Genomic DNA, 66,473 nt, shown 5'->3' with positions numbered 1-66,473 from the left:
GAACTTCCCTAGTTAGGATTTGAGTAATTTCTTCTACTCAACTATTGTTGTAAACTAAATTCAGTAGATGCTCTGTTATCGCCCATGTTAGATTTTACTTGTGAGGCCGGAGGCCATTTAGTATGTTTTGTTGTATTATGAAAGCATGCCGCTGGTTGGGATTTTTCTTATGTATGTTGCAGATTGAAATTTTTGTTGGGTTTGTTCAATTTACAGGGGAGACTCTGCCAAAATTTTGGTAGAGAGTCTCGATTTTTAGTAAGCGGGCCTGGCATCTGGATGATGTCGGAACAAAGATGGGGTCCGCTCCAGTTTTCGAGAAATTCTGGGGCAGGTCCTGTTAGATCCTCTCAGCAACATCAGCCACTATCAAAGGTTAGTTGGAAAGCTCATCTACTTAACTATCACAAGACTTGACATTACTTATGCAGTCAGTCTTGTAAGTCAGTTCACGCATTCTCCCACTATGGCGCATCTTAATGTTGTCAAAAGGATCCTTTGCTATCTCAAGAGGTCTGTTGGTCGAGGTATTCTCATGAAAAAAAAAAAAAAGATACCCAGAAAATCATGGGGTACACCGACGCGGATTGGGTAGGAAATGCTATCGATCGAAAATCAACCACTGGCTATTGTACATTTGTTGGAGAAAACTTAGTCAAATGGAAGAGTAAAAAGCAAAACGTAATTGGTCGTTCAAGTGTCGAAGTTGAGTATAGGGCAATGGCCTCAACTGCTTGTGAACCCATTTGGTTAAAAGGTCTTTTCTCTGATTTAGGGTTTCACAGCAGTCAATCTATGTCTCTCTTCTGTGACAATCAAGCAGCCATGCACACTGCTTCCAATCTTGTGTTTCACGAAAGAATAAAGCACATTGAAGTCTATTGTCATTATATTTGTGCTCAGGTTCAATCCAAGGTGATAGAAACTGTTTACACTCGCAGTCATGACCAGCTCGCAGATATCTTCACCAAAGCTCTCTCTTCTAGTCAGTTTCAACGGTTACTAGTCAAGCTTGGATCCATTAATTTACTTGATCCAGCTTGAGGGGGAGTATTGAAGATACTTTGGAAGTTATAGATTAGTTTATGTATAGGTTAGGTTTAGTGGCAGTTCTAGGATTCGAAAGCCGATTGGGCAAAACTTATATATTAAACTCTACGGTACGAGTGAATTTCATCAATAAACATAAAAAGATACACATAGTGAGGGGAGATGTAAGATTAACTCCAAATGCATCTATATCTACAAATAAAAAAAACTAAAATAAAAACCAAAAGTAAAATTAAAAGAAAAAAAAAGAAAAAAAATTATTTCACATTAAAAAAAAGAAGGAGAAAACATGGGACTACATTAATTTAAAAACAACAACAACAACATCATGGTGCTTCTTAATTCCACAATAGGAGACTTCAGTTTGGCCCTCTGGATCTCCTCTCTTGTAGTTTGTGCGAGACAAAAAAAAAAAATCATAATTTTTAATTTAATTTGAAAAGAAAGACAAAAAAAGAGAGAGGAGAAAAGAGAGAAGGAAAAGAAAGAAAAAAGAAAGAGAGAGGAGAGAAGATAGAATGAAAAGAACGAAGAAAAAAAGAGAGAGGGGAGAGATGAGAGAAGGAAAATAACGAAAAAAAGAGAGAGAGAGGAGAGAAGAGAGAAGGAAAAGAATGAAGAAAAAAAAGTTTGGATAGATTTAATTTAAGTGGGTTGGACATATGTAATGTATGTAATATTTTTTTAACAAACATTTGGGCCGGGCATGAGCCCAGCCTGCCATAGGCTAGAAACGCCCCTGGTTAGATTGTAGTCAACACTCTACTTAATTGGTGAGTTGTGATTACCACCTTTTCCTTGATTTAAGGTTTCCTTGTAATTAGTGTTCGGCCTTTACAGCTTAATTTGTGGATAAAGTCTGTGGTGAGGGCAAGGCATGTTGTCTAGTGATTTCTTGCCCTCACTCAATCTCTCTATATATTTGTGTACTGTGTAAGTCTCCTCATGATGGAATATACAAACATTCATTGAAAATCAACACAACCCAGATTATTTTTTAAAAATGGTGATTCTAGGGCCCCTCTGTCTTGACCATAAATTTATGTTGCCTTCAAACATTAGTCAAGCTGCAGGATCATTAATCATTAATCTCCTGGCTCTCTCATCTGAAGAAATTAATAGAACTGAATATGTAGGCAGATTTACTTGAGCAAAGAGTTCAGTGCCAAAGTGGTATGAAACAGAGGCAACAAAAATATAGCAACCAGTACAAAAGAACCCTGCCTGCTGCTCAATTGATGGATTGGTGTTCTATGAAGATGCCATGACATGACCCTTGAAATGTTAACAATCCTTAATAACAGGTACCAAGCTTGCTGTCAGGAAGTTTTGCACCCTTACTGCGCATGCTGCACCTTGCTGCTCATGCCATGCCTTGTCAAACTTGTGTGCCAAGTCTTCGGTCCTTGCCATCTGCAAGCCCTCAATGTAGTGCTACCACACCAAACGGCGTCACCTTGTCTTGCATCTATCTTGGAATAGTTCAAGGCAATCACCATCCCACGATCACATGTCAGACTGTCATGGTCTTACACATGGCCGAAGCTGCGCATTACGGTGTACTTCCTTTAAACAATTCCCAGCAATCTCAATTATGATAATGGACAACTACACACAAGGAAAGAAATACCTCTTATATATCATAGAAGATTACGCAGTGATGAAAGATTACAGAAAAAATAAACAGATAAGTCTGATGATTATGATAGTGTGATCGCAGACTTGTTAATCTCCCAATCCCTTTTGGCAAGTACTTCGGCTCATCACAGCCCTTAACATGAAGATGCTTTAGATTAATCAGTTTGTCCATGTCCTCGGGTAGTTTTGCAAGTCGAGGGCACCAGTTCAGGCGCAAGGTTTGAAGATTGTATAAATTACACATACTGTTCGGTTATTCCACCAAAGGAAAATTACCAGACAAATCAACATACCTCAAGTGTATCAATTCACCAATCTCCTTCGGAAGTTCCTGGATTTCGTTATTACTCAAACTTAATGTCCTAATGCCTTTCAATTGCGAAATGAAATCTGGGTCTAAAGTAGTGATTCTTGAACCAAAAGTTGCAAGGGTACGCATATTTTTGCAATTTTCAGATGAAACAGGAGCTAATAATGAAGTATGAGATCCAATTCCAAATGGATCCTCGAGCATTAATGTCAAATGGCGGACCTTAATTAGGCACCTCAATTCTCTTGTTGGGATTCTTAACTTCTATAATAAAAGCTTCTTTCTTGGTAAGAAGCTGCACAAAGTAATGCACAATATCATGCATTTTGACTGTAACATTCCCGCCGTCATCTTCATTAAAATCTTGAAAGAAACACCGCATTACCAAGTTATTGAAATAATTTTGACCTACAATTCCTTTGTTTTTGTCTTCTTCCAAATTAAGATAATCTTGTGACATCCACAAATCAATCAAATAATTTTTTTCAAACACATAATCTTTTGGAAAAATAACACAATACAAAAGACAACGTCTAATTGCCGAGGCCAAATCATAATAACTCAGTAATAATGGTTGAAAAACTTCTTGTTCAATCTCTTCTAGTTCCCATATCTTGCTATGCAAAACATCTTCCCATTCTTTTCTTGTTTTTTTGAATCGCATGAGACTACCTAAAGCCTTTGCAGCAAGAGGTAAACCCTCACACTTTTTTATAATTTCCTTACCAATAGCTTCAAACACATCAGACTCATCTTCTCCCCTATCAAAAAATGCAATGTGACAAAATAATGACCAACAACACGCTTCACTCAGTTCGTTCAAATGGATCATGTTACTTATCCTCGCTCCCATCATTATGGTAACCTCCTCTTTTCGAGTGGTCACCAATATTCTGCTACCTGTAGAACCTTTCTGCAAAGGTAACTTCAATTGTTCCCACTCTCTATGATCTTGAGTCCACACATCATCTAGGACAAGGAGAAACCTTTTACCCTCGATGGATTTAGACATACATTGCAAGAAAGCTTCCAACCCATCTGAGTTTGGGGTACCATTACCATCAATGATGGCTTTGGCAATCTTGATAACATCAAAGGGGTCTGAAACACAGACCCATATTCTTGTTTCAAAATGGGCTTTAATACTTTCATCATTATAAACCAGTTGGGCAAGAGTTGTCTTTCCAATTCCTCCCATCCCTACAATAGGGATAACAAGGGGATCACTCCCTTTTACACTACTCTCGCTCAACAACTTGCTTACAATAAAGCCTTTTTCATTTTCTCGACCGAATGTCTTAGAAATATCGACAAAGGATGAACTTTCTGGTCGATGTTCAATGCCTTTTTCTGTGTTCTGAAAGTTATACTTTTGTCTTTCTTTAGCAATCTCATTCAACCTATCATTCAGATCTTTTATCTTAAGAGCAATGACGGAGAATTACCCGACTGACTTGGTTAAAACAAAAGCAATGAAAGGGAATGGAGAAGCATATCTTCTTCTTGGCAACAAGAGCATCTTTACCTCCTCCACCTTGTTTCTCAACTTCTTGGCTTAGAAATTGAGTGTTCCACTCATCCAGCATGCCGTCCATCTCATATGACACATCTTTCAACTTCTCCAACCAATCTCTCATGATGGCTTCCTTCACTTGCCTCTTCTGCGCATCCTCAAGCACAGCTTGAATAGCTTTGAGATTGCTGGTGATTTGTGCAACTTCTTTCTCAACATCGAAATCCAGTCTCACCTCGTTTTCTATTTGTTGATAAGCTATTGAAGCTAATTGTCGTAGCAGCACAGAAATGAGTGCATCAGCCATTCTTGGCGTCAAGAATTGGTTGTCAATGGAAGACGAAAGACGAGATGTAAGTGCATGCAGAAGGGCTTTGTTATCTTCTTTTTTTTCTCCCCAGTTTATATATATTACTACCTTGTCCAAGGCCCACTCGAATTACTCCAGCAACAACAGAAAAAGAAAAGGAAATAGAAAAAGAAAAACAGGTCCAAGTCAAATTAGATGAAGTATCCCAATCTCCAAGTTCAAGTTGATCAGACAGGGACACCGTCTTTAGTGATGGCTCCAGCAAAATCCCAATTATAATAATTATTTCTGATATCCCAAATATACGCTTACTCTAATTTAATTCGCCAGCTTGTGTTTCTTGACCTCACCATTTTATATATGTAGAGATATATCAAACATGACAAGGAGCTTCATTCATGGATGCGTTAATCATAGACTTTTTTCCCATTTTTTTAATTCATAGAGCTACCTGTTAGAATTCATAGTTTCAGTAATTGGTTTTGAGTATTTTGGATGTTTGGGAGGAAGGAAGAGATCATAGAGAGAGAACGTTGGTCTGAAATAGAAAAGCAGGAGATTACTATCCATTCCATTCCACTATTCATGTATATTCGTATGAGAGAGAGAAGTGAGCTACTTCTCTAACAGATTTACACAAGAGATTAAATCCCAGCCTTTGATCCTATCATCCTATGAGATGATCCCACTTGTCATAATCTGACACTTAGATCCTAGGCTAGATAAGAGACCACTTGGACTATGATCCAATGGCTCAGGTTACATCAGAAAATTAAAACTTATAAAATGAAATGAAAGCAGACTTTGTGACTTTGGCTCCAAGGTTTTCAGCTTAAGGGTTACACATCAACACTCCCTTCTAACCTTTTAGCTGATTTCACACCAAGTAGTTCTCTTAGATACACAAATCGATCCTTAGACAGAGCCTTGGTCAATATATCTGCAATCTGATCTTCTGTTTTGCATTAGATAAGTTCAATCTCCTGTGCTTGAATAGCTTCTCTAATGAAGTGAAGCTTTCGACTGATATATCTGGTTTTCTGGTGGAGAACTGGATTCTTTGCCATTGCTATGGCTGATGTGTTATCACACATGATTTGAGTTCCTTCAACTTGTTCTTCTCCAAAGTCCTCAAGTACGAACCTCAACCATTTTGCTTGGGAAATAGCTTTAGCAGCACTGACATATTTTGCTTTTGCAGTGGACAATGCCACTATGTTTTGCTTAATCGATGCCCATGAAAACACACCAGATCCTAGAGTAAATGCATACCCTGAAGTGCTCCTCATATCATCTTCACTTCCTGCCCAGTCACTATCACAGTAATCGATTAGAGTAGTTGTCTTCCCTTTTATAAATTCAATTCCAAAATCAAGTGTTCCTTGAATATATCTCAGCACTCTCTTTGCTGTCCCTAGGTGTTTCTTGGTAGGATTATGCATGAACCTTGCCAAGAGACTTGCTGCAAACATCACATCAGGTCTAGTTGCTGTCAAATAGAGCAAGCTGCCCACAATCTGTCTATATTCTCCTTCATTTGCAGCTTCACTTCCATCAATCTTGCTCAATCTCTCATTCATTGCAAGTGGAGTAGCCACTGCTTTGCAATCTTTTAATCCAAACTTCTCAATCAACTTCTGTGCATACTTCTTTTGGTGTATAAAAATACTCTTCTCGGTTTGTAGTATTCCCATTCCAAGAAAATGGTGTAACAATCCCAAATCTGTCATCTCATAGTGCTTCATCATGTCTTTTCTAAATTCTTCAAGCATTTGTGGACTATTACCAGTATATACAATATCATCTACATATAGGGAGACAATAATAACACCTGAATTCTCACTTGTTTTAACATACAAAGTTGCTTCACTTGAACTTTTCTTGAAATCAGCACTGTTGAAATATGCATCAATTTCATCATACCAGGCCCTTGGTGCTTGTTTCAATCCATACACTGCCTTGTGCAATTTGTACACCTTTGTTTCTTCATTTTCTTTCACAAAACCTTGTGGTTGTTCAACATACACTTCTTCTTTTAATACTCCATTGAGGAACGCAAACTTAACATCTAGCTGATACAAGTTTCATTTCTTCTGTGCAGCTAGAGCAATCAAGGTTCTAATGATGTCTAACCTTGCCACTAGGGCAAAGGTTTCATTGTAATCAATCCCAGGCTTTTGTGAGTAGCCTTTAGCCACCAATCTAGCCTTATTTTTCTGCACAGTACCATCTAGATTAAGTTTGGTCTTATAGACCCACTTGACACCAATGACAGGTTTATTAAACGGTCTCTCAACAAGCTGCCAAGTATTATTCTTCTCTATCATTTCCAACTCAACTTCCATTGCCTTTCTCCATGATTCATCTAGATCAGCCTCTTCAAAATTCTCAGGTTCCATGATGCACATATTACACTGAGCCATGATCTCGTTGATACTTTTCCGTTTCTTTGGTATGTGGTCAATAGCTTTCGAGCTTTCAAGTATTTCCTCATCTTGTAGTGTAGTACCTCCGTCCACTTGATTTGATGGTTCGAAGGTTTGACTTGGTTCACAGTCCTGATTTTCAGTAGGCATAGACACTTTCATTTCTCTTGCACCAATATTCTCCCACTTCCATGAAGTATCTTCATCAAAATGTACAGCTCTTGACAGAATAATCTTTCTAGATTTTGGATCAAATAGTATGTAACCTTTTTCACAGATTCCGTAACCCACAAAGATACACTGTGGTTGTATTCTTCAAGTTTATGTCTGAGTGCTGAAGGGATGTGCACATGGCAAGGAGATCCAAAAATCTTCAAGTGTGCAATACCTGGTTTTTTGCCAGTATAAGCTTCAAATGGTGTTACCTTCTTGAGAGACTTAGAAGGACATCTATTTAGTAGATAGACTGCTGTGTTTACAGCCTCTGCCCAAAACTCATAAGGAATACCCTTATCATGCAGCATGGATTTTGCCATTTCCACCACTGTTCTGTTCTTTCTCTCGGCTACTCCTTTTTGCTGAGGAGAGTATGCCACAGTTAGCTGCCTTTGAATTCCAAATTCTTCACAATACTTGTTAATTTCACTTGATAAAAACTCTCCACCCTTATCACTCCTCAAGCCTTTTATCTTATATCCACTTTGCAGCTCAGTCATAGCCTTGAACTTTTTAAAACATTCAAATGCACTTGACTTGTTTATGATGAAATACACCCATGACATTCTAGTGCAATCATCGTAAATAGCAAAAAATACCCATTTCTCGAAATGGATTCAGTCTGCATTGGTCCACAGATATCTGTGTGAACCAATTCCAAAGGACATGTAGCTCTCTAAGTGGACTCTAATGGAAAGGAATCTCTGTGTTGCTTTCCTAGCATGTAGTCTTCACACACTACTGAAGTCTGCTCCAAGTGAGGTAAGCCATAACCATGTCTTGATTCTCAAGCATTTTTATGCTCCTTTCATTTAAGTGCCCCAAGCTCTTGTGCCATGTCTACAAGCAGTTGTAACACTTGCTTTTAAGGCCAAATAACTTGCAGGCATCATTGTAAGAGGAAAACATTTGTTATTTGTCATTTGAACTCTAACAATCAGATTGTCTAGTGACCGATCATCATAAATGTTCACCACATTCCCTCCAAACACAAGATAGTACCCATGCTTCATTATTTGTCCAACACTAAGCAGATTTTCTTCAAGACATGGTACAAGCATTACTTCTTGAATGTGCTTCCTACCCAACTTGGTTTCTATCATAAGAGTCCATTTTCCTGCAATCGGAACTATTTCTCCAGTACCCGTCTTTACTTTAGAAGTCAAATTTCTTTGAATATTGACTAACAAACTCTCATCACCTGTCATGTAGTTACTACAACCACTGTCAATGTACCATGAGTGATTTACCTTCACATCTGTCACAACATTGCATGCATAGAACAGGGTTCTAGTTTCTTCAACTTGATTTGCATAGTTCAATTTCTGTACATTTTTATTTCCATGACACTCTCTGAGCAAATGTCCAAATTTCCCACACCGTTCGCATTTAGGCTTCCCTTCAAACCAACACTTGCCAAAATGCAATTTATCACAGTGTTTACAGGCCGTTTTGTTCTCATCGTTGGATTTCCAATTCTTCTGAGATTTTTGATCTCCAGAAGAACCTCTACTCTTAGGATTTTTCCCCTCAACATTCAGACTAGTAAAAGCCCTTTCTGTAGAGTTCTCAGTATGTCGATCCAATCTGAGCTTAAAGCTCTTCAAAGAGGCAACCACCTTTTGAACTTCAAGTGTAATGACCTAAACCTAAATTAATATTTAATTAGTAATTTATTAAGAGGAAAAGACAATTTTGCCCTTGGACTAATTTATTAGCGAAAGGTTGACTTTTTGACCGAGAAGGAATTTGACAATTCCACACACACCGTTGCTTAGAGCACGACGAAATGAGTCCGTAAACATGAAGTGGGCTCGAATCGGAGCTTTAACGAAAGAAATACGGTTAAAATATTACGAGGGGAAAAACGGTAACTTGAAAAATCATTTTTTAAAATTTACAAAACCTCACTTCTCTCTCTTCTCCCTCAGCCTCAGTCTCTCTCTCTCTCTCTCTCTCTCTCTCTCTCTCTCTCTCTCTCTCGCACAGCTCCTCCCCCCGACAATTTTTCTGCCCAACCGTAGCTTCCAAGAGCCACCACCGCCAGTGACCGGCCTCGAGACCGGTCTTGTTCGTACCGCCACCTCCTCCTCTTCTTATCCCAACCGGTCTCCATCGCCGTCAGCCACTCCAGCCGCCGGAAATTGTAGAAATCCTAGCAGTTTTGACAGAAACTTCACGGCCGTCGTTCTCCGTCGTCCGGCCACCAAATCGGACAATCCAGGTATAGATTTTGAACCTCTGGAGCTGTTCTAGCTGCATGTTGGGTGGGATTGCATCGATTTTGAACGTAGGTAATTGATTTCGAAATTGGAAATTCGGCTGGTTTTTGGCCTCTAAGTTCGGCCACTTCTAGTCAGTTTTTGGGGTGGGTCCAAGAACAAAAGTGGTTCCAAATAGGGTGTTATACCTAGGGTAGGAGTTTGGAGCCGCGGTTTTGAGATTTTCCGGCAATGCGTAATCGCTTTAGACACCCAGCGCTGCCGACGCGTGGGGCGGCTCATGGGCGAGGGTAGTGAAGTGGCACTGTGTCTCGATGAGATTCTTAGGTTGTCACGAGCGCATAGGAATTCGCGGATCTCAATTTGGATACCGTTTGAGCCTCGAACAGATTTTCCATATTGTGCGATTTCCGGGTTCAATACTGTGGAGCCGTTGGATCGTAATCAATTTCAGATATGTTACTCTAGGCACTTTCAAAAGCGTGTAGGATTCGACGGATCGTGAATCGGAATCCCAGATACTCCGAAATCGCGAACCGTAGGGCTATGGTTTAGAAATTATGTGATTGTACGATCGTGATCAATCCGACAGTCCGATCGAGACCAAACCCTCGAGACATGTGTCCTAGATATATTGGACCTTCTAGAGGCTTCTGGATCATATTGTGAGGTCATGGACCCGCGGGGTCCCGGGTTGACTTTTTGGGACTTTAGCGCTTTTTGAGTTCCAAGATACTGCTAAACTATTCTAAAGTTTTATGGGCATAGGGATAACTTTAATCTGACGCACGTACTTCTAGGAGCTGGGGGTCAGGGTTTTTAAATTAATACTATGTTGTATTAATAGAATATTATGGTCATTGAATCAGGCACCCGGGCGCCAGTTGACCCGTATGAGGGACCTTCAAGAGGTCCAGCGAGCACAGACTACCAGTGAGTGGACTCTTTGTTTTTATAAATGAATTTAAGCAGTTCAGTTTCAGTTACAGTATTTGATCTTGAATAAATTTTATTCAAAGATTAGTGTTATAAGCTGTTTTATGTTTTTGAATATTTGGTTTGCATGCTGCCGAGTGGAATACCTTTTAACGGATATAAGAAAAGAACTTCTAGTTAATTATCAGATAAATGGTAGTAGAATTTTAAAGGTTACAGGAATTCAGTTATCCAATAGATTTTCTTCAGAAATTTTATATTTTCCTAAATCACCTTATACCCAAAGATTAAATATTGCCTTCGGATTATATTGGTTGCCTTCCATTTAGTCAACATGCTTGACAGTTGCCCTATGAGTTCTTTGATACTCAAATTCGTGTGGAGCGAGTAATGCGGATCAGGTGGACTACGGTCCCCTGAATCCTGCGAGTTGCGGCTCGAACTGACTTTGTGTCACTGAGACCTGCGAGTATGTGTCACCCATGGTGATGCAAGGAATTGACGGAAATAAAGGGGTACACCTAGGTGGTAGTTTTAAACTGTTTTCAATGCCTTAAGGAATTAATGTTGACCATGAGTATGTTTGGCTTATATGCATGTATAATTATATAAGTGCATTGATTTCAGGAATGAAGAGAATAATTTAATTTGTATAACTGTTTTTACAGTGGGGTTAGTATGTTCATATGCTATTTTCTAAACTTTGTTTTTGGGTCCACTCACCCTTTTTAATGTTTTACGCCCCCAGGCAGTAGGCGTGTACAGGGATCCACCACCAGGCCGTTTTCCACCTTCCGCGCCTTCCTTCTGATGTAGGACTTTTTGTTTTGTAAAAGGATTGACTCCTTTGTAAATTCTTAGTAACCGCTTTGATGTTTTGCCCTAGACTTAGAATTGAACTGTTGGAATGTATATATATGTATGCCGGTAGTTGGTTGTATATATACATACTTGTTTGGCAGGTGTAAATGTTTTGGTATTGAGCCAGTTACAAGGGAAACTCTGTCGGTTTTTCGGTAGAAGTCAACCTTATTATTTTATCGTGCTTTGCATAGAAGGGCAATTAGGTCATTTGTGCCCGACATCCGCCAGGTGTCGGATACGCACAGGGTCCGGCTCGGATTCCAAAGCGGAATTTGGGTTGGGTCCTGTCATCAAGAGTTTCAAGATCCTTAGAATGTTCAATCACAGAGCAGATAGAATCATATGATTTTGGCAAACTAAATAGTAATTTCTGCACAACTCTCTCTCTAGATAGTTCTTCACCATAACTCTTCATGTGATTCATTATATCAAATAATCTAGCAAGATATACAGATTGGGATTCACTATCTTTCATGCGAGTATATTCAAATTCTCTACGCAATCCTTGCAATTTTACATTTCGTACCTATTTATCTCCTCTAAATTCCAGCTTCAAATATCTCAAGCACCCTTTGAGGTCTCCTCATTCACAATTCTGGGGAAGAGCTTATCTGAGACAACACTTTGGATCAACCCAAGTGCACGAGCATCCTTCATCAGAAGCTAAGCCATCATAGACTTCTCATCAACCTTAGTCTCTTCTATCTCCTTCTCCTTCTTTGGATCTGAAGCATCGAAACCATGTTCAACCAGATCCCACAATCCATGAGATTTTAGAATGATTTTCATCCTAATGCTCCAGAACTCATAGTTTTCTCCATTGAAAACTGGTGTGCGAAGCTCAACAGTGCCCGATCCTGCCATATTAGACATTGGATTCAAGAAATCACAACTGCGATCGTCGAAGGAGCTCAGACCCAGCTCGAATCGATTCTGACTCCCTATTCACAGATTCACGCCCAGCTCAAGCAATTGAACCTGGCTCTGAGGCCATGTTAGAATTCATAGTTTCAATAATTGGTTTTGAGTATTTTGGATGTTTGGGAGGAAGGAAGAGATCACAGAGAGAGTATGAGAAAGAGAACGTTGCTCTGAAATAGAAAAGCAGGAAATTACTATCCATTCCATTCCACTATTCATGTATATTCGTATGAGAGAGAGAAGTGAGCTACTTCTCTAACATATTTACACAGAGATTAAATCCCAACCTTTGATCCTATCATCCTATGAGATGATCCCACTTGTCATAATCTGACACTTAGATCCTAGGCTAGATAAGAGACCACTTGGACTATGATCCAATGGCTCAGGTTATATCAGAAAATTAAAACTTATAAAATGAAATGAAAACAGACTTTGTGACTTTGGCTCCAAGGTTTTCAGCTTAAGGGTTACACATCAACACTACCTTCACCAAATCACCAGCAACAGAAATGAGTTTACCTGGTTTTTAGGTTCCTTGTTAAACCTTTCTATGTGGTTCAACCCAAGTCAATACGACAATGAGAAAATTTAGGGAGCCAACCAAGCCCCCACCCCAGCCTAGTAGCAGCTTCATTTCTTGTGATCTGCCTTCGTTCGGATATGCGTAGGACATGATCAAGTTCTATGAGGAAGTTTTTTTTTTCATTTGGTTATGCATTTTATGAAAAGGTTGTACAGAAGTGTTTGCAACGTCTCCTACTTATCAAAAGGATGCTTCGGAAAGACTTTGTTTACCTTTTTTTTCCCTTTGAGGTACAACTTTGTTTACCAGTTAAATAATTATACTCCACCTTTGTTGACCAGTTTATCAGCTTACCGTAGTCTAACTTGCCAACTTGTCTTTCTAGACGTTACATTTATATAATAAAACATGACATGTACAGGCTACCAACACATAGAGGTGATGCATGACACGCCATAGATCGAAGATTTCTTTACATTTTTAATTTCATAGAGATACCTTCACCAATACATAAATGCACGTTTTGCTCTCTAAATTCTAGTCAGCCATACATCTAGTAATTGTATATTGACATTGTCCCCCCAAAAAGGTAGTTGTATGACATTGTAATATAAAACATTTGAGCCGGCCAATTCCTTGATTAAGCCTTGTGTGTGCATCAACTCATCAGAAAAGTGAGAAAATTCAGGGGCATCGGTGCTGCCATCCTTCAGATTAGGAGGGGGAAGGGGGCTGGCGGGATCCAATTTGTGTTAATATGAGTCTTGTTCATGTCATTTTTTTTTTTTTTTTTTTATCCCCTTGTTGAAAGTAGTCCTCTCACAGCTCATTGGTTATGGGAGCATGCCAAAACAAATGAGCCAGCAGAAGTAGCTTAGGAGAAGATGCAGCTCCCACATAAACTTCCAGTCCCATTCTGTTTCCGGGTAAAGCATCCAAATCAGCTTCCATGCCATGAAAAGCTTCAGCCACTGAAATAACAAAATCCCATGCCTATGACATGGGCTTTCGATATCACAACCTAGTAACATTTGAATTTCATAACCAGTAACTTTAAATTTGAGCCTTTAAACTACATCATAGGAATAAGATTACAGAAGATACCGAAAACCAGTTACCTAGCTTAGGTAAGAGCCTCATCAATCAGTCAAATGTTTGCCAGAATGCTGGACCAAATTCCTTGATGATGTTGCACCACTTGAAAATCCTACTTAGGATCTGTTAATCAAAATGCAAATAATTGGTTTTTCCAGCTTGGTTCAATCATAATTTGACAGTTCAGCAACCAACACTTGTAACCATTGGATTGCAGCAAGAAGAAATGACTTGTCAAAATGTTAAACCTGTATTAAGGGACTTGTCAACTCCATTGCCGTTTTTAATTCTTTATGCTTCAGAATGATCTGTGCATGAAGCATGGTGATGTTCTTCTGCAGAAGATCATTGATTAAGGGAATTGTCAACTAGAATTAAATGAAAATCAATTCCATACTACCTAGAGATTAATTCGGAATTTTCATTTCGACATGGAGCATATGCAGTCAAGTTTACAATTAAATTTTGCGCGTAACAAATACCAGAAGGGCATCATGTCTTGGGGACTCCAGCCACTGCAACTTTAAATTCTGCCTCCCAAATGGATGCTTGCAATACTTGCTGCTATTTAAATGACCATAGATAATCATTTTCCGCATATAGTATTCACCTTAAATTGTTATTATTGGGCAGCTCAAACCCACAAACTACTGAAAAGTAATTAAATATGGTAATCAAGTATATCAATACACAAATAAGTGCTTAGTTTTTTACCAGAAGGAGTGAACAGGGGATTGGCAGAGCACCTATGGAAATGCAGCTAAGATGACTTGTAATACACGACATCCTATTCTCGTGCAATCCCATCATCATCCTCATCAGAGTCAGAACTATCAGTTTCCTCGGTTTCATCCTCTTGCTGGATCCAAACTCCGTCTTCTCGAACACTGTTATAGTTAATTTCGATGTTTGGGATGTGAGAAATCTTGAGATGCTCCTCTCCTCTGCGTTCTTGGCAACTGTGTTCAAGAAATATAGAGCATTTATAGATAGTCAAATCGCGCAGTGGTGTCTTTCGCAGGAAGTCGGGCAGAGTTTGTAGGCTGTCTGCCTTAAGAATATCCAATGAAGAAAGGCATGGCATTATTCTAACTTCAGAATCCTCTTCCGCAGACCCTCCCACTCCTTCCCATTCTTCCCAACTACACATTCCAGAGAAGCTGAGCTTTTTCAATTTTGGGAATGAAACAGTTGGTGAGGATGATTTTAACAATGCTGAAGTTTCTTCTATTCCCAAAAATTCAGCTCCAACCTTTCTCACACTAGGCATATCATCTATGCTCAGTGTTTGAAGGGACGGCAATTTCCCAAGAGGAGGCAAAAAATCACAATTTTTCCAAGAACGAAGAACAAGGGTTCTCAAATTAGGTAGAGAAATCATCCAGTTGGGAGAGCTGAAGGTGCCACCACAGTAACAACTAATGCTTAAAAATTCCAAACTTTGAGGTGGTTCTAAGAAACTCAGCATTTCTCCATCTCTTTCTCCTTGTCGTCGCTTATCTCCATTCGAAAAATCTAGTTCCAAACAAAGGATGTGTCTTTTATTCGCTAATTGTGCTTTCTCAGCCTCACTAGCGTCTCTCACATTCCCCAGCCCTTTGATAAAAAGGCTACCCTGAAGCTTGTCCAAGATTCCCAGATCACCTAACTGGAGTGTTTCACTGTTGTCAGCAGCACATACACTAAACCCATCTAATACCTGCAGACTTCTTAATCTCCCAATCCCTTTTGGCAAGTACTTCAACTTATAACAGTTCTTAATATGAAGATGCTTTAAGTTAATCAGCTTCCCTATGGCCTTAGGTAGTTTTGCAAGGTGCCTGCATCCAGTGAGGCGCAAGGTCTGTAGATTGTATAAATTACACAGAGTATTTGGTAATTCCTTCAGATGATTATTACCAGACAAATCAATGTACCTCAAATGTATCAACTCGCCAATCTCCTTTGGAAGTTCATTGATTTTGTTACCACTCAAATTTGAAGTCCTAAGACATTTCAACTGCAAAATGAGATCTCGGTCTAAGGTAGTTATTCTTGAATCGAAACATGACAGGGTGCGCAGAACTTTGCAATGGTCAAATGAAATAGGAGGAACAGGACATGCAAATTGATCATCCGATGCAAGGATTAAGGTCAAATGGCGGACCTTATCACTTGGTAGCTCAATTCTCTTGTTAGCATCCTTAACCTCCATTATGTAACATTCCTGTCGGTTAAGAAACTGCACAAAGTCATGCACAATATCATGCATTTTGACGGTAATATTGCCGTCGTCATCTTCCTTAAAATCTTGAAACCACGACCGCATTACTAAGTTATTGAAACAGTTTTCACCTACTATTTCCTTTTCTTGGTTTCTTTCCAAACTAAGATAATCTTGTGACATCCACAACTCAATCAAATTATCTTTATTGAACTCATAATCTTTTGGAAAAATAACACAATACAAAAGACAACGTTTGACCCTCGACGCCAAATCATAATAACTTAGAAATAACGGTTGAAAAACTTCTTGTTCAACCTCTTCAAGTTCCCATATCTCACTGTGCAAGACATCTTGCCATTCTTTCTTAGTTTTCTTAAAGCGCATGAGACTACCTAAAGCCTTTGCAGCAAGAGGCAAACCCTTACACTTTTTGACAATTTCCTTACCAATAGCTTCAAACACATTAGATTCATCTTCTTCCTTGTCAAAGAATGCAAGGTGATAAAATAAGGACCAACATGATTCTTCACTCAATTGCTTCAAATGGATCCTGTGGCTCATCTTTGCTCCCATCATAATAGCAACTTCCTCTTTTCGTGTGGTCACCAATATTCTACTACCCATAGCACCTTTCAGCAAAGGTAACTTTAATTGTTCCCACTTTCTGTGGTCTTGAGTCCACACATCATCTAGGACAAGAAGGAACTTTTCCCCTTCTATAGATTTTGACATACATTGCAAGAAAGCTTCCAATTCATCTGAGTTTGGGGTTCCATTACCATCAATGATGGCCTTGGCAATCTTTATCTCATCAAAAGGATCAGAGACACAAACCCATATTCTCCTTTCGAAATGCGCTTTTACATTTTCATCATTATAGGCTAGTTGTGCAAGAGTTGTCTTTCCCATTCCTCCCATCCCCACAATGGGGATAACAAGGGGACCCCTTACAATTTCTTGACTACTCTCACTCAACAACTTGCTTACTATAATATCTTTTTCATTTTCTCGGCCAAATGTCTTAGATATATCAACAAACGATGAACTTTTTTGCCGTTCAGGTTGTTCAACTCTTCCTTCTGTGTGTTGAAACTTATATGCTTTTCGTTCTTTAGCAATCTCAGTCAACTTGTTATTCAGATCTTTTAGCTTAAGCTTAATGTCACGACGAAGAATTACTCGACTGACATGGCCAAAACAAAAGCAATGGAAGGGAATAAACAAACGTACCTTCTTCTTGGTAACAAGAAGAGTTATATCACCTTCTTCTTCTTGGTTGTCAACTTGTTGCATCAAAATTTTAGTGTTCCACTCGTCCAGCACGTCGTCCATCTCGTACGATACATCTGTCAGCTTATCCAACCAATCTCCCACGACGGCTTCCTTCACTTGCCTCTTCTCTGCATCATCGAGAACGGCTTGAATAGCTTTGAGATTGCTGGTGATTTTTGCAACTTCTTTCTTAACATCCAAGACCAATTTCACCTCTTTTTCTATTTGCTGATATGTTGTTGAAGCCAATTGTTGTAGAACTACATAAACCAGTGCATCAGCCATTGTTGGCGTAGGAAATTGGCCCTTGATAATAGAAAAACAAATTGAAGAGATGTATGATGAAGTAAGAAATGCAGAATGGTTTGTGTGTTATAGCCTTGGTGTGCAGAGCAAAACTCCAAGTCAATGACTCCAACGCAACATAAAAAATGAAACTTTAAATACTCTAAAGTCCATTAAATTAGGTACCTGATTTCCAACTTCAAGCCAATTAGACTGGGACGCTCCATAATTGAGCCAAAGATCCCAATTCTGTAGAATATTAATTTTCAAGCCACAAATTTCAACCCGACTATGCTGACCTTTTAAATAATTAATTAACTTTTTTGACACTCCATCTAGCTACTTGTCTGGCTTTACCCTATTTTTTGAAAAATATTAATAAAAAATAAATCAATTTAAAAATTTTAAATCAAATTAAATATTAAAAATAACTTGAAACTTAAAATCCAAAAAAAAAAATGTAAAGAAAATTATTAATTTTTTTTATAAAAAGAAGATTAAAACAAAAAACTGCATCCCCACCCCTACCCCTCCCCCTCTGCCTTGTCCTCCTTTTCTCTCTATATCTCTTAGTTACTTGCGATGCAAACCTGAGGCCCCCTCCTCGACCCACTCTGAGCCTCTCTCTCTCTCTCTCTCTCTCTCTCTCTCTCTCTCTCTCTCTCTCTCTCTCCAGGGAAAATGGTCTCTCTAATTTTTTTTCTCCCCAACTACCCAAACCACTCTCACCCCCACCCCCAAGCCTTACCCATCTCCCAAACATTATAAATATATTAACGTTTTTAATATTTAATTTAATTTAAATTTTTAATTAATATTTTTGGAAAATAAGGTAAGTGTAGAGCCGGCCTTGGGGTGGGCGAGAAGGGGCCTTGGTCCAAGAGAAATTATAGAGTGATACTGTATCACCACGTCAGCTGGTGATACTTCCACTCAAAATCTGCCATATGTATTTTTTAAAAATAAATAAAATATATTTTACAACTGGACTTTGACTTCCAACTTTACCCTTTAACTTTAATCACCCAAACCCCTCCCGCCCGTCTTCCTTGTCCACCGTCTTCTTCCCTACGCTATGCCTGGTATCTGCAACACCACACGTCTTCCCTTCTCTCTCGCCACCTACCCCAGCCTTCACTGTCTTCATAGTTAATGAATCTAAAGAACTTTTATTGTCAAATGACTCAAAACCCATAAACAAAATCTAGTCAAACTCTACCATTTTATCTTTGGAGACACCCTTGAAGCTAAAGAAGATGGGTAATCTCTGAAAATTTCACTTCTTGCTCTTTTAAAAAGACCTTGAATGAAAGCTGATAATGAAGATGGTGAGGAAGAAGAAGAAGAATCTGATGTAGAATGGGGAGATTTTTGGCGGATATCCTTCATCAAGCCCCGCCCCAATGACTTGCTCTATAACACAATTAATTCCTGGTTGCCCATAATGTAATAACCCAAAACAAAATATCTAAAAAAGTAACAAAATATCTAAAAAGTAGGATTAATATCTTCTAGCAAAAAGACAATTTTGCCCTCGCATTATTTAATAGGAAAAAAGTTGACTTTTTGATCGAGAAATAATTTGGCAATTTCGCTTGCGTCGTTGCGTAGAGCATGGCGAAATGAGTTCGTAGACACAGAGTAGACTCGAATTGGAGTTGTAACAAAGAAAATACGATCAAAATACCGCGAAGGGCAAAATGGTAATTTGGTCAAAAAGTCAGATTTTTATCCCTTTTCTCCTTCTCACTCCTTATTTCTCTCTTCTCTCTCTCTCTCCTCCCGATCACGTCGCACCAGCGACCTCCGAGCCTTCTCACCGCCGCCCCGGCCACTACAGGTGGAGCCGATCTCCGCCATTGGTACCAAACTGACCACCACTCAACCGCCGTCCTTCCCTGACCCGTCGCCGCCCTTGCCGTGGCTGGAGCTCGCCGGAATCTGCCATTTTTGCCGATTTTCCAGTTCGAACTTTGAGCTCCTCGTTCTCCCTCAATTCTCCACCAAATCGATCGAGTAAGGTATGATTTCTCAGCTATTTTTCGTGTTCTAACTGATGGATGTATGGGTTTCGATCGATTTTGGCTCTAGAACGTTCGATTTTCAACTTGAAAATTGGCCAAAACTTCGGCCGCCTTGATCGGCCATTTCCGGCCACTTTTTGAGGTATGTCCAAGAACAAAAGTGACTCCAAATGGGGTGTTTTACCTAGGATAGGAGTTTGGAGTCTTGGTTTCGAGATTTTCCGACAACCCAAAATCGCTTTGGACACCCAATCTGCCCGTGCTTGTGGCGGCGCGTGGGCGAGGGGGGTGAAGTGACTCTGTGTAATTTTGTGATCCTCGTGTCGTCACGAGCGCGTAGGATTTTGCGGATCTCGATTCGGAGTCCGTTTGAGCCCCGAACGGATTTTCCATATCGCGCGATCCTTGGGTGCAGTGTCGTCAAATCGTTGGATCGCACTCAATTTTGGATATGTCGTACTACATGATTCCAGGATCGTGTAGGATTCGACGGATTGCGAATCGGAGTCCCGGATACTCGAAATTGCGAACCCTGGGGCTAGGGTTTGGATTTTAAGCGATAATGCGATTTTGGGCAATCCGACCTTCCGTTTCGGACCAAATTCGCGGAACATGGTTCCTTCTCTATGAGGAACCTTCAGAGAAACCCAGATTGGCCATTGGAGATCGTGGACCCCACGGGTCCCGGATCGGCCGATCTGGCAGCTTATCGCTCAGTTAAGCATCGGGTTTTCCAAGACCGTTCTAAGTGTCAGAAAGGCTAATGTGGGCATAGGAGTAACTTAAAATGAATGCACGTATTTCTAGGAGCCGGGGGCAGGGTGTTTAATTTAAATTCTTTTTATTGAGCAGTTTATTAATTTACTATTCTTGGTTAATCAGGCACCAGAGGTCCGATCGACCCACAGGAGGGACCTTCAAAAGGTCCAGCTAGCTCGGACCAACTGTGAGTGGACTTTCTTTCATAAAGGATTTTATATAAATAAGTTATATAAATGATTATATAAATGAGTTTACGTAAATGATTTTATATTGATTTTATATAAATAAGTTTTTATAAATGAGTTTATCTGAATAAATTTCAGTATTTGATCTTGAATAAGTGTTATTGCATGTGTTCCGACCATGAATTGTAGCGTAAAATATCTTTACTTTTATATTACTTAGTTGAGCAGCAGACTTGAGATTTGTGATACAGAAATAGCAGCTTAACTCAGATTTATCAGATTACAGAGAATTATCAGGTTTTCTAAAATAGTTATTTTAGAACCACCATGTACCCGCCTTTTTATTTGGTGATTACCCTCAGACGGACCGATGTCTACAGACATCCAGTCTGTTTACAGTTCAGTCAGTGCACTTGACTTGCATCACGAGTTTCGGGGACGCTCGGACCGTGAGTGCCAGGATTTGCGGCTCGGCAGACTTGGTGTCCCGAGACCTGCCAGGATTGCGGCTCGGCTGACTTTATGTCCCCGATACCTGCCAGGATTGCGGATCAGGCTGACTACGGTCCCCTGCATCCTGCCAGAGCGACTCGAGCTGACTTGGTGTCATCGAGGACCTGCCGGCGGATCAGGCTGACCATAGTCCCCTGTATCCTGCCAGTTTGCGGCTCGGATAGACTGCGTGTCGCCCGAGACCTGCCAGGGGAATTGACGGATTGACAAGGGTACAATTAGGTGGTAGTTTTAAAGGAATTTGAGCACTTTTATGCAGCTATTAAATTCAATCATTTTATATCAGTTTTCTCATTATTTGTGCATATTTATATCTCCATATAATTATTCAGTTTCACGAATTTATATACATACGATTATATATGTATATATATATATTTAGATGAAGACCTTATATTAAATACAGGTGAACTTTAGCTTTACTTATCAAGTTATTTTACCATGGGGGTTACTATGATTACAAACTGTTTTTAAGAACCTTATGTTTTTATGTTTGGTCCACTCACAAATTTTCAACCTGTTTTTCGCCCCCAGGCCGTAGAAGGGCGCAGGATCCACCACCGGGCCATTCCTAGCTTCCGCGCCACCAAGTAAGGTAGAGTTTTGTGGAAAAGTCCTTGAAACCCTATAAACTTTAGAAAATGCTCTGATATCTAGTTTTAGTGGAAAACTGGAGCTGTGAATACTTGGTTATTTTATTCTGGCAGTTGGTGTGGATTTATTTGATTGTTTAACAGGTAGAAGATTTTGGGTTTGGTCAAAAATACAGGGGAGACTCTGCCGAATTTTCGGCAGAAGTCCAGGGAAAGTTTTCATTGTAACTGTAGCAGAAAGGGTAAAATGGTCATTTGTGCCCGACAGTTGCCAGATGTCGGACACGCACAGGGCTTGGTTCGAATTCCAAAGGGAATTGGGATCAGGTCCTGACACATAACGTCAATCTTCCCTTCTTTCACTAGTGGTTTTTATTTATTCAAGATTTATGGTTTCATGTTTAATGGGTTTGCACATATTTTTAAGATTTTTGGCTTTTTTATTAATGGGTTTAACTTTTCACCGAAAATGAGAGGGAGAGAGAGGGGGTGGGAATATTGGAGTGGTAGGGAAGGCCAGGGTGGGTGGCTGAGAGGGGAAAGGGAAGAGGGTTGTGTGGCGTCGATAGCAGAGGCATAGCACAGGGAAGCCAGAGGGGGAAAGGGTTAGGGTCATTAAAGTTGAAGGGTAAAGTTGTAAGCCAAAGTCCAGTTGTAAAATATATTTTATTTATTTTAAAAAAAATACATGTGGCAGATTTTGAGTGGGAGTATCATCAGCTGACGTAGTGATATAGTATCACTCTATAATTTCTCTTGGTCATGGGCCTCCAATTAAGGGGCCCCAAATGTTTATATATTATATATATACTATTGTCCAATTGATTTATTTTAAAAATAAAAAAAACAGAAACAACATGCCATTAAATTAGGTTTCTTTGTTTCCTCTTCCCAGAAGGTTTCTTCATTTCCCACGTAGAAACAGAAACAACATGTGCTTGAGGAAGGTGATTCCTCTTCCCAGAAGGCAATTCCTCTCCTAGTTAGTTTTTCCATAGAAGAACTCTATTTAATCCACCCATCTCTTAATAATCCACCACCCTATTTTTCTCCGTTTTCCTCTTCTCTCTTCAATCTATCCATTATTTTCAGTTTCTCTCATCCTTTTTTTCTCATATCATATTGTGACCCAAAGAATCAATCTCACACTAAAAGACTCACAAATTGTCTTTGAGATTGATGATGACCAAGAGGGGAGGAACATAAGAAACTGAAAAGGTAATCATGTTTATAATTTTTTTATTTATATTTGTTCCTATCCATCAATCTATTTTTTCAATTTTCAGATTATACACAGACAATGACTTTGTTGTTAAGAGACTTAGACTCTGCTTTATAATTGACCAGGTAGGATTATGCTTTATAGTTGTTTATCTTAAAATCATTATTCATGCGCTCTATGCGGTACGTAAAATTATTTTTTATTTGTTGTTTTCTCGCAATTGTATACTAAGGAAGGGGCCTCATTTAGTTTATTGCCTAGGGCCAACCAGAAGCCAGGGCCGGCCTTGGGTAAGTGAGATAAGTATGTGTGAAAAATAGGGTACAATGATACAAAATGAGTTTCATGGGGCAAAGTGAGACTCAAATACACTTTCAGGGGGTATATCAAAACTTAATCCAAGACTTTTAGCCACTCGAGTGGATTGAGTGTTGCTAATTAAAGTGGTCCAAGCGTTGCTCAAGGATGCTCGAGCGGTTATATTTCTTTTTATTTTATTTTTTTTAAGAGAAAAGTGATAATTGTATTCATAAATTAGGTACAAAGACCATCAGCCACAAGGGCAAATACAAATGCTCATAAAAGGGTGATACAAATATCGAAGCATAGTAACCACATATGGTTAATCCAGATACATGCCACAAAAAACCCAAAGAAATTTTGGCATAAAAGCTGCATGGTTGAACAAACCAGACATGAACCACAGCGCCAAAATATACCAATACAACTACAACTTTTAACTCTAATAAGTACAAAATACAAGTAGAGACTAGAAAACAATCAAATACCCAACTCACAAGGAGTTGATGCAATTATTACAAAATAAGAAAACTGCAAACAAACAACAACAGAGCTACTACCGCATTGTTGCCACCGCCATCACAGACTGTTAACTGTAAAGATTCTGTTAGTTCAACAGAGACAGTTCCCTCTGTTAGGACCAATTTTTGGTATATTGGTAATTTCCTGTTACAAAAACATAGAGTAGGTCTTTGAGTGTAACCTACAGTTTTCAAGTGACGTCCTGCTATCCTGGATCAGTGTGGCTCAGAGACAATGCCAAGTTATGTTTTGCATCCATCCTTTCATATTTGCATATTTGCAAGATCATCAAAAGTGGTTGTTAGATGTATAAGACTGATATATGATTTCAGCTTTACATAATCCAGTGCCATACATCAGTGAGTTTTAACGATGGTTTTATATTCTTTAGTTTGGTGCTTATTTAAGCAAATGGGTTCTTTTGTCTTTACGGCTGGGTTTTTAATTAAGTGGCTTTATTTGTTTTAAAGAAATAATTTATTTGTTAAAAAGCACATTTTTGCCAAAAGCCTTTTTTGGTCTCTGACCTAGTTTTAAGTGTGTAATACAAGAAAGGAACTTAGCCATTTTGTTTTGTGTGTCTGCAATGTTGAAAAGAAAAAGAACGACAAAAGATTTGCAGAGAGGGGTTTGAGAGTTTATATTGAAAACTCATGTGGCTGTTCCTTGTTAGCCTCCATGAGTGATTAAATCATCATCTTTTCATATATGTGTGAGTTCATGAGCATTATGCATGTTGGTGATCAGCAATCGTGCCTTGAGGTGTGAGCAGCAGAGACCAGAGTTGTGCCATCTCTTGTTGACGAAGGAAGACAAGATCACTGGTTGGGTTGAGTAGCAAAGGCGAGTAGGCAAGTCTGTCTTGTGAGCTTTAGTATTGTGAGTTGAGACTTGTAAGACCTTTTTGTATTCTTTCTCATAGTGATTTGTTCTCTAGCATAGTGCCCGCAGTTGTTTTCCTCATCTTGAGGTTTTTTACAACGTCAACATATCGTGTGTCCCTTGTGCAATTGTTTGCTTTTTTATTTGAATTTATTCTGCTGTGTGTTCTGGAATTTTTGCTTACAAAATTGTTACAGTATTTCAATCCTGTTGTGGTGTTTGAGTATTAAGAAACAGATCAGTTGGCCATTCTAGGGAATTTCACCCTGAGTGTTAGGGCTATTACACTTGTTTTAATTATATTGTGGATATGGATGAACCAGTAAGCTATAAGGTTGCAGCTTCCTCTTCTCATTGGCAGAAGGCAATGCAAGAAGAAATTGATGCTTTGCATATGCAAGGCACCTGGCTTCTTGTTCCTAATCCTAGTAACAAGAACATAGTAGGTAGCAAATGTATTTTTAAAATTAAAAAGAATTTGATGGTTCAGTTGCTAAACACAAGGCTCAACTAGTAGCTCAACGCTTTAGTCAAGAGCCAGGATTCGACTTTAGAGAGACGTTTAGTCATGTGGTCAGGCATACCACAGTGAGACTTATCTTGAGCATTACTGCAATGAATAAATGGAAATTGAGGCAGCTAGATGTCAAAAATGTATTTTTGCATGACGACCTTGAGGAGGAAGTCTACATGCGCCAACCACAAGGTTTTGAGGATTCAATTCATCTTGATATTGTTTGCAAGCTTCAAAAATCTCTATATGGCATGAAATAGGCTCTAAGGGCATGGAATGCCAAATTCATTGGTTACTTACTAGCCATAGGTTGTTAAGTCCTCACACTCCGATCCCAGTCTGTTTATGAAGCATGATGGTGTTGGAAAAACAACAATTAGTGACTAATTAGAATGACTATATATATATATAAACCAACGAAATTGTATTTATAACAAACTGTAATTCAAAATATAGTAAACAAATAATAAATGAAATTGACTTGGATTCGAGATAGAAGCTTGCATATTTGATGCAATTTCCTAAATACAGTAATTTCACCCATTCTCAGTGCTTGAAGTTCTACAAGTGATTGCCTCCCAGGATTCAACTATTTGTATTCTAAGCCCTAGCACTAGGACTTAGAATCTAGCGAACTTTGTTTGTTTTCCTCTCAAACAATGTGAAATGCTTGTAGAATGTTTTTTTTCTGTGTTTTTACGAATGAGACTTTGTTTGATTTAAATAAACTTCTGAAACCTTATCAGAAGAGTCACAATTGTTAGAAAACAGTTAATTAAACTAATCCGAATTAATAAAAAATTATTAATTCGAATCTAAAAATTTAATTTAAATATGAAAGTACCTATTTTTTACAATTAAATATTAAATATTATAGTGCTTTTGTTATATGTCGAATTTCTGAAAGTGCTCGTATTTTTACCCTCAATGCCCAAATCGATTTTGAAGCTTAATTGGCTTCTATTTGGCCCAACTTCTATTCACTGAGTGTGGGACTTCCACACTTCCAACAGATGGCAATATATTGTAGTGCTTTTGTTATATGTCGATGATATCATTCTCATGGGATCAAATGATGAGTTAGTTCAGCATGTGGTTGATGATCTCAGTTCTGTTCTTGAAATGAAAGATATGGGAAGACTAACCTACTTCTTAGGGTTACAGATTTCATATTGTGTAGTAAGAGATATTTTTGTCAATCAAGTTAAATATGCCAAAGACTTATTGAAAAGAGCTGGTATGAGTACGTGTCGAGCTTGTCCTACTCCTTGCAAGCCTCACACTCAGGTCTCAAAGACAGATATGTTCAAGGCACTATGAAGTATAGGATCAGTTTCACCAGTGACCCTTGGGAGTTGACTGCCTACAGTGATGCAGACTGGGCAGGGGACATTAATACACTGAGGTTGACTACTGGATTTGTGGTGTTTTTAGGAAAGAATCCAATCTCTCATGGCAATCTAAGAAACAAAGTTGTGTATCAAGAAGTTCAACAGAGGCTGAGTATAGAGTTCTTGTAAATACCTCTGCAGATTTGTCTTGGGTTAGAAATGTGTTGCAGGATTTGAAAGTTTATTTGCCTCAACCTCCTCTTCTTAATTGTGATAACTTGTCTGCCTTAGCACTGAGTTCAAACTGGTATATCACTCGAGAATTAAACATCTTGACATAAATTTCTACTGTGTTTGCAAAAGAAGGATTTAACTGTGCAATACATTCCAACAAAGGAACAGCTTGCCGATAAATGTACCAAGGGTCTTCACAGTCCCATTTTTGTACAACATTGTCGAAATTTGAGACTTGGTAGTCCATCTAACTCAGAGGAACTTGGTTAGGTTCAAGGGGGAATGTTAACAGTAAAGATTTTGTTAGTTAGACTCTTATCAAATCATGTGCAAGGCACGTGCTCTCTGTTAGAATTGTTAGCAAATTGTTAGTTAGTTAAGCTCCTATATAAGCTTGTAATAATTGTACGAATGGTTCTGATAATAAGAAAAGTCTACAATTCATTCTCTGACATTCTCCTTCTCAACTGTTATCACAAACATCGTCTCCATCTTAGAGACAGAGAACACCACTGAGATTGCAGCCTCACCTTACAACTAAAACACCAACCAACAAAACCACAAATTCAAGCAAATCTAGACACAAGTAACCTCCTCACAATTAAAACTCTAAATCCAGTAGATGGGGAATGAGGAAATAAGTGTGGAGGTAAGGAAAAGAGGTTTGAAAGAGAAAAGGGAAGCTAGTAGAACCTTTTTTTTAATTATTTGCTTTCGAGTGGTTATATTTCTAAATATTGAAAAAATAGGACAAAAGTCATCAAGTCTCATTTGGTGTCTTGGCCTAGACTGCACTATTTATTTAAATTGGACTAATATCTAGTCATTGATAAACCAATATTGTGTCTTACCCACCTAGATAAGTGAGATTCATAAGAACTAATTTCAATTTAATCCAGATCCATTTACTAAACTAGCCTCCACTCTCAATAACTATGGTCCTTGCCAACTGGCTCTTGAATTCCTAGCTTTTCAACATCTTACTACAGCTCCCACCAAAAAGAAATTATAAATTAATAAATAAAAACGATCTCAGCCGCTCCAAGTCGAAGACCAAGAGGAAACAAAAGTAAGTCAAAATCCTGATCTTTCTTTTGGCCAAACATAGCCCACGCTACGCCAGAAGCTCGACGCACTTCCCAAAACGGCCTCCACCGCTCCTCTCTGTCTCCCTATAACTTATCTGTATTATTTCCTACACATTTACATACAGTTTTAGTGCAATGGAGATCCAGAGTTTCTGCCACAGTGCTGATGATTTGAAGGGCATTATGCGCTGTTTGGTTGAATCTTTGATGGTGGAGACTGCTCTTCTTGCTCACAAGTCTCTTCTTTTACTACTTCTGCAGGTACTTCATTACTCATTCCCAAATCATCTTTCTCTAATTTTGGCTCTGTGAATTATCTTTACCTTGAAGTTCATACATTGATGATTGATGCAATTGAATTATGAGGAATTCCTTTTTCTGGGTAGTTTTTTGTTCATAATAGTTTGAAGAATACTTTTGTTCATTAATTGTTGCCCATACACAAGTGTTTGTGAATAGGTTTTGTTATAGTTGTATGGACTTAAAGTTGTGTAATTTGGTTACTTTTCCTTATTGGGGCATCCTGCTGTAATAGTTTTCTGGGCTGGAGGAAACATTTTGGACTATCTTAATGCGTAGGTTTACATTAGGATTTCGGTAATCAAATGAAATCGACAATTTATAGAGACTTTTAGGACCCATTTGGATGGAGTGATTCCAAATCTAGTGATCTAGATAACAATGTAAGGTTAAAATGTTTGTTTTAGATTATAACAACCTACTTATGTCCAAATGGAGCCTTAGGATAACAGAAAGTTGAATCCCTGTCTAACAGAGCATAATAGCTCTACCGAGGTTAGGGGCCTAACATTTTCAAATTTCAATAACCAAATACAGTAAGCCCTTTTAATTTATATCCTTAGTGGAAATGAAAATTTGTCAAACATAGAAATTATCAAGATTGAGAATATGTATGATAATACGATCTACTGGTGAAGTAAATGTTCCTTTTTTCTTTCTTATAGTTTCTCAACAGCAAAAAGGAAAAGGGTGATAAAATGTAAAGCTTTCATATTGAACTGTTTTCTTTTCCATAATTGAAGCATTAATTTCTCTTCGAAACGTATCATAGGTGCTTCATTTCTGCTGAAGCAAATTAATTTTGATGAGCAAGTATGTTTGGCCTCATTTTTATGGAAGTAATTTGTTACATGCTCTAGTGGTGATGGGTTTAGCCTTATCTTAGTTATAGTAATGAAACTAGTATTCAGATGATCTTGCTCTCTAAACATGTATTGTATGAGCATTTCTGATGTTACTTCCTGAAAGAAACATTACTCTCTTTATTTGTAGTTCATTTTCTCTTCATTTTTTCAATTTTCTTTTAGCATTGAAAAATGCTTATATTTCTAAGTATTACCATTCTGGGATTACGTAGATAGACATAAGTATCTCCTAACAGTCCATCTTCTTTCTTTTGAGTTCTCTTCACTAGCTGATGCGGAACTTTTCTGCTTGGTTTCAGTGGAGGTTTCTGTTTGCCCTCTGCATGATTTTGAATATTCAGCTTGCTTGTTTTTGCGATTTTTACGCTTCTCTACGCATGTTATGTTTTTTAATATATGTCTCATTTTGGCTTTATGTTTGTTCTTCAACAGATTGGGTCTTTGCCTGACGATCATGACATATTTCAAAACTCAGTGAAAACATATCAGAGGTGGGAACGGCATTTTGGGTATTTTTAAAAGTTTGAATTTTTAGATTTCCTTCTTTTATTGTTTTCTCTATGTTCAGAGTGAGACTGCATTTCAGGTTTCCAATGTCCGAACTTAATAAAGTGAAAGAGCCTCATGCTGAAAACAACGATGCAGGTGAAACAGAGGATGATGATGACGATGATGATGATGATGAGGACAGTGATGATGATGATGAAGATGATGGTGATGATTCAGAAGAAGAGAGCGATGATGATGAAGAGGATTCGGATGACGAGGTTGAGGTTGAGGCTAATGGCGATGGAGAAAGCGATGACGATGACGATAACGATGATGAAGACGATGACGATGATGAGGATGATGATGAAGAGGATGATGATGATGAAGAGGATCATTACCAGCTACCGTCGACAAGAAAGAAGTGAAGTTAATGGTTCACCATGTTTTAGGCTGCTTCTTTAGTAACTTGGGGCAGGTTGGAAATTTTTTATTGATTATTATGTTATATTTGTTAAGATAAGAGCGTTCAATTGCTTTTATGGTGGTAGAAAGCGTCTCTTCTTTTTATTTATTAAATTATAATGTGTCCTGTGGCGATTGTAGTTGTCTGGAGTTCTGTTATCCATATTTACTGGCTCATGATCATGTATCTTAAATGAGTGGCCTGCCAGTTGTCTCCACTGCTAAACTTTGTACCCTATTCAAAGTGCAACTTATCTTACCTTATGCAAGTATGTAGTTTCTTGTTCTTTTTTCCCTGTTTTGATCGCAACTAGTTGTGGAAGAATAACGGACTAGGTTTTGCAATTCGGAGGTTCGAAGTTTGCAATTTTTCGGTCTGGGAAGTTGCAGTATCTATTTTCTTTTCTAATCTATTCTTATCATAGACAGTCTTTCAAAATCAGATGGGCCCTGCAGATTGTCATCCCATTTCCGCAAGGAAACTTAAACTTGGAATCATGCCAAAGGTAAAAACAGAACAAGCAAGCCATAATAAATAATCTTTACTATTTCCATGAAGGATGATAGACAATAAATAGTCTCTGCATAAACCACACATTGAAGAAGAATGCAGAGAATCTACCTTCTCAATTGTCTTCATCTCAAGCTCAATTACACAGTTTTCATTTATCACACAATTTACATTCCAAGTATCATCAAACGTCCAAAGCCTCACTCCGGCAACTTCCCAGACCGAAAAATCGCAAACTTCGAAACCTCCGAATATTGAAACCTAATCCCATTCTCCTCCAACAATTTCTCCAAAATCTTCTTATCCCTCTCAGGGTTCGAGCTCTCACACTCCACCTCATAACACGTCCCGAAATCATAGTTACTCTCGTCCACCTCTATCTTCAACCCCTTCCACTCATACAGACCCCTCACATTCCTAAACCCACCCAAGCACACAAACCCTAGCCCTTCCTCTCGGACCCCGTATTCCTCCCTCACGCGCTTTAAGAGCGCGGAGGAGTCGACGACAGAGAGCCGCCACGGCTCCGCCACGCAGGCGCGGCCGAGGACCGGGTCAAAAGGCTCTTCGAGCTCTTGGACCCGGCTGACGCCGTCGGAGATGACTGGTTTGGCCTTGAGGGAGAGGACGCAGGGCGAAACGCCGTCGTAGAAGCGGAGGCGGAGTATGGCGCGGTTGGAGGAGAGTTCGGCGCTGGAACCGTCGAAGAAGATGTTTTCTTGGATTAAGGTTTGGACGTGGAAGGGGGAGAGGAGGTCGGTGAGCTTTTGGTGTGCGGAGGCGTCTGAGAGGCGGAGCTTCACTTCCACCTCCATTGTTTTGGTTGCTAAGGGCCTGACGAGTGAACAATGTCGTGTGTGCTTCGTTGATATCTGATATGGAGCTTATGGTGGGAAGATGAGGTGAGATTTTTATTATTTTTATTTCAAAAGAATAATTTATTTATATCTTTCTTGTTTATTTCTTTTTTTTTTTTTTTGGATAGGAAAAAGGAAACTTACAACCGGAAACCATAAGGACACACAGGCCCAACTAAATCAAAATAAAAAGGAGCAAAGCAACTTAGAGCATCTCCAAGGGAGATGTCAAATACCAACCATTAAATTTAAATTTGATGGCTGATGTGGTAATTTGACATCTTACACAGATTTACACTCCACTCGATATGTCAAATTAAATTATTATTTTATTACATTTTAGTGTTGATTCATTTTTAATTAAAAAGAAAATAAAATAAAAAATAATAAAATATTCATTTGACATCTTGCTTTTGGGATGTCAAAAATAACCTCTCAACCTCCAGCCTTCATTCCACATCAGCTTTGACCAAGGTCTAAAATATCGGGAGTTTCGGAAATATCGGTGGTCCAAAAACACGGAAATATCGATGGAAATATCGATATCGATAAAAATTGAATAAAAATCACTGAAATTGTGAGAAAAACTTGGAAATTTTTATTGAAACTTTAGAGGATGTTTACTTAGTCAATTGTCTATTATTTTATCACAAAAAAATGGAAGGAAATACATGGCATGGTGGGGTTGAGTGATTTAAGTTGATTATGCAACGACCTGACAAACACTGTGACTTTAGAAAATATGTAGTAATTAGTGAAAGAAAATTAAACACACCATAATTTTTTAGTTATAATAATTTACTTCAATATATTACACTTGATACATATGATAAAATATATGAGCTTAACCAAAAAAACAAAGATAAAATGTATGAGTAACTTAGTACCACGTAGAAAGAATTCCTATTAAAATTCAGACTTAGTATCTGTAATAACCCAAAACAAAAATTCTTAGTTAATTAGTAATTTATTTGGAGAAAAGACAATTTTGCCATCGGAATATTTTACTAAGAAAAAGGTGACTTTTTGATCGAGAAGGAATTTGACAATTCCACTTGCGCCATTGCGTAGAGCGCGGTGAAATGAGTTCATAGACACGTAGTGGGCCTGAATCGGAGTTATAACGAGAGAGTTATGGTCAAAAGAGTCTCAGTGGCACAACCGTAAATATTTCAAAGTTGGATTTATAAAACCCGCTCAGCCCTCTCTCTCTCTCCTCGCGCGACTCTCTCTCTCATTTCCCGCGCAGACTACCCGTCACCTTCCAGGGATCGCCGGCGCCGCCACAGGGCACCACCGGCCACGGGACCGGTGGCGTTCGAACCGCCTTTCGAGTCCCCTTCCTTTCTCGACCCTTCCCCGTCGGCGGCACGGCCTGTGCTGGCCGGAAAATGCAGAAAACTGACGGGAACTCACCGAAACTTCAACGCCGTCGATCTCCCTCCTTCGGCCACCATTTCCGTCGACCCAGGTATGGATCTTGAACCTCTCGAGCTGTTCTAGCTGCCTGTTGGGTATGATTAGATCGTTTCGTAGTGTAGCTATTGGATTTTTGAGCTTGAAGTTTCAGCCAATTTTGGGCCTCCGTTTTCAGCCACTTCCGGCTACTTTTTGGGGTAGGTTCAAGAACAAAAGTGGTTCCAAATATGGTGTTTTACCTAGGGTAGGAGTTTGGAGCCGTGGTTTGAAGTTTTTCCGGCGAGCCAAAATCGCTTTAGACACCCATCGCTGTCGGCGCGTGCTGCGGCGCGTGGGTGAGGGTGGTGCAGTGGCACTGTGTCTTGTTGCGATCCTTATGTTGTCACGAGCGCGTAGGATTTCGCGGATCTCAATTTGGATACCGTTTGAGCCCCGAACAGATTTTTCATATTATGCGACTTCCGGGTTCAGTATTGTTGAACCGTTGGATCGCGCTCAATTTCGGATATGTTGTTCCAGATAATTTCAGAATCGTGTAGGATTCGACGGATTATGAATCGGAGTCCCGGATACTCCGAAATTGCGAACCCTGGGGCTAGGGTTTGGAAATTCTATGATTTCACAATCGTGGTCAATCCGATCATTAGTTTCAGACCAAACTTGCAGGACATGGTTCCTGATATGTGAGGAACTTAAAGGAACTCTCAGATTGGTCATTGGAGGTCGTGGACCCACGGGGTTCCGTATCGACCAATATGGAAGTTTATCGCTTAGTGAAGTCTCGAGTCTTTTCAGACAGTTCTAAATATCTGAAATGCCTAAGTGGGCAGGAAAATGACTTTAAAGTTAGTGCACGCATTTTTAGAAGTCGGGGGTCAAGGTTTTACTTAAAAACTTATACCGAGCAGTTTTATTAATTAAATATTCATGATGATTTACCAGGCACCGGGGACCAGGCAGGCCCGCAGAAGAGACCTACAAGAGGTCTAGCTAGCTCGGACCAGGAGTGAGTGGACTTTTCTTTTATAAATGATTTTATATAAATGAACTTCGTTATTTGATCTTGAATAAGTTTAATTGGTAGTAAACTTTCCTAGTATGGTTTGTGAAGCCAAATGTCTTTATCTTTGTACTGCCTAGTTAACTATGCTAAAGAATTATAGAGAGCAGAGTCTGAGATTTATATCAGATAAAGTAGCAGTATAGTTTCAGATTTAACAGAAATTCAATTATTTATCAGATTTTTCAGAAACTTTATATTTTCTGATGATAGCAGAGTTCTTGACTTAATAAACATTCAGTTATTCGTCAGATCTTTCAGAAATATTATAATATTTATATATTATATTTTCTCAGAGTTCCTGATTTATTAAAAATTCAGTTCTTCAGCAGTTTTCCAGAAATGTTATATATTTTAACACCACCATGTACCAGTTTTGGGAAGGCACTGAAATTCCCTAGAATGGCCAACCAATCTATTTCTTAATACTCAAACACCACAACAGGATTGAAATACTATAACAATTTTGTAAGTAGAATTCCAGAATACGCAGCAGCACTAAACTCAAACAAAAGCACAAGGGACACAAGATATGTTGACGCAGTAAAAAACCTCAAGATGAGGAAAAAAATTGCGGCACTATGCCGAAAACCAAATCACTATGAGAAATAATACAAAAATGTCTTACAAGACTAACACTCACATGGCAAACTTGCCTACTCACTCAACCCAATCAACAATCTTGTCTTCCTTCGTCAAAAAGAGATTACACAACTAGGTCTTGGCTGCTCACACCTCAAGGCACGATTGTTGATCACCAACATGCATAATGCTCATGAACTCACACATATATGAAAAGATGATGATTTAATCACTCATGGAGGCTAACAAGGAACACCCACATGAGTTTTCAATATGAACGCTCAAAAAATATTCACTCGTCCTTTTCTTTTCAAAGTCGCAAAGAACAAAACAGCTGAAGTTCCTTTCTTATTTTGCATGCTAAAATCTAGGTCAGAGACCAAAAAAGGCTTTTAGCAAAAATGGCCTTTTCACAAATACATTCTTTCATTAAAACAAATAAAGCCACTTAACCCAATACCCAACTGAAAACACATAAGAACCTTTATATCAACACAAAGCCGCAAATAAATAAACACCAACTAAAGAGTATAAACTCATCGTTAAAAACTCACTGATGTTTGGCACTGGATTATGTAAGACTGAAACCATATATCAGTCCTATAAATTTGACAGCCACTTTTGATGAACTTCCAAATATGCAAATATGAATGCATGGATGCAAAACATACATTGGCATTGTCTCTGAGCCACACTGATCCAGGATAGGAGAACGTCACTTAAAAACTATAGGTTACACTCAAAGACCTATTCTATATTTTTGTACAGGAAATTGCCAATATACAAAAATTGGTCCTAACAAATATGCTTGTTTGAATTTTAAAAAAAAAATGCATATGTGTGCTTGTTAAATAGGTGTATATAACTTTAAGACTTTATATATTTTTTTTTTTATAAATATGCTTATTTGAATGTAACAAAAATGCATATGTATGTTTGTTATATCCAAACCTTGTATATGTGAAGAAATAAAACATTGTTAGATAAATTGAGATATAAAAGTTTGGAATTTATTTTGATGTTTTCAGCATTACTCTGATCAACAATGCATGTAACCTCTGTAAAATGGTATGATCATATATTTGAATTGAAACTAGATGTTGACTAGATATGCAACTTCGTATCCCAAGTTCAGAGGGAGAAGTTTAGAGGGAGAAACTGAGATATTATTTTTCTGGTGGACAAGGGAATGGTTGCCATCCCACATCGTTTTTATTAAGTGGTTGCGATCCCACATCGGTTTCTTAGAAAACCTCATCTGTTTTCTTATCTATAAAAGCTTCATTCCCATGAAGTCATCGCTAGAAAGTCAAACCTCATCTTGTTTTTGGGCTGTACAAATCTTTGTCTATTTGGGCTTTCTAAATGCCCAGCTGGGCCTGGAGTCTTTCAAATTTTGACGATTTAAAGTTCATAACCATTAACTAGTATTAATCACTTCTGAATTTCTAGATTATAGTTCGAGATTTCCGAAATTATTATCCGAATTTTCCGAAATTAATAACTTTCCGGAATTTCCGAAATTTCCGAAATTTCCGAAAATTCTATTTCGGAATAGGAAATGTTTTTTTGGGTCAGATAATAACAATTGGGTTCTTGCCCTACCTCACTTCGATCTTTAAAGCTTCGATTTTGCATTCAAATCAAACCCAGTCTCCTCCTTCGCGAACTCATCAGAATCGGCCTGAACCGCTCTAAACCGCTTTGTATACAGACTCAACCAAGAACATCAGACCCGTTTGGGTTTGCAGAAGCTGTAGCCATCACGCCCTCTAGCGTTCTTCTTCTGCTGTAACTGTATGTTTTCTGCCACCTTCTCTTCTTTCTTCTTCTTCTTCTGCAACCCTAATTTCTCTGTCACTCTTTTATTCTCTTTAATTCAGGGGTCTAATTTGGTATTGTTGTAATTAGTTTGTGAATTGGAGTTCTTCTGCCCTTGAAATTATCTCAAATCAATAATCTACTCACAAAACATGGCCTGATTGGATAAATGTTTCTTTGTTAAATTTAATACTTCAAGTTCTCCTGTGTATATTTATGCACGTATGTCATAATAATTTTGGTATTAGGGAATTGGGTTTTCTTTGGTTTTACTGTTTTGCATTTGGCAGTTGGGTTTGTTTTTGTTCAATTCAATGATTCCTTAGAATTTTGTTGTTCTATAGGAACTTTAACCATGGAAGAAGAAGATGACTATTTTGAGTATGTACCTGTGGCAAAACGGAGAGCTATGGAAGCCCAGAAGATTCTTCTGCGCAAGGGAAAATCTTCCGGGCTTGAAGAGGATTTGGAGAAATCAAAGCTTGCTGAAGCCAAACCTAGTCTCCTTGTTAAAGCATCACAGTTGAAGCGTGAAGCTCCTGAGATTACTCCAGCCGAGCAGATGGTTCAACAAGAGAAAGAAATGATTGAGAACTTGTCGGATCGCAAAACGCTTATGTCAGTTCGTGAATTAGCAAAGGGAATCACTTATACAGACCCTATACCAACAGGTTGGAAATCCCCATTGCATATCAGAAGGATGCCAAGCAAGCAATGTGATTTGGTCCGAAAGCAATGGCATATCATAGTTAGTGGTGAAGATGTTCCACCACCTATTAAGAATTTCAAGGATATGAGATTTCCTGAACCGATTCTGAAGATGTTGAAAACCAAGGGGATTGTTCAACCGACCCCTATTCAGGTGCAAGGTCTTCCAGTGATTTTATCAGGGAGGGATATGATTGGTATCGCATTTACAGGTTCAGGAAAGACATTGGTCTTTGTGTTGCCGTTGATTATGGTCGCATTGCAAGAGGAGATTATGATGCCAATTGTTCCAGGGGAAGGGCCTTTTGGATTGATTATTTGTCCATCAAGGGAGCTCGCAAGGCAGACTTATGAAGTGGTGGAAGAGTTTCTCATTCCTTTGAGAGAGGCTGGATTTCCAGAGATAAGGCCTTTGCTCTGTATTGGTGGAGTGGATATGCGGTCACAGTTGGAGATTGTAAAGAAAGGCGTTCATATAGTTGTTGCTACTCCTGGAAGGTTGAAGGATATGCTTGCAAAGAAAAAAATGAATCTCAATAATTGCAGGTAAGGACTGCCATTTTACAAACTCTATTTCACATGTCCTTTCCATTGATGGGCTTGTTTGATATGATGGATTTCTTTTCTGCCTTTCTTGACGATCTTCTATTTGCAACTTTATTGATGTTCTGTATAATTACAATTATAATGATATTAAACGTCACTGATTTCTTTTGCAGATATCTGACTTTGGATGAGGCAGATAGATTGGTAGATTTGGGCTTTGAGGATGACATAAGAGAAGTGTTTGACCACTTTAAAGCTCAACGACAGACTCTCTTATTTTCAGCCACCATGCCCACAAAAATTCAGAACTTTGCTAAAAGTGCTTTGGTAAAACCTGTGACTGTAAATGTGGGAAGAGCTGGAGCAGCAAATCTTGATGTGATTCAGGAGGTTGAGTATGTGAAGCAAGAGGCCAAGATTGTTTACCTTCTTGAATGTCTACAAAAGACCCCACCTCCTGTTCTAATATTTTGTGAAAACAAAGCTGATGTGGATGACATTCATGAATATCTTCTGTTAAAAGGAGTGGAAGCGGTGGCCATTCATGGAGGGAAGGATCAGGAAGAAAGAGAGTATGCCATTTCTTCCTTCAAGGCGGGGAAGAAAGATGTCTTGGTTGCCACTGATGTTGCCTCCAAGGGTTTGGATTTTCCTGATATTCAACATGTCATAAATTATGATATGCCACCAGAAATTGAAAACTATGTTCACAGGATTGGACGAACTGGAAGATGTGGCAAGACTGGAATAGCAACGACATTTATAAACAAGAATCAAACTGAGACAACTCTTCTTGATTTGAAGCATCTCTTGCAAGAGGCAAAACAAAGGATTCCACCTGTTTTGGCTGAGCTTAATGATCCAATGGAAGATGTGGATGCAATTACAGATGCAAGCGGAGTTAAGGGTTGCGCTTATTGTGGTGGGCTTGGTCATCGTATCCGTGATTGCCCCAAACTAGAGCATCAGAAAAGCATGGCAATTGCCAGCTCTAGAAGGGATTATTTTGGATCTGGTGGTTACAGAGGGGAAATATGATAGTTTCACTTGCACCTGTCTGACTGTTCACTTTACATGTTGAAAAGGTGGAAAAATTTGATCTCTGTACTCTTTTTGTTTATTAATGCATGTACTTTAGCTTTTCCTTAAACACGAGCCTAAGTTGAATTTGTTAGTGTAATTGGAGGACCATTTTCTGCAGTATCTCAAGTGGCTGCAAACATTCTGATAGACGTGTACATACATGTTTTTACCTTGAATATGGGAAAAGAGTATCTTTGAACATATTTTGCATTTCTTTGATCCTCTTCTTTAAAATAGGAGTTAATGTGAAACAAGTTTTGCTTTTTCAACAAATGTTTAATATAGAGCTGCGCTGACAGCTTGAACTTCACAAATCCAAAGCCCCAGGCAGACTGTAAATATTAAGTAATAAACTGAAGTTTCATGTCCAAAAAGGATGGTGAATATCAAGTAGTATGATATCCCAGTGATATTCTGGGCAAAGAAAAGAACAGAACATGGTTGGCTACATATACCATCTGAGATTACATTTTGATGGAGATGGATTCATCTATCTAAATGGTATATGCTTACATCAGCAGTGCCAAAGCATTAGCTCTAAGATTTCTGGTGACAAGAGATGGATGTGGATCTTGGTGCAAGATATCTGACAAACTAGTTCCCATTCTCTCATCCTGTTCATCCATCAAAATCAAAACCAGTCAGCCAAAAATCATGAAAATTATATAACAAACTTACAATTAAAACCCATAATTCATATGCTTTCAGGATATAGCAAAAGTACTAGGGTTTAAATTACCAAAGTGAACAGCATAATTACCTGTGAAGAGTTGACACTTGTATTTCCATCAGTAGACTTAAATTCTCTTGCTACCAGATATCTGGGGTCAATTTCTAGCATCTGAAACTGCTGATATATCTCATTCATCAACTTCTTTCTCTCTTGTGCACTCTCAAATAACTCTTGCTTCATAGTTTCAGTTTCTTCTTCAAGAATCCTCAACCGCTCATTTAGTTCTTCAACTTCACTGTTGCACACTAGAGCTTTACTTGTTGAACAACCAAGAAGCAGCGGTTTCTTCACTGCCTTTTCAGCACCCCAAGTCCTTGAATCATGCAATAGTTTTTTCCCACTTGACCAGGCCTCCAAATTGTACTGATACGATTCTCTTTCCTTTTTGGTCCTTTGGCGCTCCGGCATGGAACCATTGTTAACTCTTTGCTCACTAGTGCTTGCACACTTCCATGTCGAAAGCTTCTTGATTGATGAACATATTTCGAACTCAGGCTTGACAGTTTCCATTCCAATATTTATTCGTATATATATGTGTATATAGAGACACACACAGAATACTAAGGACTTTCCTTGAAACTTAGCAATTTGGCCGTGAACTTAATTATATGTGTGGGGCTTCGGAGAGGCCATTTAAAGAAGAGCCTTAATACTTCTGAACAAAATTTGGGCATGTACCAGACAGAGTTGGTTAGAGAAAATGTGGAAGTGAATGATGATTGCTTCCGTATACTTTGCTTCACTTCTAAGAATGCTGGTGTTTGGAGTGTTATCTGTTATGGCCTATGGATGCGTATTGCAGACTTGCAGTAGTGACAGACAGAACTGAGATTTAAGGATTAGTTTTTTCTCTCTAAGTGTGTGTGTGTGTGTGTGTGTGAGAGAGAGAGAGAGAGAGAGGGGAAATTGCTTAGCACTTGCTGAATGAATAGTCTTTCCTCGAAATTTGTCTCCATTCTTATTGGGAGGCAATATCAGCAGCAATACAAGCGTAAGTTATAAGTCAGGCCTTCCCTTCAGAAACTGATAATTAAGCAATCGTCAGTTCAATTTTGGCTCCATTCTAGCAGTACCAGCGGCTTTTGGTCTCATGCTGAATTTTCAGTGACCAATAGAACCAAATCTTCAGATGGTATTTACTATCAAGTCCTTCGTCACCTTCCAGATGACAAACAAAATAAATTACCTTGAGTCCTTTTTTCCTATTCACCCAATATCATCGTTCACTAATCACTATGCATCATCTCACATGTTGCCGGTCCGGCCATTTGACACCGCTATTCACTATGCATCATCTGACATGTCCAAATTTAATGAATCACCCTTTGCTACAGACACATATACGTATAATATTCCCAGATAAAGCCCGCACACAAATACGTATAATGCTCTCATTTGAAAGAAGATCCACCTCCTGTGCATTGAACAAGTGTCATAGTGGATGAGACACCGATAAAAGATACAAAATCATTTACAAGGAACCTGGAGAAGGCTATATAAAAAAATAAAAAAAAGGAAAAAAAAGAACCTGTCTAATAGAGGCTTCACATTTTATTGTACTAAATACACAGGTTGCTTGCTCTACATTTTTATTGAACTTGATGAAGATTTCAAAAAGACAAAAAAAGGCATTGATACAGGAGTCTGCTTCGAGTTTCCTCTCATTTGTGCAGTAGGAATGTGAATGTTGTTTACCCTTCACTTCAGACTTTTCATCTTGAACTGATGATGTAGGGGGAAAAAGGGAAAGAGAATAAGAGAACCAAATCATCTTAACTTAATCAATTGGCACTTCAACCTCCATTTTTACGCCATAACTGCCAAGAACCTGTATCACATACAAAACCGTAATGAACTATGTAAAATGCCTGATAGAAATTCAGAAGTCAATAAAACCATGCGTAGGTATTCACATTAAATGTCACAGGAGCCATCTGAACTTTAAATTCGCTGATAAGAGATAATGAAACACTGCCATAAACAAATGCCGGCTCTTATAGATTTGCAAGTTCAGTTACCAAGTGTACAACAAGTAAGGTAAAAGTACATAATGCCGGACCCAAGAATCTAGAACTAAAATTCCAGCCAGCAAAAATATTAAATACCTACACATTTGGCAAAATTTCCATCTCTATGCCTAAAATTCCTATTAACTTCTGGTGAGATAATTACTTGCACTAACTGAACCTAAATGTTCAATGACTGAAAAGGTTATTTAACTTTATAACATATGCTTCTGTATAACATATACGTCTGTAATATGGTCAGTCCAAAAAAATTAAATTTATGTGATATGATACATCCTCACTCGTTAGCAACAGGCTGACTGTCTGAGCAACTGTAATGCAATATTCTTGAAACTACTTTAGGAGGATAGGTCATGGAGCAAAACACAAAGAACTGCACTTGCTTTTTGAGTACAGACTGCTCGCTAAGGGAGACATTTGGACCTTCTAAATTGCATGCATCATTGGTTTGTTAAGATGGATAAAGCAATGACGTATACTTCATTTTCCCTTTTTCCTTCCAAGTAGTGCAGTTTTAGTTGGACTAAAGACTATGGCAATTAATTCTTAATGCAACTAGAGAATGCTGAAACATTTCAAACGCCTTTCAAACTCTTCAAGGGATAGAAATGCTCAACTTTGATCTCTGGTGAACACCCAAAGATTAATACCTTAATATAGATAAGCATCAATTATCACATATATTTGGGCATAAAATCAGCCATAGTAAGATTCTGTAGCTGGAGAAGTTGTCTAGGAGATGTTCTCGTGCCACTTGTGCTTACAAAGGTATTTCATCCTTAGTGTTTGAAAATGAAAATGATATAAATAATGGCTATATCATGTCAGCCCTCATTTAAAGCCTAAAAAAGTTCTGAGCAAGATATAAGCAAGTGTACCCATGGTCCACCCCGTTCTCTATATGGTAATGGTGGTCACAAGAAATATATGATAGTAAAACATAAAATACCTTAATGTAGTCACCTAACGTCAAATAAGATTCCCTTGTATATCCTGCTTCTTGCAAGACTTGAGTCAACACTTTCTGCAAATGAAAGACCAATATGAATATAGGATACAACAGAATTCAAAATTTGCTCCTTGACTACAAAAAACATATCAGTGTGATAAGCATGTCAGGAATTGTAGATAACTAGGTGAGAATAACTTATCCTAGTCAGGAACTACCAAAAACATGAATAAAAGAAATTAAAGATGCCAGGACCAAGACCTACACCCAGACCCACATATGTAACCAAACATGCATGCCTGATCATAGGTCAGATATGGAGCAACAATGCTCAAATTTATCCGAAATAACTAGTCTAAACACATTAGAAGGGTTGGCTGAAGAAATTAGGAAAGCAGATTCAAAATTTGCAATGACACCAAATATCACTCTATGCAGCCGAAGTACAAGGATAAGAACTTTCAGTTTCTGCATCAGACAAAGGTATTGATAACTTGATGATATTCACTGCACAGCTCATGAGTCACCAATTGATAGTTTGAGTACAAAACTCAACATACACCAATTAGGTGAGAATCAATCAAAACCATTAACTCTTCTCTTGCAATGTTATGACTGAATGATCAGAGAAAGAGAGAAAATGGATAAAACCTTGATATTACCTCTCTTTGCTCGTCAGACATGAAGGAACCAGACAAATCACGCAGCACTTCTAATATATCATTGAAAGACACCTTCCCATTACAGTCTGAGTCATATACCTTGAAAATAACTGAAAAAGAGACCATGTTATGTTAACCCAACACACAAACATGCTAGAAGATTTTCCTTAATTGTCATGAATACTAGAAGAATATAAGCAAATATCAAGAATGGCAGTAGAAGCAGTAACAAGTTATTTGCAAAAGGAAAATAAACAATGATTATAATAACAATATTAAAAAACTTTACCAGCTAACAGTGGTAATGCCTGTATGGCTTCAAAACCACCTACCCAAACTACGTAATCTCATTTACTGGTACAGTTTTCCTGTTTAGGTTTAGCCGTTTATTTATTCTCCTTGATAGAGCTTGTTTCAGAGAAACAAGCAAAGGTTACTTATCTACTGCATCCATGAGCATTAGAATAACTATTTGCAAGTACCCAATACTTGAACAGTTCATATTTTTCACAAGTATTCTGTAGAATATCTTACCAACACCTATTTTTTACAGACTTTTGTCATCCCTTCAAGAACGAAATGTGTTTGCTTTTCTTCCACTTTCATGTATCACTCTCTTTTCAGTCCTGATTATTTGAAATGATAAAAGACTTATAGCAAAGGTGGTTTGATTCATATGCCATAATAAAATTCCAATGCATAAAGCGACAATAAAGACTGGACCAGAATAAGCAATAACATATACGGAGTTCTTTGACTCTGTTTCAAAAACTGCAGAGTTATTTTACTTCCTGCTTGTCTTCTAAGTGGACTCCTTGTACACAGGGATACAATTTTTGTCAGTATTAATAAAATTTTGTTCCTTCTCAGAAAAGAAAAAAAGTAGAGTTCTTTTGGCATAAAATATAAAAATGAAAATTTACAGAGTTGCACCCATTTGAACAGATAACTTCAATAATCCACACAGAAACACTAGCCACTAGCTTTACCCATTCCTTAGAACATGAAATAACTAATCTGGAACATATTATATGAGTTCAACTCAAAAGAAGCCAAATACATTTCATAATCGTAAACGAATCAGTTCACTATAAAATACTAAGCTTAGTGGGACCAAATAACTTACGTTCACTTTTCTGCTGCATACTAGCTCTAGCACTAAATGCAGACAAGAAGGCCACAAAGTCCTTAAAATTCAAACCATCCACCATCTTAAGCAACCTCTGAGCAGAACATAGCAGAGCCATAAGTCAGAAACTCACACCATGCATTACCAATGATACAGAGAGCGTGGATTGAACAACTAAATATAAGCTCATCCTAGCAGTGGACTACCTGAGAGAGTGGATTCATTGCAAACTCGGGGACCGACAAGAATTCATCAGCTGAGATAAAACCCTTTGCATTCCGATCAAGTTGACAAAATCTTTGATATAAGGATACAATTTCTTGCTGAGAAACTGATTTTCAAAACAAAACCAGATCAACTAAGTATTGGCATTGATAACAGCAATAGCAAATTGCAACGCGTGAAAGAGAGACAAAGAAAAAATAACAAAAAGAAATACCCACATAAATCATTGCAGTGTTCCTGTACTTCTTCAATGTCATACTGAGTTAGCATGGATGAAGCACTCCCCATTGGTTCTCACTTCAAAGCTACAAAATTTGAACAAAGAACAAGAACCCATTCATCACTTACCCCTGTAAGTCAAAACCCAGAAACAAATAAATAATAAACACTAATTTTACACTTCAGAAGGTTTGGGTGCTGTGTTGGATTGCTTAGAAACGGTGGCAGGCAAAAGCAGGAAAAATTAGAACTTCACAAAATCCGAACTTCTCCTGTCGCTTACATAGTCAGTTTTATTCATTTCTTGGGAAGCAGTTCAATAGAGAAAACTTAAAAATCAAAATGGTCATTACCAGAATTCCTTCAATTCTTTTTCTCGGCAACCAAACAGAAAATGAGAATAAATAGGAAAATGAAAGAAAAGGCACCTGGAATTCTGAGCCAAAAATATGTTTGGAGGCTCAGATAAGATGATACGATTTGTTGGGAAATATATAAGAGATGAGCTTTACTTTGTCAGCAACGATAACACTTGAAAAACAGACATTGTTTTTGTCTTAGGAAGTGACGGCGACTCGGCGAGGAGGTTATTTCGCTGGCAAATTCCCGAAAGAGTTCGTGATCGAATGCTTGCCTATTGTATTAAACAATTTTTTTAAATGTCATTTTTGGTAGTCACGGGCTCATCATTTCACTCATTTTTATGACATTTGGCACAAATTTTTTTTTTTTTTTTTTTTTCTTGGATAAAGCACAACTATTTCTAAACAATCTTAAAATCTCAAGACATGACGGTAACTTGTTTTTAGACGTACGTTGTTGAGAAATTATGTTGAATGAAAAAACGAGTAGCTCAAGTAATACAGAGCGTACTCAAATAATTAAGAGCGTTGAGCACTTGAGATCCTTTCTTTGATTCTACCACCCTCAAATATTGCTTGTATATCAAAACTAGAGAGAAGGCAAAAGTGTGCAGGCATAGACTACGTACATGACAGTGACAGTACAGGCTCTCCTTGTGGCAAATCTCGAAGTTGTATTCATGTATGAAGATTTATCAAGGCCCCAGATCTTTCCAACGTACAACTAAAGCTTTGGCAGTTCAGTGATTATAAATGAAAACAAAGATTCAAGTGGTTTGAGTTCTGGATATCATATAAAGTTGTGAAGCATAGCAGTTTGGAGAACAAATGCTACAGTGCTCACAGTACTAAGGCAAGCATTCGGCCATAAGAAAGATCTTCCGGGCAAGCCCATGAAAACACTTTTAAAACTGTATTGCTTAAACCACAGCATATTGAAAGATCAAAACATACAGAACTACATCACTGGCAGAACTTATACTGCCACCTCAATACAAAAAATGGTTGAGTATGTATCAACAATTCCAACAAGTCCCAAAGCAAAGGGAAGCCTGACAGCATCCGAGCTTTGCATTATTAGAAACATATACCATAATTTTAACATGCGTCAAGATCCCGGCACGGAGGAGGTTTGGGCTCACTGAGCAACGTAGTATTTCCTCCTTCTGGTCCACACTTAATGCGCTTAGGGTTTTGAGTGCCATGCTGTAAATTTGGAAATTATATTACACTATGTTGCAACAATATAGAATCATAGATAATCTAAACAAGAGACCTCAATTAGGAAGAGGGATTTAAAAAGTTTAAGAATATAACAAAACCTGGGAAGAAAACCTAATAAATATCTACACCTATTTTCCTTACCGGTGGCTTCTCGCCCTTTCTTAACTTCTCAACTATCTCCACAACTCGCTCTGGAGTAACATCCTCCTGAAATTGACATAGAATATAAATATAAATTCCATAAAAATTCAATCAGTATAGCATCCACGTAATAATGAATACAAAAAAGTCTTGACCCACGTAGTAATTGTATGCATATCCCTCCGATCCATTGGAGTAATCAGCGACCGTAATCATGGGAGCATTCACACAGCTTCCCTGTAGGCAACCAACGACTTAAATCAGAACATGCATCACTCTTTCAAAATGAACAGCAAAAAAATTGAAGAAGAAGAGTATAGAAAACAAAAATGGGTAAAAAGAGGATCTCATAAAAATTAATTTGGTGGTCAACCAAGGAATTATGTGAATAGCATGATAGTGAGGGAAACTAGTGAAATGCCACACCAACATTTACTCATAATTTCTCTTGATATGAGCCTTTTGCCTGTCAGAAATTGTAACTTAAGTTTTCTGGAACCTTACCAACTTTATCACCTGACACTATTAAAGTTTCATGGACCACCAGTCACCAACATATTAATTCTTTTTCTTACTGTTATTCTCATCTTCATTCCAGCATGAATCAAGCAAAATCAGTGCTAAAGACTAGTCAGAAGCTGAAGGTTCAGATCACTAAACCGTTGAAGAAAAGACTCACCATGCATTCCATTTCTCCAACAGAGAATAATCCATCCTTGGTTACTTCTGCACATGACCAATTCAAAGTTTATTTTCACATGCTCTTTTATCTACTAATACCTTAGAATGGTGTGCATTGAAAATTAGAAGAATTTTAAAACCATTTATAAGACTCACCATTGCGCTTCACTCCTAAGTGATTCAGTAAAGCTGCTTCAATGTCTCGTGAACCACGAATCATACATGGTGTTGTGCCACAAACCAAAAGGTGGTACTTGCCCACCTAAAACCAATCAGAGAAAAACACATGGGTACTGGAATTTGCATAATGACAAAATGGTACAACAATATTAAAATGTAAAATTTCTTACCTTCGTCCGATTGAACATTGAATAAAATGTTGCAACTTCATATACACGAATAGGAGCAACTTCGATAACCTTTGCTACCTGGACCATCCATGAAACAATAAAATAACTAAAACTGTTCATGTAGCCTCTTTCATTCTCAATAACTGGAACTTCAAATCAGCACAACAATGAGCTTTTAATATGCTAAGCTGTGGAAAAATATTATACTCAATGATCAAATTTCATTTCAAGTACGAAGTTTGGATATCACATATCTGTGATGCAAAATAGGTAGAACTTTGGTTAGACCAATCTGAATTTGGGCAATTCAAGTAAAGGATATTTTATAAATAGACCAAATACAAGATAGACACTAACCCACACACACACACACAACCCCACACCCACACTAACCCACACACACACACACACAACAAACACATAACAGAAAGCTTATGCAATAACAACAGATAAAGAGCTGGCCTGGCAATTATAGACTACAGGTAATATGGCAACTACAAAATCTAAATATCAGTGTCTAAATGCATTCAACATGTTAAACAAACCAAAAGCAGGAAAGCTCATATGCTGGCTCTGCATCATATTCAGAGATATTCTAAATTAAAAATTCTTCTGTCTAGAATTATCCAATGGGTACAGAAATCATGACCTGCAAGCAGAGAACAAAGATTGCTCAAGGAACAAGAACTTCAAATCTTTAACTCTTGCTGATTACTTCTTCCGTACCGATTGCAATATTACTATTGTGCTATTAAATTCTACAATTAACTATTTGAACCAGTGTGCCAAGTCAGTCTTAGCACAATCACTCTGATCTCTACTCCTTTTGAACGGAACACACTTGAATCTTTGTTTGATCTAACTATAATCCATATGATCCAAACTGGTTTTACAAATATTATACATACTTCTAAGCTAGATGAGATACCGGACCAACATATGATATTATCTCAAGCTGGAAGTAACAACATATTATCCAAACTGGGTTTACAAATATTATTATCTGACAATAATTATATTATCTCAAACCAACATATGACATAATATTTATCATGTTTCTCTCACACACAGACACCAGACTTGTATAGATGTGTTATAGAGATATGTGCAAAAATAAGTACAAGATAAACATAATTTTAAACAACCGCTCATGCCAACATACTGCATTCATTGCTGAAACAGGGAGCCATCCTCCATGCTGCTGCTGTGCAAGATCCAACAGAGGAATCACTGCAGATTGCTTGTAGTTGGATGGATAATGAGACAGTATCTCTTTCGCCTACAAGTAAAAGGATGACACTTATTAGAACTTCATTAATATGCAACAATCTTACATGTGCCAAGTAAGACAGCCTATATTCAAAAGCTCAATTCAAGAACTTCCACAGCAACATCATCATCATAAATATGAATCCATAAGAAAAAATGTGTAAAATGCAGCGCATAACTTGGGGGATTTAAACCCTATGGACGATACAATTCTAGAAACTCAACTTAAATACAAGGTTGGAACACCGACTAGGCTCTAGTAATGTGGAAATTTGGAAACAAAATCTTGGTTGAATTGAGGGGGCGCAGAAAACCTAAAAATGAGTACACATCTTTGCTTCTTGCAATGTTAGAATTAGATAGCTAAAAGCCTAAAGCACTCATTGGCAACCACATTTTTTTATTTTTTAATTTTTCACAAATTATACATGTTTCGCCACATTTTCTGCATTGCTTCGCCAATGAAGATTACGCTAATACAATAGAAAGGGAAACCCCAGAAAGGAAAAAAAAAATCATATTTTGTATAACAAAAAAGTGAGAATTTTATGGATTACCTTCTGTTTGTTAGCTTCGTTGAACTCCCATGGTAAGTCTGGATTGTTATCCGGAGAATCAAGATGCTGCTCAATGTTTCAAATTCCATTCAATAATCCAATCCGTTCAATTAATACATATAATTTCAAAAGGGCAATATGTAATAATGAAGAAATGAGTAGAACTCACGTAGTTGAGGGCAGTGGAGAAGGATCGGGGAGGCTGCAGAAGAATCGAAAAGGCGAAAATTGTGAGATTATGGGAGTGATTGGGATGTGAGAAAATGAGAAGGAAAATGGGAGAAAGTAACCTGACTGAAAATCCGACGGATCTCGTGGAGACGATTGGAAGCGAGGCGAGCCAGCATTTTGGAACAGCTCCGAACACAACTTGCTACTACAGAAGCTGAGCGAGAGAAAGAGAGAGCTTTGGGGCTTCCAATGAACCGGACTCAACTGGAGCTGATGAATGGGATGTCGTAGACGATTATGGACCGTCGGATCTTGTTTCGGTTTGGTTGATCCAGTGCTTCGCGGCAGGAGAACTCACTGGTTTGAAAGGTGTACCCAATTGGGTTGGGCCAATGTTGGTCAATTAAATGTAATCGGGTTTGGGCCGGCTGAGTAAGCTTGGGTTAGAAGCATGTCAACACGAAGGAAAGTTCAAATTAAGTACTTCTATTCGCAGTCATTGAATTGCATGAATTATACATATTAAAAAAATATTTAACCAACTAGCATATTTAATTGACGGCTCAACAGATGTGGGATAGACCAGTTGACTAAAGCACTGTACCACTCCTCTTGTCTCATCCTTATGATTTCGGAAAATTTTAGAGATGTCATCCTAGTTTTAATTTGTCATTTTAAAAAATTAAGGTTTTTAGGTGCAATTGTCCCTGAATTTGTACCCGATTCAAAAAACTGCACCAATCACTAAGTGCGAAGAACAAATACAGAAACTTCAATTGGCACTCAGTTCCTGGAGTTGGTTTCAGATTGCTTACACTCAAAACTGCATATTTGCTCTTGCTTTTGTGCATGTATGTGCTCCGTTCCTGCATATATGTATTAAAGGCTAAATTACTTTCCCAGTCTTTATAAGCAAAGATTGGAGCACATAGGAAACCAGTATAAGTGATCAAAAGCCATGTAGCAAATGAGTAGAAATAGAGGACATCAACTTATCATATTTAGGCAATAGGTCATGAAATGCCATGTTCTTTCCTAGACCCAGCAGCAGGCCAACCCCTTGATTGGTCTGATCACTTGTTTCTTGATGCATATCCAGAAGGTAGAAGACACCCCAAATTTTGGCCTGGAAGCCCAGCTTGCTTCAGGTGCTTGCACCTTTTCCTTTAATATTGTTGAAATGACAGAAGAAGATTGTCAATAAATCTGAAATTATTGTCCCCAACAAGAATCTTTTTGGCATTTTTATGACTGTAATTAGCTGATTAATGCAACTGTATTATGCCTAAAGCAAGAGTACTCAGCTCCTCTCTGTAACCTTCAACCCTTATTTCCCTGAGGCAGGTCTTTACATTTCCATTGATGAGATATTTTAATGGCTATTAAGCTACCTATTTGCAACTGTGCAGGGATGTTTTGGAGGTACGAAGACATTTACGGAGCTCGTATCTAAATCCTTGGAAAAATCTTTGAACTGAGATGAAAACTGCTTGTTGAATCAGGGCTATCTTAATTTTCTGGTAGAGTTATTCATATCAACTTGAAAATATGTTCCAATTATTGAAAAAACTAAGTACTTATGAAAGCCTCCTTTCTCATATTTAGATTTAGGCATGTACAGATAAATGATATTTCTTATGCATTAATTTCATAATCTGTTGTCTATGATCCAAGCTGATAATGACAAACGGAATTTTCGACGAACTCAGAGAGGGAGAGTTTTTGTGGCCATGTTCTATACATCTGAACCCCAAAAGGATAGTGAACCTAAAGAAGGCTTTGTCAGCAAGGAAAGACCAAAGTATTCAAAATTGTGCAGGATTATGCAGATGACACTGGGAATACTACCAGCGAGGAATAAGAGCACTTTATGTGACAAAATTTTAGAATTCTACCATCTCATTCTTGGTTTTTCATGGTTTGTAATAACAGACCGGACCAAACTGATATGTCACATGTAATCTCGCTTGTTCTGCAGAGAAATTTGTTGCAGTTTCTTTACGCATGAGAAGATCATGCTTCTTGTCAGTGTTTAGAAACTGTACGGTGCATATATACGAACTAGAGTTTGGAACCATGTCTAGTAGTTTCTTTCTTATAAACGAGACTTCGGGTTTTAATTACAATAGTTTACTGTAATTTATATCCAAAGCCACAAAATCTTCATTTATTTTTTCCATCAGATTACCTTAGAAGTTAGAACAAAACAAAAAACGTTTGCCAATACATGGACATGACACAATCAAATGCTTCAAGATATTAGTAACCCCCAATTCTTCTTCAGAAAAATACAACCTTATAGGCATTAAACAAAAGGAGATCAACTTTGAATGTCAAACTTCAACCACAGCAGGCATGCTTCCATCATTTATGCTAATAACAATAAATAATATGAAGAAAAAGAAGTCTGAAGTACTTTAAATCAATATATATATATAAAAAACATGTGCCATAATGTGCAAGGCTGAGAGGTGGTGGGCATGAGGATATCAGATTCAGCCAATGGTTGACAACTTGACATTAATAATCAAATAGAGAAATGATTCACAAAAGCCATACATCAACCAATTTTAGGGGAATGCCAAAGCAAATATCTGACTGAAAATCATGTTGCAATGCTGAACAAGTACATTCACTCAGAATTTGAGATCTTCATTACTTTCTTCATACAAACAGAAGAAAAATAGCAACAACAAAGAAACAAAGATTTGCTTCAGCACAGCTAGAATTCTAATTACTTGAGCATACATAGATGCATAAGCACAACTTCTCCTACTCTAGAAACAGAACATGTTTACGTACACAGCATATTATCTTAGAGACACAGAAGCAGAATCGAGAGGAGCACTATCTTCGTAACCTTCATGAGCACCGTTCTGAGGAGCCTCACCGCTTCGATTTTGAGTAACAACATTGCTTCCATTTTGATCACCAACTGGAAGCAATTTATGTGACTTGGCAGGCTCTTCTTCTCTTGGAATTTCAACTGCTTCTGCAGTCCCAAACAACTGCTTCCTACAAACCTCATGCAAATGCCCAAACAACTCTTTCTTAAGAGCCTCAAATGCCATATCCAACCTCTCCAACTGCTCCATTGCATTCTTGTTATACATAAACAACCCATAATACAAATCAAAGCTGTCCCCAGATGTATTCTCCACCAAATTCAACAAAGTCTCATACCCTTTTGTATTAATTGGTGAAGACTCCAATTTAAACTTCTCCAACACCCTCCCCATTGTATGGGTCACAAATTGTGACCCTGCTGCATGCTTGTCATGTTCTGCACATGACATTTCAACCATCCTGCAACCTTCCCTACCAAAAATGTCTAAAAATTTCTCACACCTATTGAACCTAAACCCATTATTTCCAATTCTAACCTTGTCATACACAAAAGGAAGATTAACCCATGAGTTTTTACCACTCTGTGGTCCAAACATTGGGTGTGTGCAAAGAATATCAAACTCATCAGGCAAATACTTCAACAACAAATCTCTTGGAAATTCTTTGACTGAAAGAACATCAACAAACAGGGTATTTCTTCTCAGCCTCTGAAAAGGGAACGACTTGATTACCTTTTCAGTGGACAAAATTGAAGTGCAGAGAAGAACAACTTCTGGGTGTTGCTCACAGAGGTCATGTGGGTCTGTGAAGAATGAAACGCCGACGTTTTCTGCAACTTTGGAGTAGTCAGAGCGAGATTGGGCGAGGACTGTGTGGCCTTGTTGGACGAAAGTTTTGGCCAAGAACTGGCCGAAATTGCCGAACCCAATAATGGCGATTTTGAGAGTGTTGGATTTTTGGTAATGGGTTTTGATTCGGGTCTCGTAGTCAAAAGGCTGAGCTGCGTCGATGGCTCGAACTCTGAGGCGTTGGAGATTAAGATGGGTCTGGTTTTTTTGGGGTTTGCGAGTGGAAGAAGGTGTGATAAGAGAGTGAGAGATTGAGTGAGAGGATGGGTAGAGATTTGGAGTGAGAGGAGAAGGTTTGGTTTGTGTGGAAGAGAATGAGAGCATTTTTGTTGTTGTTGTGTTTGTGTTTCGTTTTTCTTTTTAGAGAAAGAGAGACCCGTTAATATTGTACACGACCCGTTAACATGACACGAATTCACACAAAATTTTCAATATTCGGGTCTGAATTATTGTGTCGTGTTGATATGGTGTTGAACTTAAATTCGTGAATACCCATTGTTGAACCAAAAAAATTCACACCAAAAAAAAAAATTTGTGGGTTTGGATAAACCCCACAACGTTGGGTGGGTATGATCCCCACACTACACTTGTTTTCAAAACAAATTTGAAACAACATGTATATCAAATTGTTCCTGATCTTATCCTAGAGAAAAGGAAGAGACAAATAAAGGAAAAAGATAATTTGATCAAGTAGGAGGAGGAATCCAATTTGAACAAGGATTGTTCCATCCCAAAACTCTTTCTTGCAATCACTCTATAAAAGAGAGGAGACAACTGGGAGGAGAGGGAGGAAAAAAAAAACGGAAAACCCACGAAGGTAGAGAAGGACAGTCGTGATGCTATAGAGGAAAAATGAGAATAAAATAGAAAAGGGGGCTGTGTAGCACAGCCCCTCCCTCGCTTGGATGCTTGTGCTTGGTCTACTTTGACCGAAAAAAATGAGAGATTGCCAATAACTGCTACAGTAACAGAAAGAACAGGAGAATAGGCAAAGCAAATACTCAATCATGTTATAAAACTAGAATAATAATAGGATGAGAAGTAGTGGAATTATATTTCTCTTTGTGGTGTTTACACTGACAAAATTTCTCCTCAAATGAACTCCAATCTTTATCTTCTCTCTGACTCTCACTCTTTCTTCATTTCATTTGGCGTGTTTTACAAGTGAATGAGCAAGCCTATTTATAGACTAATCTTCCCAACATAATGATTTCATCTTTTGACTAATCTTCCTTCTTTTCTAACATCATCATTTCTCCTTTTGACTACCATACTCAACACCATCGTTTTTCTTCCATCATTTCTCTTTATGTGGGCTTCACCAATATTATTTACAACACTCCCCCTTGAAGACCACATGTCCCTAGATTGGTTGCCTCATTAAAACCTTGCTTGGAAAAACCCAGTGGGAAAAAACTTAAGCGAAGGAAAAAGAGTACAACTTTATTTGGGACATAAGGATAATGCACTCATGTTGCCTCGTTAAAACCTTGCTAGGAAAAACCCGGTGGGAAAAAAATCCTAGTCGAAGGAAAAAGAGTACAACGTGCATATGTCCTGTGTTAGAGGACTCTTGAATGCTCCCCCTGATTTTGCATGCTCCAACTTGATTGCTTGCAGAGTTGTCGTAAACCGATGCCATGCACTAACTTTTGGAATGTACATTTCGGCAATGATTTAGTGAAGAGATCCGCCAGGTTATCGCTTGAGCGGATTTGTCTGACTTTGATTTCTTGACTTTTTTGGAGCTCATGTGTATAGAAAAACTTTGGTGATATGTGCTTGGTCCTGTCACCCTTGATATACCCTCCTGTGATCTGAGCAATACAAGTTGCATTGTCCTCATTCAGAATTGTTGGAGTGTCTGTTGCTGAGGGTAGGGCACATGTGCTTCGGATGTGATGGATCACCGACCTTAACCAAACGCATTCACGACTGGCTTCATGGAGGGCAAGTATTTCTGAGTGATTGGAAGATGTTGCCACTAATGTTTGTTTTGTTGACCTCCATGAGATCGCAGTTCCTCCACATGTAAATACATATCCAGTCTGTGATCGTCCTTGATGTGGATCAGAGAGATATCCTGCATCAGCATAACCAACAATACTCTGGGCGTTGGTCGATTCATTGGAATAGAATAACCCCATGTCTGTTGTCCCACGAAGGTATCGTAGAACATGTTTGATGCCGGTCCAATGTCGCCTTGTTGGAGCAGAACTGTACCTAGCTAACAGATTTACTGAAAATGATATGTCTGGTCTGGTACATTGTGCTAGGTACAATAAAGCACCAATTGCACTAAGATATGGTACTTCTGGACCAAGGACCATTTCATCATCCCCTTTTGGACGATATGGGTCTTTCTTAGTGTAAAGCGACCGAACGACCATTGGAGTGCTAAGTGGATGGGCTTTATCCATGCCAAACCGTTTCAATACCTTTTCAGTATAAGTTGATTGATGCACCAAAATTCCATTAGCACGGTGCTCAATCTGCAAACCAAGACAATATTTTGTCTTTCCAAGGTCTTTCATCTCAAACTCACGTTTGAGATAATTAGCAGTCTTGTGAAGCTCTTCAGAAGTTTTAATGTGTTGCAAACACATTATAATCAATATGCTCACTGAGGCAATTTATGCACATTAGCATTGAGTACAGATTGTGTGTTTCAGGCACATGTCATTCAGGGACTTGCTTCATGCAATTTCAATCCTTTCAAGGATTTTGTTTAAAGGGATTAAACTTTATGACACATTATATAGCTTTAACCCAGCTATTTATACATCTTTAGGGAATCGCTTCTGGCGATATGCTCCGTACATTTAATAACCCTTAAAGATAACATGTTGGTCTCCGTAAATGCGCAATAAAGGGGCACAATTGAATCTATAAATATGGAGAAATCCCAACATTCCTTGTTTATGCCAAAAAAACATTGTGTCATACAAAGTAGGTATATTCCCTTTTATTCCGAACACCCAAGTATAACTTTCAGTATTAACAAATTTTTGGGTTCGTACTGTGGGTTTGTTCTTTCACGTTCATTCTCATCTATAATGGAATTGCCTCATTCCATTTTGGCCAATGTATTGTCGACATTTAATAATTGAACGTGGTTCCAATCAACACAGCCCATTGATGATTTGAGTAGCTACTCCAAAATTAAAATTTGTCATTCATCAATTCATGATCCCACCATTCTCATGTGCATGCGCATACATCAATTATAAGCATTTCTTTGCTTTTGGGTACCCAAGCCACTGCAGGGGGCTTTCATTATGTGAGAATGTGGATTATAACCTCCAATGGAGCGTTATGTTATAGTAGGGCGTGGATAATCTCCATTTAGGGAGTTGGAACATTTAGAACCCATATATCTGTCATGCTGCAGGCATGCTACAGATTAATACATACATGTCAATTAATTTATGGGACTTTAACCCATACAATTTGCTATGCATTAGGCGTGCACAATATCAATATTGACATGTCAAAGGATTGTCCTTTCGGGACTTCAATCCACATCATTTGCTACGCAACAGGCATGCATCATATTGATCACTGCTATACCCATATTTTGTTCTTATGAGACTTTAATCTGTGCAGTGTATTATCAATGTATCCAACTTGCAATTTGTAAAATTTGCATTAATAATTCATGGATACATACAAGCCATTCTTTTGGAATAGACTTATCTCCCCATTTGGTTACCTTTCAAGATAAAATATCAAATAAGTATATAAGCATAAAATAACACAAGTATTGCTTACATCCTTAGGTGGGAGAAACTTTTCTCAAGTATCATTCATGCTTGTATCGGCCCAGTAAATATAATGTAGCGCTTGATGATCTAGTTATATCCTGCAAGAGCAAAATCACAATTCTTTTCTCTGTCAAAAACAAATAACTCTCAGAGTTAGGATCACTTCATGGATTCTTTCTTCAGATGTTCATTCTAAAGAAATAAAATCTCTTATGAACAGAGAGCTGCAAAAGAGAAAAAATGCAAAAAAAATTGTGATATTGATTGCAAGATAAGGTAAGTAATCAGGGAATGAAGCTTGGTGGGAGCAGACAACAAGCTCTCAATTCTCCTAGTCTAGAAGGACCTCAGGAGATTAGAGCATAAGGCCGCCTTCACAGTTCCCTGATCTTGCAGAAACATGATCAGGGATAGTCTTGCTTCCTGAATGGATGATCAGAGATAGTCTTGCTTCTCCGGCATATTAAGTGCTTACTGATAAGAAAAACAAGTAGATATGGCATCACTAGGTATGGAGTAAACTGGATGTCTTCTGCAAAGAAAATTTCGTTAGTAACATATTTATACACAAATACAATGAATAGATAGAACCGGTGAATTTCAAATTAACCATAGGAAAAATTGCGAGATTCTCGGGATATTTTTGAAAAAATAGCTCCGTGAAATCCGTAAAGCAAGATCGGCTTTGACGAAAATAACACTTGAAAGCGCCGAAAGTGCCGACAAGCATTATCAGAGGCCACGTGAAGTTTTGGACTCTGGGAAAGAAAAAGATAATATGGGGATTCGAGAAGATATTGGGATCCTGGAAATGTTGCCACATTTTCGCCTATAGATATTGCCTTTGCAAAACTTGATTGGAGCAACTGCGTTTCAACTCAACTTCCTTCATTTTCTGAAACTTTAGTTTTGTAAGACTTTCTTCGAAACCTTCTTAAAATGGCTTCCTCTTCTTCCTGCCCAAATTATTTCAATTTAAATGATGCTCCCACAACAACCAGTGACGCCAAAGTTTGGCGCCCATCCTTTGTATCCCAAAATCGTCATCTCACAGTTAATGATTCTGTGATGATGAATGATGCTACTGCTGTCATAGTAGCTAGGAATTTCATTATTCCAATGGATGAAATGTTGTTGACAGGGAGGTCTGAGGAAGAGGCTATTGATGACTCAATGGCTTTTAGCATTCAGAGTGCTGCTTCTGCTTCTAACATGGCTGATCGTTTGCGTGCTAGAGCAAACGAGGTTCAGAGGCTAACAACTGAAAATTCGTCTCTTCAAAGAATGCTTCATGAGTCTCAACAGGAGGTTGAGAAACTTAAAGGAGAGAATAATTCCTTGTTGAAACTGGTGAGTTCGTACTCTGTTGATACACTGAGAAGGCTAGACATGCTGCAGGTCTCCAATGAAAGAATTTTAGGAGACCACGAGAGGCTCATGGCTAAGCTTAAGAGGCTCCGTCTTCTTCCTTTAGAGGCTTCCAAAACATAATGTAATTTTATAGATTTTACAGGGCATGCACCTTCATTGCAGGTGGAAAAAATCTATCTGTTATATACTCCTTTCCTGTTATAATAATTGCGCACGTTCTTAAGCTTGCACCTGTGGTTTTTACGTCTTTTCAAAATGATCATGAAATATGAATTGAGTAAAGACCACGATAATATCGCAATATAGTAGTGAAGAACATTAACTACTATATACCCACAACTTCAAGTTTTAGGATCTCTCATATATTTAGATCCATGGACTTCCGGCTCAGATATAGCAAAATATGTGGTGAGCCTCAATTTGCAATAATACCTCAAGGGTTGTCCATTTAACTGTTGGAACTTTAAGTTCTCAACACTGTTAGATTTTGAACTTCAGGCCAAAATCACATATTCTCATGGTATGGACATTTGTATAATTTTTGTACATATTTCTGGACTTCAAGCCCGTACATAATTGTCCATATTTTGAGGAACTTCTGGTATCTCATTTAATTTCTCATTCATGAGTTTAAGGAACTGCAGGTTCCCTTTTGTATATAGTGACGGTTTACCCAAAATGGTTAATATTTATGTATACGTCACTATTCATATATCTGGTACTATTCATCAAGTCATGAATACGTATCTATTCATATGTACCGTACATTTGCCAGTACAGTTATCATCCATATGTACGGCACTTTTAACCAACACGGTACTGTTACATCATTAAGGAACCCCAGGTCCTTATTCACATGTCAGGGATCAAGGACCCTTAAGTCCGATCACATGTTTACAAATATAGTACCGGAGAGACTGCCAGCTCTCATATTAATATCATCATCAAGGATCTTCAAGTCCTGATGTAATTGTATGATGAGGATCAAGGAACTTCTGGTCCTGATCTGTATATTGTAAAAACTCATCATACAGCACAATTAATCCATAAAATAAAATTACTGGTATGGACGATAAACCCGCACCATACTTTAAATAAAATTAAATGTGCGGTAAGATAAATTCATAAATTAAATTGCTGTATAGACGTTAATCCCGCACCATACCTTAAATGTGCGGTAAAGTAAACGTGCTTGTATGGGCACTAATTCTGCTCCATACATTTAAATAAAAACAAAGGCGTGGACGATAAACCCGCACCACCCTTTAAATAAATATTGCCGTATGGGTAATAAACCTACACCATACCATAAATAATACTTTAAGTAAAAGTAAATTTGCGATAAAGTAAACGTGCTTGTATGGGCACTAATTCTGCTCCATACATTTAAATAAAAGTAAAGGCGTGGACGATAAACCCGCACCACCCTTTTAAATAGATATTGCCGTATGGGTAATAAACCTACACCATACCATAAATAAAATAAATGTGGGGATAAAAACCTCCACCTAATATATATGAAGTGCATAATATATTATATAGTGTGGGCAATATAACTGCGCCACTATTCAAGATATAATAGATGGGTTTTAAGATCACACCATCATTTTATTACAATAATTTGTATTACAACGCGATGGGTAAAAAATTACACCACCATAAAATAACAGGACTGATTAAACAACATAGAAATTACAAATTACGTTACAAAGAAGTAAATTAAACAAGCATGGATTAAACAACATAGAAATTGTGAGAACACAAAAAAAAAAGTTTGCATGTCGTTGTAGTAGTAAAGTGAGAGTAGACATATGACAGAGAGGAGACAGAGAAATAACCACATAGTGTTGAGTTGGAAAAATTTCAGAAATAAAAGGAGAGACTATCGTGCTGATAACGTGTTATAAAACTAGAATAATAATAGGATGAGAAGTACCACTGTAATATTGGGAGTAGAATTATATTTCTCTTTGTGGTGTTTACACTGACAAAATTTCTCCTCGGATAAACTCCAATCTTTCTCTTCTCTCTGACTCTCACTCTTTCTTCATTTCATTTGGTGTGTTTTATAAGTGAATGAGCAAGCCTATTTATAGACTAATCTTCCCAACATAATGATTTCATCTTTTGACTAATCTTCCTTCTTTTCTAACATCATCATTTCTCCTTTTGACTACCATACTCAACACCATCGTTTTTCTTCCATCATTTCTCTTTATGTGGGCTTCACCAATATTATTTACAACAAATCAGGCTTTGTCTTTGGTTTCTGAAGCAAGAAGACAAATTGCTTTCTCCACAAATAAAGAAATCTCAAAGCCTTCAATATGGCCCACGGCAAGGCACAGTCTGTACATACAAAGAGAGAAGAGAAAAGTCAGCAATATGAAAACAAACAAAAGAGAAAACAGAAGAAAATGAAGATTATGGGTATGTGGGTTACCAATTGAAATCCCAGAGAGGAAGAAACAACTTGTTTCTTTCTTTTGTTATGCAGCACAATCAAAGCAAGAAAAAAATAAATTAAAGACGAAGGAGCAGGGGCGGACCTATTAAGGCGCAACGAGGTGCAGCTCGCCAGAAAAATTATTGTAGGTGCTTCAGATTGCCCATTTGCTTAACTGGTGTACAGATCACCTTATTTCCATTTTCAACATTTAAGTAAATTTCTTTGTCTTTTTACTTTTATTTATTTTTATATTACTCCATTTACTTAAGTTTACAATGTAAATAAGGAAGTACCCCCCATTTGGATTCAATTAAAAATACTAGAAAATCAAATTCCCACCAAATCAAAATATGAAAATTCGGTTTTAGTACAAAATACGATTTAAGCTAAAAATGATGGCTCATTAAGTCAATATATATTTCATACTAAAATCCCATAAAATCAAGTTTTTTTATTTGATGTATAAGGAATAAAAGCCGCCAAAAATTATCTTGAGAAAATGATTATTCCGAAAAATCATTTTTCATACTTAGTCAATATTGCACCTCCGCTAAAAGATTTCTAGGTCCGCCAGTGCGAAGGAGGAACTCTTCCTCAACACCTGCAAGTGAGACATTTGATTTATTAAGTGGGATATTCCAACCGGCTTGAGACAAACAGAAATAAAAAGAATGGATGTGGATGCGGTGACCACCACATAAGGGTTCTATGATGGGCCCCACACATTCAGAGAAAGGAAACCAAAAGGAAGAAGACTTCTTTCTCTCTTGACTTGAAGCAAATAAAGTTAAGAAAGAGAAGTTTGTTCTCTTTACTTTATTACAAGGAGATAAATTACTTGTCACCTGCCTAATTAAAAAATGGATACAAAATATATAAATATCCAGAGTCTCAGATTTCCCCATAAAACATGACTTCGTTGCACAATGTCACAAAGACTATGCGACAAGGTTCAAAGCCCAAACAGAAAGTGTTATGCCCATGGGATTGTGAAGATGCCAGACATGTACCATGATCCAGCAGTCTCGAAACAACGTCTCAAGGCTTGACGGTCCAGAATATAATGTGTGCATTCCATGGCAATTTTCAAGCCCAATGCCTCATTAAAAATTCAATTAGCAAACACTTGGTACAAAGTCTCAAATTCACAAATTATGGATTAATGGGCTTAAATTTTAAAAAAAATGCCCATTAATTCCCAAATTGTCAAGTGAATACTCAAGTGGTACAAAATCAAGTCAAATTCTAAGTGGTAAGGGTACGTAGGCAGTCTAGCATTCCAAAACACTTTTCCTGGTTGATCCTAACAAAATTCACCAAAACACTTTTCCAAGTGCAAATGTCAATTTTAGAAAATTAGTGGGTTAATCAAAATTACTCATTATTTTTCTTGGACTTTGACAATAAGAAAAATTGTACAAGACCATCCAATTTTTCTCATGGATCATCTACCTATATAAATTTCAATGAGATTAAATTCAAATCTCTCAAACACAAATTCTCAATTAGTGGGCCACACTTACCTATTAATTTCCAATTTTTCTCATAGGTATCTACTTGTGAAAATGTCAACATCTCCAAATTGTCTACACAAATTATTAATTAGTGGGCCACACTTACCCATTAATTTCCAAATCAATTTTGAACTACGTTGGTTTGATCCCTTCAAAAGGGTATGTAGGCAATCTAAAGACTCAATCTAGATGCAATGAGTCATTTATTTATTGCAATTCTTTGAATTACGAGTGGCTTGATTTCTGTAAGGGATACGTAGGCATCCTAAAGTTCGACTTAGGAGCAGCCGCAAAACCAAACACACACGTTATGTTTCTATATGATAGAATCAAAGGGTGTTCCCTTGAAGCAAGGGATTGTAATTAAGAGACACCGCATCTCGAATGGGTCAAATCTAAAATAATAAAACCCCATTATTTAATTAGTGGTGGTTAAATTATGTTGGGAGGTTGACATTTTTCTTCAACACCCATTAACCCGTTAAGCTCATGGACATTTTTGTAAATTTATCTCTTTTTTTTTTTCTTTTTTCTCCTTCTCTTTCTTCTTTTCCTACCTCATTCCCCCGACTCTCCCACTGTCTTTCTCTCTATAAGTTTCTTCTCTTTTCATTATTTTTCTCAAAACCAAACATAGCTCTCTCTCTCTCTCTCTCTCTCTCTCTCTCTCTCTCTCTCTCTCTCTCTCTCTCTCTCTTCCTCCTTCTCCTCCTCCTTCAGTGAACCGTCTCTCTCACTGGACTGGTTGTGTCATTGTAGGGGTCTTTTTCTTCTGGCAGCTACAGATGGGTCGGGCTACCGTAAGGAGCAAACTGAAGAAAAATATCTCATGTGTCTGTTTTCAAAGATTAGGCTCCAAAATATTTCGAAAGGATAGTAAACCCTTAGGAAACACCTTAGTTACCTTCACCAACAAAAATGACAGCTGCTTACAGATAGATTCTTAGTGCTTACAGATGAGTTCTTAGTTTGGCATGAGGAAATCATGGCATGGAAGCAAAATTGGCATGAGTTTAGCACTACAGGGAAGATTATGTGTTCTTGGAAGGAAGAGAGGGTGCCCATATAAGAGATGAAAGGTTTGCAAGTAGATTTGGCTAAGAAATAAGGGAGAGAATGAAAAGGGTGGCTTGAGTGTTTCTTCCGGCAGCTTGACAGTGACTCTGTCAAATATTAGAGCAATTTGTCAGAAGAGGGAAAATGGGGAAGAAGGGTGAATAGTGCATGAAATTGCTGGGTTTTTGCAAGTAAGAGAGGAAGCTCGCTCTCTGGTTGTGGATGATTCGTTGGGTAGAAGAGGCCCCATTTTATAGCCGTTGGAAACTATCCTTTCCCAAGAAACCCTAATGGTTTCTACCCAATTTGGTCAAGCTTTTCCCTTCCTTTCTCATCTCTTCCCTTGACTTTTCCTATCTTGGTGAAATTTCCTCTGTCTATTTGCACAAAATCAGGAATTTTGGGAGCTCAAGGCCCCCTTTCCCGCAGCTATTTACTGGGAGACTACATTCTTAGCTATTTTTCTTCTTCTTTCCTTCCTCCTTCCCTGGCCAGATCTGATTGAAGAAAAGCAAATAGGTGCACACGCTGGTTTGAAGGGTGATTCTCCTCCTGGCAGCTTACATGCTAATATCCCTTGGGTCTTTGCATGTTTTTTGCTTTGAAACTTGTTTCTTCCTTCCCATCAACCCACGTGGTCTTCCATGCTTCTTCATGGCTTTATCCTTCAGCCAAGAGATGGAGTTTTTGCTGCTTGCTACTTCTAATTGTATGGGTCTTCTAGGATAGGAAGTCAACCTACCAAACATATGGGCTAATCTCATCAAGTATTGGGCTATATGGGTTAATTTTAGTGGACCATTTTTATTGGGCTTTTTGGTTGGGTTATTTTCCCTTTTGTGCTCACCTATATGTTTGGGCCTAAGAAATGGGCTTGGGTTCCGAGGCTCCCAAGCAACCCGGAACCTCCATTTCTCTGCCCATCAATGGGCCTCATGACAACTTATTACCATCCATATCACAACCCACTCAAGCAAGCCCCGGGCATTCGAGTGGCTTGGGCCCACTTAGGCTTGTAGCGTGGTTGAGTGTGTAATAATGATTTCCTGCTTGGCATGGCATGTCGCTTGGCATGGCATATCGCTTGGCATGCGTTTAATTATTATGCTTGATGGGATAATTAGCATGGATTTGCATTTTATAATCTTAATCTCAATTCCTAGCATGACAGATTATTTATTTGGCATGGCGCGTGGAGTGTGACTCATGCATGGCGGACTTTTGTGTGCTCCAAGTTGGATTTTTTCTCAATAAGGTATTACGCTGGGCCGGGAATTCATTTGGGCCAAGCCATGAATTTTTTAGGCCTCAACAGTCATTAATTGAGGTTTATGAATTGGGGAAAGAGGAGAGAAAGAGGAAGAGGGGGACTGAGCAGTGGTTCTATAGGTGGTTTTTTTTTTCTTTTTCAGTTTTAAATTTTTTTTATTTTTTTTAATTCTTAACCGGTGAAATGGCTCGTGTCGTGTAATTCTTGAATTGTAACGGGTCGTGTTCGTGTTTGACATTTTCCACCTATTTTCCTATTGTGTCGTGTCGTGTCAACATGTTAAGAAAAGCGAGTTGACACGAACACTGCAAACACAACACGAATGTCAAGTCTACTATTAGTGAAGGGGTGGTATATCAAATTTATGCTCCACTTGAGCTACGAGTCTCTTGCTCTATAGAAATAAAAAAAATTTGGTCAACCTATATGATATGTTGAAATTTTGCCTATTTATTATATCTCTTTTACTTGTCATATTGCTATGGTTTTGAGTTAAACTGTTGGTTTTAATTAGTTTTGTGAGTATTTTGAAAGGATTGAACCTAATAGCAATTTGGAGCTTAGATGGAGAAGAATTGAATGACAAAGGTGGTTTGGCAATTACCAATTAGGTAGTTTGGTTTCGCAAATTGGAATGGCAATTCTCAGGTATTTGCTTGTCGATTTTCAACTTGACGTACCTGAGCATAAGCAAATAGGGAATTTCACTATATGGGCAGATTTTGAGTTTGACGTAGGGGAGCTTTCCAAGTGGCTTTGGGAGACTTAATTAGTTTAATTGATTTTACTTATTTATCTACGTTGTTGAATAAGGAAGTCTAAATGAGGTTAGAATTAGCCCATTATTCCTCTTTGTTGGGGGAAGTGTTGATTCCCAACTAGAACAGTAAGTTAGGAAGCATATAAATAGGAAAGGAGGAGGTTTCGACATGGATGTCCAATTTCAAGTCTTGCTTTTTGTAATAGGTGTCATGGGTTGCATGATTAGACATGGATGTTTGTCATGACTGTTTGTCATGACTTATGTGGTTGTTTTGCAGGTTTTTCAAGGAACTTAATGGGTTCTTATTATCTTAATTCCCTTACTAGAGATAGAGTGGGTTGGTAAAGAATACTTCTGGTATAACCAAGGATGGAGTATCGAATAAAGTAGAGAAAATCAACTATCAACATGGAGATTAATTAGGATTAACATGCTAAGGGAATTGGGTAGAATTGGTTATGGTGAAATCGAAAGTTCTAATACTCTTACAATCGGTACTTAGTAAATTAAATCACTCTTCGTGAGAACGATACTTTACTTAACAACATCACACCACAAGTAGAGGTTCAACCAACTATGGTGGACCATTACATCATTGATCTGACCCAAATTTCCAAATGCTCATTCTTTGGTGCGGGGATGCTATACCTTTTTTGGGTCTCAATCTCACAGTTTTGGTGGTTGGCAGTGGAGATGGATGCTTGGGTTCCGTGGACAAGGAAATCTCACTGTGAGATAGTGTAAACTACAAGAGAGTGGAATTTCTCTCACACACAACAATATATGATGTCATGGGGATTCGAATCTGGGACTTATAATTTGCAACTCAATGTCATTTTTCACTGGACTAGACCCCGTTAACAACAAAAAATAAAAATAGAGTTAACTTAAGGAAAAGTGTGTCTAAATAGAAGCTCCCAAAGAAGAAACACACATTTTTGACACACGGTATAATTTGTAATCAACATTATAGAAATAATCATAAATTATTTTTCTTGAGCCTTTGAATATAAAACCAACTACAAAAATATAATTGAGAAACATATGGGGTTTGAATCCAATTTTGTAGTGCAAAACCTGATGTTGAATGATATTCCAAAGATTATTAGTTGTTTATGGTTGGTATCACGAAATTATTCATTGATCTTTGATAGTACAACAATAATACGGATTAGACCCATCATCTTGACTTTAAATGTTTGTGTGCACAGATTAGACTCGATGAAGT

The 66,473-nt window shown here is 38.0% G+C and overlaps 9 protein-coding genes and 1 long non-coding RNA gene across 11 annotated transcripts; 2 read left to right on the top strand and 8 right to left on the bottom strand.

The window, feature by feature from the left end:
- Positions 1-3,221: 3,221 nt before the first annotated feature.
- LOC117621642 (putative disease resistance protein RGA3) lies at positions 3,222-4,818 on the bottom strand. Its single transcript, XM_034352206.1, has 2 exons — positions 4,444-4,818; positions 3,222-4,355 (listed from the first exon to the last, which is right to left on the bottom strand). Exons 1-2 carry the CDS (start codon positions 4,816-4,818, stop codon positions 3,222-3,224), a joined length of 1,509 nt encoding a protein of 502 aa, XP_034208097.1.
- An 8,618-nt stretch (positions 4,819-13,436) lies between these two features.
- On the bottom strand, positions 13,437-14,615 carry LOC117622858. Its single transcript, XR_004585043.1, has 4 exons — positions 14,510-14,615; positions 14,276-14,362; positions 14,051-14,150; positions 13,437-13,925 (listed from the first exon to the last, which is right to left on the bottom strand). It is a non-coding gene; the product is annotated as an uncharacterized LOC117622858 (long non-coding RNA).
- A 199-nt stretch (positions 14,616-14,814) lies between these two features.
- Positions 14,815-17,890, bottom strand: LOC117621641 (putative disease resistance protein RGA3). Its single transcript, XM_034352204.1, has one exon. It carries the CDS (start codon positions 17,788-17,790, stop codon positions 14,815-14,817), a length of 2,976 nt encoding a protein of 991 aa, XP_034208095.1. The 5' UTR covers positions 17,791-17,890.
- A 10,013-nt stretch (positions 17,891-27,903) lies between these two features.
- LOC117622499 (phosphopantothenoylcysteine decarboxylase subunit VHS3-like) lies at positions 27,904-30,366 on the top strand. Its single transcript, XM_034353189.1, has 3 exons — positions 27,904-28,221; positions 29,559-29,617; positions 29,713-30,366. The coding sequence occupies exons 1-3, from the start codon at positions 28,096-28,098 to the stop codon at positions 30,038-30,040; spliced, it is 513 nt and encodes a 170-aa protein (XP_034209080.1). The 5' UTR covers positions 27,904-28,095; the 3' UTR covers positions 30,041-30,366.
- Positions 30,367-30,648: 282 nt separating this feature from the next.
- LOC117622765 (triphosphate tunnel metalloenzyme 3-like) lies at positions 30,649-31,485 on the bottom strand. The gene has a single exon (XM_034353538.1). It carries the CDS (start codon positions 31,401-31,403, stop codon positions 30,789-30,791), a length of 615 nt encoding a protein of 204 aa, XP_034209429.1. The 5' UTR covers positions 31,404-31,485; the 3' UTR covers positions 30,649-30,788.
- Positions 31,486-35,854: 4,369 nt separating this feature from the next.
- Positions 35,855-38,867, top strand: LOC117621120 (DEAD-box ATP-dependent RNA helicase 35). The gene is made up of 3 exons (XM_034351423.1): positions 35,855-36,303; positions 36,672-37,581; positions 37,755-38,867. Exons 2-3 carry the CDS (start codon positions 36,683-36,685, stop codon positions 38,617-38,619), a joined length of 1,764 nt encoding a protein of 587 aa, XP_034207314.1. The 5' UTR covers positions 35,855-36,303; positions 36,672-36,682; the 3' UTR covers positions 38,620-38,867.
- Positions 38,868-39,041: 174 nt separating this feature from the next.
- LOC117621121 lies at positions 39,042-40,672 on the bottom strand. Its single transcript, XM_034351424.1, has 2 exons — positions 39,425-40,672; positions 39,042-39,278 (listed from the first exon to the last, which is right to left on the bottom strand). Exons 1-2 carry the CDS (start codon positions 39,905-39,907, stop codon positions 39,174-39,176), a joined length of 588 nt encoding a protein of 195 aa, XP_034207315.1. The 5' UTR covers positions 39,908-40,672; the 3' UTR covers positions 39,042-39,173.
- Positions 40,673-40,812: 140 nt separating this feature from the next.
- Positions 40,813-45,255, bottom strand: LOC117621122 (calcineurin subunit B-like). 2 transcript variants are annotated; one of them, XM_034351426.1, is made up of 7 exons: positions 44,962-45,255; positions 44,608-44,694; positions 44,371-44,495; positions 44,162-44,258; positions 43,036-43,145; positions 42,374-42,448; positions 40,813-41,225 (listed from the first exon to the last, which is right to left on the bottom strand). In XM_034351426.1, exons 2-7 carry the CDS (start codon positions 44,675-44,677, stop codon positions 41,175-41,177), a joined length of 528 nt encoding a protein of 175 aa, XP_034207317.1. In that variant the 5' UTR covers positions 44,678-44,694; positions 44,962-45,255; the 3' UTR covers positions 40,813-41,174. The 2 variants fall into 2 exon arrangements, with proteins under 2 accessions (XP_034207317.1, XP_034207316.1); XM_034351425.1 differs by having other exon boundaries at positions 45,037-45,255.
- A 477-nt stretch (positions 45,256-45,732) lies between these two features.
- Positions 45,733-49,691, bottom strand: LOC117622888 (NADH dehydrogenase [ubiquinone] flavoprotein 2, mitochondrial). Its single transcript, XM_034353684.1, has 10 exons — positions 49,483-49,691; positions 49,362-49,394; positions 49,193-49,258; positions 48,529-48,645; positions 47,367-47,444; positions 47,173-47,278; positions 47,015-47,061; positions 46,495-46,572; positions 46,336-46,401; positions 45,733-46,176 (listed from the first exon to the last, which is right to left on the bottom strand). The coding sequence occupies exons 1-10, from the start codon at positions 49,537-49,539 to the stop codon at positions 46,069-46,071; spliced, it is 756 nt and encodes a 251-aa protein (XP_034209575.1). The 5' UTR covers positions 49,540-49,691; the 3' UTR covers positions 45,733-46,068.
- Positions 49,692-51,869: 2,178 nt separating this feature from the next.
- LOC117620660 (arogenate dehydrogenase 2, chloroplastic) lies at positions 51,870-53,428 on the bottom strand. Its single transcript, XM_034350801.1, has one exon. It carries the CDS (start codon positions 53,380-53,382, stop codon positions 52,174-52,176), a length of 1,209 nt encoding a protein of 402 aa, XP_034206692.1. The 5' UTR covers positions 53,383-53,428; the 3' UTR covers positions 51,870-52,173.
- Positions 53,429-66,473: the final 13,045 nt, after the last annotated feature.

Source organism: Prunus dulcis, chromosome 3, assembly GCF_902201215.1.
Source record: "Prunus dulcis chromosome 3, ALMONDv2, whole genome shotgun sequence".
Lineage (NCBI taxonomy): Eukaryota > Viridiplantae > Streptophyta > Magnoliopsida > Rosales > Rosaceae > Prunus > Prunus dulcis.
Note: the sequence above shows the minus strand (reverse complement) of the source record. Positions and strands in the feature narration are given on the sequence as shown.

Coding starts and splice junctions, on each gene's coding strand:
- LOC117620660 (XM_034350801.1), bottom strand. CDS start 53,382: ATGCTCTCATTCTCTTCCACACAAACCAAACCTTCTCCTCTCACTCCA.
- LOC117621642 (XM_034352206.1), bottom strand. CDS start 4,818: ATGGCTGATGCACTCATTTCTGTGCTGCTACGACAATTAGCTTCAATA. Junction 4,356..4,443: donor GTTTTAACCAAGTCAGTCGG/GTAATTCTCCGT, acceptor TATAACTTTCAG/AACACAGAAAAAGGCATTGA.
- LOC117621120 (XM_034351423.1), top strand. CDS start 36,683: ATGGAAGAAGAAGATGACTATTTTGAGTATGTACCTGTGGCAAAACGG. Junction 37,582..37,754: donor ATGAATCTCAATAATTGCAG/GTAAGGACTGCC, acceptor TTTCTTTTGCAG/ATATCTGACTTTGGATGAGG.
- LOC117621122 (XM_034351426.1), bottom strand. CDS start 44,677: ATGGGGAGTGCTTCATCCATGCTAACTCAGTATGACATTGAAGAAGTA. Junction 44,496..44,607: donor GGAACACTGCAATGATTTAT/GTGGGTATTTCT, acceptor TTTGAAAATCAG/TTTCTCAGCAAGAAATTGTA. Junction 42,449..43,035: donor TGTCTGACGAGCAAAGAGAG/GTAATATCAAGG, acceptor TTTCATTTGCAG/AAAGTGTTGACTCAAGTCTT.
- LOC117621121 (XM_034351424.1), bottom strand. CDS start 39,907: ATGGAAACTGTCAAGCCTGAGTTCGAAATATGTTCATCAATCAAGAAG. Junction 39,279..39,424: donor CAAGTGTCAACTCTTCACAG/GTAATTATGCTG, acceptor ATGGATGAACAG/GATGAGAGAATGGGAACTAG.
- LOC117621641 (XM_034352204.1), bottom strand. CDS start 17,790: ATGGCTGATGCACTGGTTTATGTAGTTCTACAACAATTGGCTTCAACA.
- LOC117622765 (XM_034353538.1), bottom strand. CDS start 31,403: ATGGAGGTGGAAGTGAAGCTCCGCCTCTCAGACGCCTCCGCACACCAA.
- LOC117622499 (XM_034353189.1), top strand. CDS start 28,096: ATGGAGATCCAGAGTTTCTGCCACAGTGCTGATGATTTGAAGGGCATT. Junction 28,222..29,558: donor TTCTTTTACTACTTCTGCAG/GTACTTCATTAC, acceptor GTTCTTCAACAG/ATTGGGTCTTTGCCTGACGA. Junction 29,618..29,712: donor TCAGTGAAAACATATCAGAG/GTGGGAACGGCA, acceptor ACTGCATTTCAG/GTTTCCAATGTCCGAACTTA.
- LOC117622888 (XM_034353684.1), bottom strand. CDS start 49,539: ATGCTGGCTCGCCTCGCTTCCAATCGTCTCCACGAGATCCGTCGGATT. Junction 46,573..47,014: donor TTGGAGAAATGGAATGCATG/GTGAGTCTTTTC, acceptor GGTTGCCTACAG/GGAAGCTGTGTGAATGCTCC. Junction 46,402..46,494: donor GATATGCATACAATTACTAC/GTGGGTCAAGAC, acceptor TGTCAATTTCAG/GAGGATGTTACTCCAGAGCG.